The following is a 69089-nucleotide window of genomic DNA, read 5'->3' on the forward strand; positions in this document are numbered from 1 at the left end:
GATGATGTTGAGGATGCTGCCTCCGTCCATGAGGACCTTGGTGAGCCTGACGTCGCCGATGACGGGGTCGACGACGAGCGGGTATTTCCCCGGGCTCGGCACATGGTCGGGATGGTCGGCTTGGTCGAAGGTGATGGGCTTGTCGGACCAGTCTAGGTAGACTGGCGCCGCCACCTTCACAGAACAGACCTCCTAGCGCTCTTGCTTGCGGTGCCGAGCCGTGGCATTCGCCGCTTGCCCACCGTAGATCATGAAGCAGTCGCGGACCTCGGGGAACTCTCCTGCTTGGTGATCTTCCTTTTTGTCGTCGTCACGGGCCCTGCCACCCTCCGCGGGTGGCCCGGCCCTATGGAAGTGGCGCCGAAGCATGACGCACTCCTCAAGGGTGTGCTTGACGGGCCCCTGGTGATAGGGGCACGGCTCCTTGAGCATCTTGTCGAAGAGGTTGGCACCTCCGGGGGTTTCCGAGGGTTCTTGTACTCGGCGGCGGCGACGAGGTCTGCGTCGGCGGCGTCGCGTTTCGCTTGCGACTTCTTCTTGCCCTTCTTCTTGGCGCCGCGCTGAGTTGACGCCTCGGGGGCATCTTCCGAAGGGCGGCCCTGGGGCTGCTTGTCCTTCCGGAAGATAGCCTCGACCGCCTCCTGGCCGGAGGTGAACTTGGTGGCGATGTCCATCAGCTCGCTCGCCCTGGTGGGGGTCTTGCGACCCAGCTTGCTCACCAGGTCGCGGCAAGTGGTGCCGGCGAGGAACGCGCCGATGACATCCGAGTCAGTGATGTTGGGCAGCTCGGTGCGCTGCTTCGAGAATCGCCGGATGTAGTCTCGGAGAGACTCTCCCGGCTGCTGTCGGCAGCTTCGAAGGTCCCAGGAATTCCCAGGGCGCACGTACGTGCCCTGGAAATTTTCGGCAAAAGCTTGGACCAGGTCGTCCCAGTTGGAGATCCGCCCCGGAGGCTGGTGCTCCAACCAGGCGCGAGCGGTGTCGGATAGGAACAGAGGGAGGTTACGGATGATGAGGTTGTCATCGTCCGTTCCACCCAGTTGGCAGGCCAAGCGGTAGTCCGCGAGCCACAGTTCCGGTCTCGTCTCCCCTGAGTACTTCGTGATAGTAGTCGGGGGTCGGAACCGGGTCGGGAACGGCGCCCGTCGTATGGCCCGGCTGAAGGCCTGCGGACCGGGTGGTTCGGGCGAGGGACTCCGATCCTCCCCGCTGTCGTAGCGTCCCCCACGCCTGGGGTGGTAGCCTCGGCGCACCCTCTCGTCGAGGTGGGCTCGGCGGTCGCGGTGATGGTGCTTGTTGCCGAGGCGACCCGGGGCCGCAGGCGCGGTGTTGCGCGTACGCCCGGTGTAGACTGAGGCTTCCCGCATGAATCGGGAAGTCGCGGCATGATGCTCCGAGGGGTACCCCTGCCTTCGGGAGGCGGAGCTCTCGGCCCGTCGGACCGCGGTGCCTTCCAGGAGATTCTTGAGCTCTCCCTGGATTCGCCGCCCCTCGGTGGTTGATGGCTCCGACATCGCACGGAGGAGCATGGCTGCCGCAGCCAGGTTCTGGCCGACCCCACTGGATGCGGGTGGCGGCCTGACCCTGACATCGTCGGCGATGCGGTGCTGGAAGCCCTGGGGCAGATGACGTATTTCTCCGGCCGGAGGTTGGCCCGCCCATGCCTGCCCGACGTCCCGGTGGATTGGCTCAAGCGCTCCTGTTCCCTCGTCGAGCCTGGCCTGCACCCCACGGATTTGCTCGAGCTGTGGGTCATGGCCCCCCGCCTGAACGGGGACCACAGCTAGCTCCCGTGGGATATCAACGCGAGGCACCGGCCTAGGGAGATCACCGTCCTCCGGCATGCTGAGATGGTTGCCTTCGGAGGGACCCCCTAGATCGACGTGGAAACATTCGCGGCTTGGGCCATAGTCCTCGTCCCCGAGGCTACGGCTACCGTCGGAACAGTCGGAAAGGCAGTAGTCACATGCGGTCATGAAGTCCCGCATGGCACTGGGGTTGCCAAGTCCAGAGAAATCCCAACAGATGCTGGGCTCGTCGTCTTCCTCGGACCCAGAGGGCCCGTAGGTCGAGACGTCCGTCAGCCGGTCCCAAGGTGACCACATACGAAACCCCAGAGGGTTTGGACTCGCCTCTACGAGAGCACCCGCCAAAGCGAAGCCGCTAGGCGGGTCGAGGCTGAATCCGAAGGACGTGGGATGGGAATCGGTCGGTACCTCTTGGTCGACGGGCGGCGATGAGGTCACGTCGGGGACTGACTGCACCGCCGTCTCAGGTACAAGGGTGACGCCCAGCAAGCCTTTCGCAAGCGTGCTGGCGTCGTCCGTTTGTTCGGAATCGGCGCGTTGCGGGGATACGGCGCTCGTCTTTGTCTCAAGCGCGAGGTCGATGTCCGGTGCGCCCCCCGTTGGGGTGCCGGCGCCGTCGACTCACTCGACAGCCGACGAGGCGCTGCCTCCTGCTTGGCCTTGGTTGCCCCGCCTCCTCCTCCGTCGGCGGGGGAGAGGACGGGGTGAGCTCGAACGTTGTTCTTCCACCACGCGGGTAAGACGTCGTCGATTCCGCCACCGGTGGGCGAGCTGTCGGCCGCCATTGTCGCTGTCGCACGGCGGCGGAAGGAGTATCATGTCGTAGCTGCCGTCGAGGGACACGAACTCAAGACTCCCAAAACGGAGCACCGTCCCGGGTTGGAGAGGTTGCTGGAGAGTGCCCATCTGGAGCTTGACGGGAAGCTGTTCGTCAACACGCAGCAGGCCCCTACCTGGCGCGCCAACTGTCGGCGTTTCGAGACCGGGGGGTCCCTAAGCCGACGAGTGAATGTCGTCGCGTGCCCCAGCCCAGATGGGTCGACGCGAGCGCGAGCGAGAAGGGGGGAGGCGAGGTGGCCGGAGACCAGCGTGAGAGAGGTGGGAATCCCGCGGCCTTCGTGTTCGTCCCGCGCCCAGGTCGGGTGCGCTTGCAGTAGGGGATTACAAGCGTCCACGCGGGAGAGGGAGCGAGCGGCCTCACGCGAGCGCCTGTCTCGTCCTCGTCCCCGCGCGGCCAACCCTCTCTAAGAGGGCCCTGGTCCTTCCTTTTATAGGCATAAGGAGAGGATCCAGGTGTACAATGGGGGGTATAGCAGAGTGCTACATGTCTAGCGGAGGAGAGCTAGCGCCCTAAGTACATGCCGTCGTGGCAGCCGGAGAGATTTTGGCACCCAGCTGGTGTGATGTCGTGGCCGTCGGAGGAGTGCTGGAGCCTGGCGGAGGGACAGCTGTCGGGGCTGTCGAGTCCTTGCTGACGTCCTCCTGCTTCCGTAAGGGGGCTGAGAGCCGCCGTCGTCACAGAATATGCTGGGCGCCATCATTGCCCATCTGGTGGAGCGAGCCAGATGGGACGCCGGTCTTGTTCCCCGTGGCCCGAGTCAGCTCGGGGTAGGGTGATGATGGCGCCTCCTGTTGACGTGGCTGGTCTGCGCCCTAGGTTGGGCGATGTGGAAGCTCCTCCGAGGCCGAGGTCGAGTCCGTCTTCCGTGGTTGAGGTCGAGTCCGAGCCCCTGGTTCAGGCGAGGCGGAGACCGTCGGCTGAGGCCAGGGCGGAGCCCGAGCCCTGGGGTCGGGCGGAGCGGAGTTCGTCGTCTTCTGGGGCTGAGCCCAAGTCCGAGCCCTGGGTCGGGCGGAGCGGAGTTCGTCGTCTTCCGGGACTTAGCCCGAGTCCGAGCCTTGGGTCGGGCGGAGCGGAGTTCGCCGTCTTCCGGGACTTAGCCCGAGTCCGAGCCCTGGGTCGGGCGGAGCGGAGTTTTCCGTCTTCCGGGACTTAGCCCGAGTCCGAGCCCTGGGTCGGGCGGAGCGGAGTTCGCCGTCTTCCAGGACTGAGCCCGAGTCCGAGCCCTGGGTCGGGCGGAGCGGAGTTCGCCGTCTTCCGGGACTTAGCCCGAGTCCGAGCCCTGGGTCGGGCGGAGCGGAGTTTCCTATGGTGCCTTCGGCCGGGCCTGACTGCCTGTCAGCCTCACTCTGTCAAGTGGCACCGCAGTCGGAGCGGCGCAGGCGGCACTGTTCTTCTGTCAGGCCGGTCAGTGGAGCGGCGAAGTGACGGCGGTCACTTCGGCTCTGCCGGCTGGGGGGCGCGCGTCAGGATAAAGGTGTCAGGCCACCTTTGCATTAAATGCTCCTGCGATTTGGTCGGTCGGTGCGGCGATTTGGTCAGGGTTGCTTCTTGGCAAAGACGGGGCCTCGGGCGAGCCAGAAATATATTCACCGCTGGAGGGGGGCCTCGGGCGAGACGGAAATCCTCCGGAGCCGGCTGCCCTTGTCCGAGGCTAGGCTCGGGCAAGGCGTGATCGAGTCCCTCGAATGGACTGATCCCTGACTTAATCGCACCCATCAGGCCTTTGCAGCTTTATGCTGATGGGGGTTACCAGCTGAGAATTAGGAGCCTTGAGGGTACCCCTAATTATGGTCCCCGACAGTATGACTTATCTAGTGGATCTTTCTCTCCATGCATAGATCCAAACCACCAAGGTTGATATAACTCTAAACCATAAACCCTATTAAACAACGACATCGCATGTGCTTTATTTTTCACCAGCATGGACCAAACAAAATATAGCCTTTGAACAAACATGAGCTTAACCAATTTAAAGTTTTGCTTTACATTTAGGTGAACCGTTGGAGAAAATAATAGGTGAACCGTTGGAGAAAATAAAAAACATACACTCCCAATATATTACTGTTTGATTCGAATCTTTTGGTCTGCAATCAATTCACAACTCTAATAGATTCTCTTGGTTGTCGTTTGGTTGGACAGAAATACAATCGATTGTTCGTGAACCGATACGGGTCTATGAAACTTGGTTATAGCTTCTCACCGTGCGCTCTCTCTGATGTTGCGCTTCCCTCTTTCAAAAATTGGCTGCTGCAAGGGATTGGATCACATTGTCCAAGACAACCAAACAAAACCAAGTAATCATTGCATTACAACAAATTACGTTGGGAGCCTCGGATATCATTGCATTATCGTTCTCAAATTTGATGAACCAAATACCACATATACTTTAGGCTACTTCCAAAACTACCTTTTGAGGGGGATTTTTGGGAGTCTTTTAGAGATGCTATAAGAGCAATTCCAAGAACACTGCTAAAACAATCTGAAAAACAAGTTTTAGAGGTAAAACACGTTTTCCGTTGTTCCAACAGCTTCTTCAAGTTACCCGAATCTTTTCACCGTCACCAATCGGTTGCATCACCTCCCACATATATGCGTGATGCGGGATCTCCCCCAGTCCCCTCGTTCGCGCGCATTGAACTCCCGCGTCCATTTGGAGTTGTGGCTTGCTCTATCTCGAAGCTCCGAGCTCGCATGAGATTCAATCGAGGCCCTAAGGAGCGAAGTTGGAGCAACGGATCTAGTCCATTCCATTCCTACTTGGTGCCGCTGATTGGAGTAAGCTTCGACCCTTCACTTGTGGTGATTGATAGGTTGCTCGGTTTCCGACGAACATGTCTGTGCCGACCAGTCACCTTCCAGTAGGAGCAGTAGCCATGTTCATTATTGTTGCCTTGGCCTCCCCCGATTATCCCCCCAGTTAACCTCACCAATCTCGTCCAAGCACAGTATAAATCTGCCCTTCTCGCCCCCACACCGTGCTCCGACCATGAAAGGGAAATGTGCCCTTGGGCCATTTCTAAGTATTTTGGTGATCAAGTGCCAACACAAATGGTTTAAGTGTGAAACTATGCCAAATGGTGAATGAAGTGCAAAGTCAACACAAAGGTATGATTCTAGACTTAGTACATTGGTTTTTATGTACTAACATATTTGTCTAAGTGCTAGAATCAGAGAAAACGCAATTGGAAAAGACTTGGCTCGAGCAGCCAATACTCTGCTCAGTCTGGGTGCACCGGACTGTCCGGTGGTGCACCGGACAGTGTTCGGTGTGCCAGGCTGGCGTCTGGTCAACTAGCTGCTCTCGGGTCTCGACGATGACGTACGGTTATAAATCACTGCACTGTCCGGTGGTGCACCGGACAGTGTCCGGTGAGTCGGCTGCGGCGAAGTCGCCGCTCTCGGGAACCAAGTCAACAGCGTACGACTATAATTCACCGGACTGTCCGGTGAGACACCGGACTGTCCGGTGAGCCAACAGTCGGCTGGGCCAACGGTCGGCCGCACAATCCGCGCGTGACGCGTGGCCGAGCCAACGGTCAGATGGGGGCACCGGACTGTCCGATGCGCCAATGGCTCCAAATCCTCAACGGTCGGCTGCGCCAGAATAGGAAAGAAATCCGCACCGGACAGTGTCTTGTGGTGCACCGGACTGTCCGGTGCCGCGGTGCGCCAGTCGACAGAAGGCAAGAATTGCCTTCCTGGATTGCTCTCAACGGCTCCTAGCTGCCTTGGGACTATAAAAGGGACCCCTAGGCGCATGAAGGAGAACACCAAGCATACTTTGAGCATTCTTGGTCATTCACACTCCGTCTTTGCGCACTTGTTTGATATTCTTAGTGATTCGAGCTCCGTTCTAGTGAGAACTTTGTGATATTCATTTGAGCTCGAGTCTTGGCCGTGTGTGTGCGTATTTGCTGTGGATTTGTGTGTGTTGCTTCCCTCCCTTACTTTAGTGCTTTCACTTTGATTCTCATTGTAAGGGCGAGAGATTCCAAGTTGTGGAGATTCCTCGTAAACGGGAAAGAGTAAAGAAAAGAAGAACACCATGGTATTCAAGTTGATCATTGGATCACTTGAGAGGAGTTGAGTGCAACTCTCGTCCATTGGGACGCCACAACGTGGAGTAGGCAAGTGTTGTACTTGGCCGAACCACGAGATAAATTCTCGTGTTTCTTGTGTTTGTTCTCACTGTGTCTATTGTGCTTCTCAAGAGCTCTCCTTAGTCACTTGATTTTATTGTGCTAACTCCTAATCAAGTTTTGTGGCTTTAAGTTTCAAGTCTTTACAGGATCACCTATTCACCCCCCCTCTAGGTGCTCTCAATTGGTATCAGAGCCGTTCTCTTCAAGAAAGGGACTAATCGCCCGAAGGGATGGATCCTAAAGGAAAGGGAATGGTGATCAACGACAAGGAGAAGGAGTCCTTCATCAATGAGCCGAAAGACGACAAGCCCACTGACTCGGGCTCAAGTCATAAGAAGAAGGACGGGAAGAAGAAAAGGCGTATCAAGAAGATCGTCTACTACGACGACAGCGACGAGTCTTCATCTTCCCAAAAGGACGACAACGACAACGACTACGAGAAAAAGAAGACGGTTAACTCGAACTTTTCTTTTGATTACTCTCGTATTCCGCAAAGTTCCAATGCTCATTTGCTTTCCATTCCCCTCGGTAAACCTCCTCACTTTGATGGAGAGGACTACGGATTTTGGAGTCACAAAATGCGTAGCCACTTGTTCTCTCTCCATCCAAGTATATGGGAGATAGTAGAAAATGGAATGCAATTTGATAGTACGGATAGTCCCATGTTCATCCATGAACAAATTCATAAAAATGTACAAGCTACTACTATTCTTTTAGCGTCATTGTGCAGGGATGAATACCATAAGGTGAGCGGCTTGGATAACGCCAAGCAGATTTGGGACACCCTCAGGATCTCTCATGAGGGAAATGACGTCACCATGCTCACCAAGATGGAGTTGGTGGAGGGCGAACTTGGGAGGTTCGCAATGATAAGGGGGAGGAGCCAACCCAAACATATAACAGGCTCAAGGCCCTCGTCAACAAAATACGGAGCTATGGAAGCACGCGATGGACGGACCATGACGTCGTCCGCCTAATGTTAAGGTCTTTCACTGTCCTTGATCCACATCTTGTAAATTCTATTCATGAAAATCCTAGGTACACCAAGATGTCGCCCGAGGAAATACTTGGAAAGTTCGTAAGCGGGCGGATGATGATCAAGGAGGCAAGATACGTCGATGAGGCGTTAAATGGCCCAATCCATGAGCCTCAAGCCATTGCTCTCAAGGCAACAAGTGGCAAGGAGGCGCTACCTAGCAAGGTGGCTCAAGTTGAGGCGGCAGGGCTCAATGAGGAAGAAATGGCCCTCATCATCAAGCGCTTCAAGACGGCGCTAAAGGGTCACAAGGAGCATCCCAAAAAGAACAAGACAAAGGGAAAGCGCTCCTGCTTCAAGTGCGGTAAGGTTGATCACTTTATTGCTAATTGTCCTGATAATGATAGTGACCAGGATCAAGAAAAGAAGAGGGAAAAGAAGAAGACTTACAAGAAGGCTAAGGGCGAGGCACACCTTGGCAAGAAATGGGACTCGGATTGTTCATCGTCCGACTCTGACGACGAAGGACTCGTCGCCTCGGCCATCAACAAATCGTCCCTCTTCCCCAACGAGCATCACACCTGCCTCATGGCAAGGGAAAAGAAAGTGAGCACTCGTAATACTAGTACTTACGCTTCTTCAAGTGAAGATGAATCTAGTGATGATGAAATAGACTATGCATGTTTATTCAAAGGTTTAGATAGAACCAAAATTGATAAAATTAATGAATTAATTGATGCTTTGAATGAGAAGAATAGATTGTTAGAAAAGCAAGAGGACCTTTTATATGAAGAGCATGATAAATTTGTTAGTGCGCAAAATTCTCTTTCTCTAGAAGTTAAAAGAAATAAAGTGCTTTCATGTGAATTGTCTACATGCCATGAATCTATCTCTAGCTTAAAAAGTATCAATGATGACTTGAGTGCTAAGTTAGAAATAGCTAATAAATCAACCTCTTGTGTAGAACATGTTGTGATTTGCAATAGGTGTAAAGATTTTAATGTTGATGCTTGTAGTGAACACCTAGTTTCCATTTCTAAACTAAGTGATGAAGTGGCTAGTCTTAATGCTCAACTTAAGACTAGCAAAAAGTAAATTGATAAATTAAAATTTGCAAGGGATGCCTACACTATTGGTAGACACCCCTCAATTAAGGATGGGCTTGGCTTTAAGAAGGAAGCAAAGAACTTAACAAGTCATAAGGCTCCCATCTCCGCCAAGGAGAAAGGGAAGGCTCCAATGACTAATAGTGCTAAAAAGAACCATGCTTTCATGTATCATGATAGGAGATATTCTAGGAATGTTCATTATGATAGAAGTTATAATGCTTTTGAATTACATACCATGATTGCTTCAAGTTCTTCTATGCATGGTAGAAATTTGGCTAAGAAAAATGTTATTCATCATATGCCTAGAAGAAATGTTGTTCATGTTCCAAGGAAGGTAAGTAATGAAAACTCTACAATTTACCATGCTTGCAATGCTTCCTTTGCAATTTGTAGAAAGGATAAGAAAGTGATTGCTAGGAAATTAGGGGCAAAATGCAAGGGAGATAAGACTTGCATTTGGGTCCCTAAGGCTATCGTAACTAACCTTGTAGGACCCAACAAGAGTTGGGTACCTAAGACCCAAGCCTAATTTGCCTTGCAGGTTTATGCATCCGGGGGATCAAGCTGGATTATCGACAGCGGATGCACAAACCACATGACGGGGGAGAAGAAGATGTTCACCTCCTACGTCAAGAACAAAGATTCCCAAGACTCAATCATATTTGGTGACGGGAATCAAGGCAAGGTTAAAGTCTTAGGCAAGATTGCCATCTCAAATGAGCACTCTATTTCCAATGTATTTTTAGTAGAGTAGCTAGGTTATAATCTTCTGTCGGTTAGTCAATTATGTAATATGGGATACAATTGCTTATTCACAAATGTAGATGTGTTTGTCTTTAGAAGAAGTGATGGTTCATTAGCTTTTAAGGGTGTACTAGACGACAAACTCTATTTAGTTGATTTTGCAAAGGAGGAGGCCGGTCTAGATGCATGCTTAATTGCTAAGACTAGCATGGGCTGGCTGTGGCATCGCCGTCTAGTACATGTGGGGATGAAGAACCTTCACAAGCTTCTAAAGGGAGAACACGTGTTAGGTCTAACAAATGTGTATTTCGAAAAAGATAGACCTTGTGCAGCTTGTCAAGCAGGTAAACAAGTGGGAAGTGCGCATCACAGCAAGAATGTGATGACCACATCAAGACCCCTGGAGCTGCTGCATATGGACCTCTTCAGACTCGTCGCCTACCTTAGCATCGGGGGAAGTATGGTTTAGTAATTGTTGATGATTTTTCCCGCTTCACTTGGGTATTCTTTTTGCAGGATAAATCTGAAACCCAAGGAACCCTCAAGCGCTTCCTAAGGAGAGCTCAAAATGAGTTTGAGCTCAAGGTAAAGAAGATAAGGAGCGACAACGGGTCCGAGTTCAAGAACCTTCAAGTGGAGGAGTACCTTGAGGAGGAAGGAATCAAGCATGAGTTCTCCGCTCCCTACACACCACAGCAAAATGGTGTGGTAGAGAGGAAGAACAGGACGCTCATAGACATGACGAGGACGATGCTTGGAGAATTCAAGACGCCCGAGCGGTTTTGGTCGGAAGCTGTGAACACGGCTTGCCACGCCATAAACCAAGTCTACCTTCATCGCCTCCTCAAGAAGACGTCATACGAGCTTCTAACCGGTAACAAACCCAACGTTTCTTATTTTCGAGTTTTTGGGAGTAAATGCTACATTCTCGTGAAGAAAGGTAGAAATTCAAAATTTGCTCCCAAAGCTGTAGAAGGGTTTTTGTTAGGTTATGACTCAAATACAAAGGCGTATAGAGTCTTCAACAAATCATCAGGGTTGGTTGAAGTTTCTAGCGACGTTGTATTTGATGAGACTAATGGCTCTCCAAGAGAGCAAGTTGAGCTTGATGATGTAGATGAGGATGATGTTCCAACGGACGCGATTCGTACCATGGCGATTAGAGACGTGCGACCGCAGGAACACAAGGAACAAGATCAGCCTTCTTCCTCAACAATGGTGCAACCCCCAACTCAAGATGATGAACAGGTTCCTCAAAAAGAGGCGTGTGATCAAGGGGGAGCACAAGATGTCCAAGTAGAAGAGGAAGAAGCACCACAGGCCCCTCCAACTCAAGTTCGAGCGATGATTCAAAGGAACCATCCCGTCGACCAGATTTTGGGTGACATTAGCAAGGGAGTAACCACTCGCTCTAGATTAGCTAATTTTTGTAAGCATTACTCTTTTGTCTCTTCTATTGAGCCTTTCAGGGTAGAAGATGCCTTGCTAGATCCGGACTGAGTGTTGGCCATGCAGGAAGAGCTCAACAACTTCAAGCAAAATGAAGTTTGGACACTGGTGCCGCGTCCCAAGCAAAACGTTGTGGGAACCAAGTGGGTGTTTCGCAACAAACAGGACGAGCACGGGGTGGTGACAAGGAACAAGGCTCGACTTGTGGCAAAAGGTTATGCCCAAGTCGCAGGTTTGGACTTTGAGGAGACTTTTGCTCCTGTGGCTAGGCTAGAGTCGATTCGTATTTTGTTAGCCTATGCCACTCACCATTCTTTTAGGTTGTTCCAAATGGACGTGAAGAGCGCTTTCCTCAACGGGCCAATCAAGGAGGAGGTGTACGTGGAGCAACCCCCTGGCTTTGAGGATGAACGGTACCCCGACCACGTGTGTAAGCTCTCTAAGGCGCTCTATGGACTTAAGCAAGCCCCAAGAGCATGGTATGAATGCCTTAGAGACTTTTTAATTGCTAATGCTTTCAAGGTTGGGAAAGCCGATCCAACTCTTTTCACTAAGACTTGTGACGGTGATCTATTTGTGTGCCAAATTTATGTCGATGACATAATATTTGGTTCTACTAACCAAAAGTCTTGTGAAGAGTTTAGCAGGGTGATGACTCAAAAATTTGAGATGTCGATGATGGGCGAGTTGAACTACTTCCTTGGGTTCCAAGTGAAGCAACTCAAGGACGGCACTTTCATCTCCCAAACGAAGTATACGCAAGACTTGCTCAAGTGGTTTGGGATGAAGGACGCCAAGCCCGCGAAGACTCCAATGGGAACTAACGGACACGTCGACCTCAATAAAGGAAGTAAGTCCATTGATAAAAAAGCATACCGGTCCATGATAGGTTCCTTGCTCTACTTATGTGCTAGTAGACCGGATATTATGCTTGGTGTATGCATGTGTGCTAGATTTCAATCCGATCCAAGGGAGTGTCACTTAGTGGCCGTGAAGCGAATTCTTAGATATTTAGTCGCTACGCCTTGCTTCGGGATTTGGTATCCAAAGGGGTCTACCTTTGACTTGATTGGATATTCAGACTCCGATTATGCTGGATGTAAGGTCGATAGGAAGAGTACATCAGGGACGTGCCAATTTCTAGGAAGGTCCCTGGTGTCGTGGAGTTCTAAGAAACAAACCTCCGTTGCCCTATCCACCGCTGAGGCCGAGTATGTTGCCGCAGGACAGTGTTGCGCGCAACTACTTTGGATGAGGCAAACCCTCCGGGACTTTGGCTACAATCTGAGCAAAGTCCCACTCCTATGTGACAATGAGAGTGCTATCTGCATGGCAGACAATCCTGTTGAGCACAGCCGCACAAAGCACATTGACATCCGGCATCACTTTTTGAGAGACCACCAGCAAAAGGGAGATATCGAAGTGTTTTATGTTAGCACCGAGAACCAGCTAGCCGATATCTTTACCAAGCCTTTAGATGAAAAGACCTTTTGCAGGCTGCGTAGTGAGCTAAATGTCTTAGATTCGCAGAACTTGGATTGATGTGTAGCATACATGTGTATTATGCTTTGATCATGTTCCCTTATGCATTTTGTTGTTTATTGATGGTGCTCAAGTTGTACAAGCACTCCCCGGACCTCACAAGTCCATTTGCGAATGATGCACATATTTAGGGGGAGATGTGCTACAACTTGACCCTTTTGAGACTAACCATGTGTTTGAGCTTGCTTGATTTAGTCTCAAAGGTGGATTGAAAGGGAAAAGGTGAACTTGGACCATGCAAGACTTCCACTGCACTCCGATGAGAGGGTAACTCACTCCAAGTTCATGACCATATTCTTATTGCCTTTGTACTCTTATTTGAATATTTTGGTGAGGCAATGAGGTTTAAGGGCCAAGATTGATCACGTTTTGGTGCTTGATGCCAAAGGGGGAGAAAATAAGGCCAAAGCAAGAAATGGATCAGCTACCACTTGAGAACTTTGAAAATAATAGAATTAGAGCTTTTGGTTTGTCAAAATACTCTTATTGTCTCTTATTGTCAAATGTTGGTCTCTTGTTGGGATAATGGTTGATTATGGGAAAAGGGGGAGTTTTTGAATCTTTGATCAATTTCTCTTGGAATACCTCTCTCTATGCCTCAACAAGTGTGTTTGACTTAGAGATAGGAAATTGAGCTCGATTTGCAAAAACAAACCAAGTGGTGGCAAAGAATGATCCAAATATGCCAAATTTAAATCAAAACAAATTTGTGTTCTCATTTGCATTGATGTTGCACTTCTTTTAGTTGTTTTGTGTTGTGTTGGCATAAATCACCAAAAAGGGGGAGATTGAGAGGGAAATGTGCCCTTGGGCCATTTCTAAGTATTTTGGTGATCAAGTGCCAACACAAATGGTTTAAGTATGAAACTATGCCAAATGGTGGATGAAGTGCAAAGTCAACACAAAGGTATGATTCTAGACTTAGTACATTGGTTTTTGTGTACTAACATATTTGTCTAAGTGCTAGAATCAGAGAAAACGCAATTGGAAAAGACTTGGCTTGAGCAGCCAATACTCTGCTCAGTCTGGGTGCACCGGACAGTGTCCGGTGTGCCAGGCTGGCGTCTGGTCAACTGGCTGCTCTCGGGTCTCGACGGCGACGTACGGTTATAAATCACCGGACTGTCCGGTGAGTCGGTTGCGGTGAAGTCGCCGCTCTCGGGAACCAAGTCAACAGCGTACGACTATAATTCACTGGACTGTCCGGTGAGACACCGGACTGTCCGGTGAGCCAACGGTCGGCCGGGCCAACGGTCGACCGCGCAATCCGCGCGTGACGCGTGGCCGAGCCAACGGTTAGATGGGGGCACCGGACTGTCCGATGTGCACCGGACAGTGTCCGGTGCGCCAACGGCTCCAAATCCTCAACGGTCGGCTGCGCTAGAATAGGAAAGAAATCCGCACCGGACAGTGTCCGGTGGTGCACCGTACTGTCCGGTGCGCCAGTCGACAGAAGGCAAGAATTGCCTTCCTGGATTGCTCTCAACGGCTCCTAGCTGCCTTGGGGCTATAAAAGGGACCCCTAGGCGCATGAAGGAGAACACCAAGCATACTTTGAGCATTCTTGATCATTCACACTCCGTCTTTACGCACTTGTTTGACATTCTTAGTGATTCGAGCTCCGTTCTAGTGAGAACTTTGTGATATTCATTTGAGCTCGAGTCTTGGCCGTGTGTGTGCGTATTTACTATGGATTTGTGTGTGTTGCTTCCCTCCCTTACTCTAGTGCTTTCACTTTGATTCTCATTGTAAGGGTGAGAGACTCCAAGTTGTGGAGATTCCTCGCAAACGGGAAAGAGTAAAGAAAAGAAGAACACCGTGGTATTCAAGTTGATCATTGGATCACTTGAGAGGAGTTGAGTACAACTCTCGTCCATTGGGACGCCACAACGTGGAGTAGGCAAGTGTTGTACTTGGCCGAACCACGGGATAAATTCTCGTGTCTCTTGTGCTTGTTTTCACTGTGTCTATTGTGCTTCTCAAGAGCTCTCCTTAGTCACTTGATTTTATTGTGCTAACTCCTAATCAAGTTTTGTGGCTTTAAGTTTCAAGTCTTTACAGGATCACCTATTCACCCCCCCCCCTCTAGGTGCTCTCAGACCACAACCCTAGCGGTGCCCCCTGGAATGGGCTAGGGTTCCCGCGACGATGGAGTGGGACAACGATTCTGACGTCGGTGTTGACGAGGAGGAAGAAGAGGTCCCAGCAAGCTTTCCAGCTTCCTTGAAGCAATGTCTCTGGAGACCAGCTACATGTTCATATGACTGAGGCAAATTATTTTTTTACCAATAGTGTGATACTGGGGTGCAAGCACAAAAGGGTGGGTCAAGTGGACAACCAGATCTGTTTACTTGTGCCATGCCTAGGAGTCAGCTGGTCTAGAAGTAGGAATAAGTTATCTTTGTTGTTGCTGTTTGTATGGTCTAACATGATGAAATAGGTGGCTCCATAAGCTAATCTCAGTTCTTATCATATTTCCAATGGGACTCGCATTGTGTAGGTGGTGCCTCTGATGCAACACGTACTCTACAGGTGCAATGTGAGTTGGTGTTGGATAGCTATGTCTGTTTGACTCACCCATGAATGTGCTAGATGTCAGTTTGGTAGATGTCCAGTCTGCAGAGAAGACATGGTTCAGTTTGCTTTCTTCCGGTTTGAGACCAACAATTTAGCACATTGTTGTTTTACATATGGTTCAATTCACTTTATGTTCAAATACATGGTTGGTTTACATATGGTTCAGTTTACTTTCTGTTTAAATACATATACGAGTAAGTTTGACAACCTTATTTTCTTAAAAGTTTTTCATTTTCTGAAGAGAAATTAGTTCATTTTTTCTTGGAAAAATGGAGTTTCCAAACTAGTTACATATGGTTCAGTTCACTTTTTATTAGTTGGCGACAATGTCACGCTGATGAAGGGAGTGGCTTTTGCCATCTTACTTTGCTTAGTTTGGTGACAAAATGGCATCTTGAAGAATTTAGTTGCGCTTGATGTTCAGCTAACATAGCCTTTGAGATTATTTACGAACCGATCTACTTGATCTATGACCTATTAATTGAACATCTTCTTACAACTCAATGCTAATCAGTTTATGCATGAAGCTACGCAGATAGTCATTGAATATGGACTGTGTGGTGGGCTGTTTGGTTCAAATTAAAGCCGGTTATTTGAGCTGCTATAATTGTAATTCATAAAGATAAAAATATTGTAGAAGCAAATTATTGTCTTATTGCTTCGTACAAACCTGACGCAAAGACATATAGATCAATAAAAGTTGATGTGGCCTACGTGGTCTCTTTTAAATTTTTTAGGAACAAGTTATTAGTATTCGGTTTAGATTTTTGGAAGAATTATGTTTTTCAACCATCCAATATTAAAGGTTTGTTTGGTTTCTTTAGTTCAGAGACTAAAGTTTATTCGAATGACTAAATTTTAGTCCCTATATTAATTAGTTGCAGGGACTAAAAAATATTCATAACACATTAAATGACTCGTAAGAAGACTAAAATGTCTCTTAACAATCTTACGTAATTAGTGCAACTGAAATAAATGAGAGCAAAAGGTAAAATTAATATGGTTTAGGGTGTGTTTGGTTTAGCTTTTGGTTTTGGCTTTTACCACCTAAAAGCTAAAAGCCAAACCAAATGACTGGATCCAGGAAGTAGCTTTTTCTAAAAGCTGACTTTCTTGCAGTGCAAAATTGAAAGCACCTCTGGACCTGCTTTTATTTGCTTTCAGATGGAACTGTGAAAATATATATCGAATAACTTTTAATGACTTTTAATGGTTTCCACCAAACGATTTTTAGCTTTTTAACAGCTCACATGCCACAACAGCTTTTTCCACAACTCACAGCAGCTTTTTTCACAGTCACAGCCTAACCAAACAGACCCTTAGTTCCTTCTAGTCACCCTTAAGGAACTATAGTATAAAGTAGTTTAGTCTTTGTTTTAGTCCCACTGTTTAACTATTTAGAGATTAGAGACTAAATGAGATTAAAATAAAAGGACTAAACTTTAGTCCCCTCAAACCAAACAAGGCTCACATTCTAGGAAAACAATTAGCATCAGGGGAGGAGCCAGGGGCTTTTATTGGGTCAGGTGACCCCCGTAAAATTTGAAAAATATTATATAAATATATTGTTGTATTTAGACGATGATTAGTAAAGTTGACTTGATAACTTTGTTGTCTAGCTTCGCCCTCTATTAGCATTCTACTGGAGATACTCTAAGTTATTAAAATTTGATTTGAACCTCACGATGCAAAGGCACACGCGAATCCGCCCCGCAATCGCTGTCGTCGATTCTCCCATCTCCACTAAAAGCATCCGTTGGACGGCTGGAGTCATTCCGGCGACTCGAGAACCGTCCGACGTGGACCACCAACGAACCGGGAAATGCCCGCATCTTCCAGATTCTATACTTCCGCCACGTGCTCCCTCGCCTCCGCCTCCGCCTCCTCCCGTTCCCCACCTCGCCGCCGCCGCGTCTCCCTCACGGGCCAGTCCCCGAGTACCCCCCTCACGCGCCACAGTCGAAACCAAAGCAGCTCGCGGTGGCCACACCCGGACCTCGGGCTCGACATGGGGTTCCTGCTCGTGCGCAAGCCGCGTCCGAGGGACGAGAAGCCGGACCTGGTGAACTGGATGCGGTGCTTCCTGTCGCAGCGTCTGTCTCAGCCCGCCGCGGCGGCGGAGGAGACCGCGAACGCGGAGGGTAAGGCCGCCGGGAGACGAGAGGAAGAGGAGGGTGGCGGGGATGACGCTGACCACCTCGTCGTCATGGTGAACGGGCTGTACGGGAGGTGTGCGCGCGCGCGATCGTTTTGCTCTTGTGTGTTAGTTAGTCTGATACTCCTATTTCGTCTAATTTTGTCTCTTATCAGTTCTGCGGATTGGAAGTTTGCAGCAGAGCAGTTTGTCAAGAGATTGCCGGGAAAAGTCTACGTGCATCGTGAGTGTTCGTACTTTGTACTAGTTGCGCTCTTCCATTTGAAACGGCTGCAATTTATTATCGCAATTCGCAAACCTTGAATTGGTTCCTTGTTCCTTTATAGAAAGGGGTGGAGGGTGGGTAGCACATAGAAGTGTGTGGTCAATCTTAAATCTTAGTGGAGAAGGTCCAAAGTTTGGGGGAATTTTAGTTGGTTGCTGAAGATTTTGGATGTAACTGAATTCGCTGAAGTGGTGATGCTATAGGACAATTGTAAAACGTAAAATGCTGAAGGTGCTTGTGGGTATGTGATTCTAAAAGCAGCTGCTGAGAATACTTTGCAACACTAGTAAGCACAAGTTACAGCAGGTTATAATCATAGTTTGAACTCGATTGAAGTCACTGAAATGATTATGCAACTGGGAGTGATGCACAGCAGCAACGCAATCTAGTTTGCTAGTGACAATCCTGTTATGTCCACGGGTACCCTCATGCTACTCAGTAAGTTTCCATGTCATGTTTGTTCCAACTTCCACTGCCACTCAAGTGGCCATTGACCTGGCTAGTGGCTAGTGAGAAATAACCCACTTTGTGCTATTTTAAGAACACTTGTATTAATATTTCTTTAATGCAGGTAGTCAGAGCAATTATTCAAAATTAACATATGACGGAGTTGACTTAATGGGTGAAAGGCTAGCAGAGGAGGTACTATAAAGTAGTAACTTCATTAATTTCGTTTTTTTCATAGATTCATTTCTCGTATTCATTTGCCCTTTTCCAATTCATAGTTGAGTACTGTGTTTTAATAATCATTAAAGTTTACATGGTGTCAACTAGAAGGTTATAATACAAGATGAAACCAATATTTATCATGCAGGTTCGACAAGTTGTTCAGAGGAGAAGAAACTTGAGGAAAATATCTTTTGTTGCTCATTCACTTGGCGGCTTAGTAACAAGATATGCAATAGGAAAACTTTATGAACCTGCCATGGATGAAACATCTTCTTGTGACATTGATAAGCCTTCTGATGAACAAAATGTACGTGATGTTGGTAAAATAGCTGGTTTGGAACCAATCAATTTTATTACATCTGCTACACCTCACTTGGGCTCAAGGTTGAATAAGCAAGTAAGTCCATGGTCATTACTTTCTTCTATGATATACCTTTTAGCTTTTTATTTACTTGGACAAACAGCTCAGAAACCCGCCCATTTTCTGAGTCTCATTCTTACTCCTGAATGCCTTAATATTTGTTCTTTCATAAATTCTTGCCTGTGGTTATGTTTGAGTTCAATAACAAAAAGGTATCGGTATGACAGGAACTAAGGCCCTGATTCATTTTTTATATTTGTGCTCTTCAGCTTCCCTTCCTTTTTGGTGTCCCACTTTTGGAGAAAACTGCTGCAGGAACAGCACATTTTATAGTTGGAAGAACTGGTAAACATCTATTCCTTACAGACAATGATGATGGGAAGCCTCCTCTTCTCCTACGAATGGTTGAAGATTGTGACGACGGGAAATTCATGTATTGGTCCAATAATTGCCAAGTCATATCAGTCTCTATAATTCATAATCTTGCTTCAAAAGTCCTATTTACACTGTTACCTTATGCAGGTCTGCTTTGCGCTGTTTCAAGCGTCGTGTTGCCTATGCTAATGTAACATATGATCGTATCCAACTGATGCTACACATTTTCTATTTTCTGCATCATTTTATGAATTGATTATCAAGGGTATCCGTTTACATGTGCCCTTAACTTATCGAAATAGATATAGTTGGTTGGAGAACATCATCGCTTCGACGTCAACATGAATTACCAAAAGTAAAGCAGCACTTCTTCTTACTAAGGGGCAATAAAAATCTCCATGTGCTTTACCACTAATCTGTCTATAATGTGGCCTTTCTTTGTTTCCCAGCTCAAGCTAACAGCAAACGATGAAAAGTATCCTCATATTATTAATGTCGATAAAGGAAATCTAGAGGATCATCGGCAAGAGGGATCTGTAGAAGATTCACTGGCAGATAGTTATGAAGGTAATAATGACAGATAGATATGCCATAATTTTGCATGTGTGGGATTTGCCCTTTTTTCTATAACACCGGATAGAGGTGTACCAGTGCATGTAAGAGTTGCATAAAGGCTTGAGAAGCTGGCAACTGAAATGCTGTTGAATGCTACCTGTTAATTTGTAAGCTTAGCTAATTACAAAATTACTGATCGGAGTAAGATGTGCACTGCACATCTAGCTGCAGTCGGTTTCCTGCTATAGCTGTGCATTAAGACATCTGTTATTACAGAGGTGATGATCCGTGGCCTTACACAAGTGGCCTGGGAACGTGTGGACGTATGCTTTCATAAGAGTTGGCTAAGATACAACGCCCATAATAACATCCAGGTAAGACTAACAGCCTAGCCATCTGCGGACAGTTATTTTAGTACAGTCGCACTTGCATTCATACTTTTAACCATCTGGTGATTCATGCTACAACGAGACCACCAATCAGGAGTTCAGTTCAACTGCTAAGTAATATAACAACTTAAATGCTGTAAAAAAATGACAATCTTTCTGTTGGGCAGCTGAGAAAGAATTGTATACATTGTTATTGCTACTACTACCTGATCAGTAGCTGTGAAATTTTCCCTTGACGTATATGACACTTCCTTGTTAGTTAGTAACAGATGGAACTTCCCTGTATCGCTACATAATTTACCTTATTGCAGAAAGGAATATAGGGTTGTAGTTTCAGGGAAGTCTAAGCACTTCTTTTGGTTTTACTATGGTTGCAGGTTAGGATCCATCCAATTAATTCAGATGGAGAAGACGTCATATACCATATGATAGACAATTTTGTAGTGTAGCCAAGTAGTCCGTCCGGTGAATGCCAACTACTACGTAAAAGATTACTGCTATTTCCAGTGGATTCGCCTTGAGAGGTCATTAATCTTTTACCATGTGGGTTGCTATGCACAACAGCTAGATAATTGGCATCAATCAGCACGTAACTCATACGTGCTGCTAGGTGATTCGAGCGTAGGACCTGTGCTTGTTGGTTGTTGCTGGCAATGTAAATATAAGTGTTAGGTAATGCAAATATTTGCATGACAGTGCATATTCTTGTAAATGGGAATTTACCATGTTATTGGAAATCCAAAGTTCAAACTATCTCAAGCTTGTTGGTTGCTGTGCTGAAATAAAAAAGATGTTCCTTTTCTGCCATGTGCACACCTGCCTGATTGAAGTCGTGACTTCCTCGAGGCGATGGTAAGACGCGGCATCGGCCTTGTCCAGAAATGTTCCTTTCCGATGAACTTGACAATAGTTTGAGATCCAGGTCCTGTCTGTCTGCAACCATCTGATTACCTCATATGCTTAGCAGAAAAACTGGAAGGGGTAACTGGTAGTTACCCGTCGAATCGGTTGAATTTTACAAAACGAACATGATAGACATTCTGAACTCGCTCTAATTATAGTCAGTAGAGGTCAGAGAACAGGTGTTGAAGTACTGTATAGAAGAGATAGTGATGCCCCCCACCACACAGGCACACACAATCCTCCTCTGATCACAACACATCCGTCCCCAATACCTTGTCGGCAACCGATGCAGCTGGCAGTAGCAGAGCGTGGCATGGCAATGCCAGTGGTAGTAGCATGGTCGGTAGTAAGTAGTAACTGTGCAGTGTGTATGTAGTATTTTTCTTTCCAACTCAAAAGAACAACAAAAAAACATGTGAATTCTGTAAAATACGAAAAGACAAAAAAAAAAAAGAGCACCGACGGCTCGGTTACTCCCGAAAGTCGTTCTGAAAAATTCACATTGCATGATGTGGTGACGCACTGACGCTGACCATTTCGTTCGTAAAGATCACACTGGTCGCAGCAAAGCAGGACATTCGATCTGATTGACGCCGACGGCGCAGAGGTTTGCGCACATTTCCTGAGAAGTTCGGATGTTCTTATCGCCCGTTCCACTAGGGGTTAGTTCAATGTTGGAACCTCTAAAACTAATAGTTAGCTTTTAGAAATTAGTTGTTGAATTCCAAACACCATCATCCACAGCTAATTGTTAGCTATCTCACGGCTAACAATTAGTTCATTAGCTGATTAAATTCATCTAATAATTTATTAGCTGACTAACTATTAGCTCTACTGTACAAAAGTGCCTTATCTCGCTCGGTCCATATAGCTGCAATACATGTTGGGGCAGCGCATTTACGGAATTCGTTAGGGGTGAAATTTAGTTTAAATTTGAAAATATATACCTGTCGCCTCTACGGTTCTGCCTCAAAAGAAGTTTATGTACTAGCAGTCTAGCACTCGTCAATAGACACGCACCGACGTTCGCCTCACGCAGGGAGGGAGCGTATGTAACGCGCCTGTGGTCGGCAAAAAGCCAAGACGCGGACGCGAGCCCTGCAGGCCGGTCGGTCCGCCAGTGTGCCGTGTGCGCGTGGCCCGTCCACCTTTCACGGCTTGCCCCACGCGTGCTGGGGGAGCGGAGACACGGTGACCACGTGGGACGTGCGGAGCGAACGCGCTGCGCCCTCCGTGCCTTGCACCGGTGACCAAACCGCACCCCTCGTTGGGGCCGCCGGCGCCGTGTGGGTTCACCGATGTGCCGCGGCGGGGCGCATCTGAGCTCCAGAGCCAGGACTCTGGTCCACCGGCACGGCCTGTGCCCCGCCCCGGCCATGCACGTGCACCGACCGGCGTGGCTGCCCGAACGACAGAACGACCGGCCTTTGCCCAGTCAAAACATGATCAGATCCCGCACTTTGAAACCCATACACGTACATCATTTGTGTCTGTATTTTGTGAGATGCGACAATGGCCACAACCTAGAGACACTACTCCATCCGTGGCTCCGTTAGTTTTTATATGTTGTACTATGTTTATCTAAGTCAAACACCTAGATCACCGATTTCAAAAAATTAATGCACTTTCGCAGCCCGTTGTTAGCCTGTATAGTATTTTTTTTTTAAAAAAAAGGTGACGGTCAAAAGTGGGTACTGTTTTTACTAAAGTTTTGTGTAAAATTTATAACTGCTTTCAAAAGTGTCCTCGGGCCGGGCCCCCCCTCCTGTTCAGAGACAGTGACCCAAGGAACCCTGCAGTGTACTGTAGGAGTACATAGTACGCTCGGGCCAATTCGCAATTCCAATGACGCAGCCCTTTTTTCAGGAGATAGATCCTACTGCAGTGTACTGTAGATACGCTGACGCCGACGATGCGTCGCCGAGGCGAAACTTCCAAACAGTGGCAGGGCTACGCGACAGGCAGCCTAGGCTTCTGCTTCGTCCACCGCGCGCCATCGATGGGCTGCGCTGCGCCGGCCCGTCGTCACCCGTGTCCGTGTGGGGCACCTCGGTTCCCCTCTTCCCCCACGCCTTTTTGCTGCGCTGCTGCTCTATCTCTCTCTCTCCAATCAGCGGCGATGCATATGCATCCCGTAATGCCCGAGTTGGCGTTCTTTCATTCTTCGTTCTCCCCCCCCCCCCCCCCCCCCCCCCCCCCCCCCCCCCGACGCCGTTCCTTTCTTGCCTCCATAGGCACAGCACAGCCGCACAGCCAGACAATGTCCCCGGCGGCCTTGGAATGGCTCACGCGTCCACATGCCCTTCCTATGTGCCGTCCCTTTCGCAGTCCTACAAAATCTATCCAAAAGCGGCGGCGCCTCTCGCTCGCACTCCTCGCAAGCCCAAAAGAACCATACGGCTACTACGGGAGAGCAGAGCCAGAAACGAGAAAAAGGAAAGGCAGCCATGCGTGATCAGTTGTTGCAGTGCAGCGGTGTGCTTTGCCTGGCAGCCATCCGTTCTTTTACAGCAACAAGAACGATAAAGGAACAGAGCGAGCCATTCCCCAGACCAGTAGAACAGAACACACGCACAAACGGAGATGACTTGGATCACCAGTTCACCACCACCAGCTACTCCGCTTCCAGTCCAATGAGAGTGACTGGCATGTAGTATTGCAGAACGATGAAACGCAATGGTTTTAACTAACAACCCAGTTTATATGATGACTTGGAAGAACATGAACATTGAAAGGATGAAAGGGGGGAGAAAAAGAAGTGCTGAGACGACAGCAGCATTCAGCAACGATGGATGATGATGCGGTGATGATTGCTGTGGAGGAGGCCTCAATTACCAATTCCCATAATGGGCTAGCAATGTGGATGCAAGTGCCGCGTGCTATCAGGTGGTTGCACATGGAACATGGGACACCAATCAAGCTGCGCTTCATCCCCGCCTCGGCCATGGCACCGACCGACCGTGACCTATGCCTCCGCATTCCTCTTCCTTTCCTGCAAGGAGTTGGAGACAAACGGCGCCGACGATGACACTTCTGCGGCGGCGGCGTGGCTCTCGTCTTCTGCTGCTCTGCATCAACTCGATCCCTCTGCTGCTGCTTCAACGATCGGACAGGGAAATACAAGGCGGCGCCATAATCCGCGGAACGCCATGTGCGCGCCTTTCCGAGCTCCAGTACGCCGTCGGGGTATGCGGATGCGGGTCGTTGCGGCGAGGTGCGGTCAGCCCTGCGGGTTAGCGGCTTGTCCTGAGCCACTTGCATGCCTAGCTAGGATTAGGAGGAACGTCTCTAGGTACCGCATCTCATGGCCATCCACAACCAATCATGCAACCAACCATCCATCCACCCCAAAGGTCAGGCGACAAGGTGAGAGATCAATCCGCCCGCCGCCTTCAGTTGTACCACGACGGGAAGCAATCAATCAATCAAATCGGTCATGAATTGTGGATTTCGGCGAGCCATCATGACGGCGGGGCGGCCAGGGGCTGCGGCTGCGGCTGGGCCACGAACGGGTGCTGCAGCAGCCGCATCGCGGACGGACGGTTCACCGGGTTCTTCTGTAGGCAGAGGCTGATGAAGTTCTTGAAGTCCGGCGAGGCGTTGCACGGCGCCTGCGGCGAGTCGGAGTAGCAGATGGCGAACATGAGCGCGGCCCAGTCGCCCTGCTTCCCCAGGTTCTCGCCGAGCGGGAAGCGGCCCAGGTAGAACTCGAGGATGCTGAGGCCGAAGCTCCAGATGTCGCCGGCGTAGCCGTCGTAGGCGCCGTCGTTGAGGTCGGTGTTGATGCGCTCGGGGCTCATGTAGGCGATGGTGCCCACGGAGGAGTTGCAGGGGTCCATGGTCTGGTTCAGGATGCGGCCCACGCCGAAGTCGGCGATCTTGACGCGGCGCCCGGAGTCGATGAGCAGGTTGGAGGGCTTGATGTCGCGGTGCACGATGTGGCGGCGGTGGAGGTAGGCGATGCCCGACAGCACCTGGCGCGCCACGTGCGCCAGGAAGCGCTCGTCGGCGATGCGGTGGCTCTCGAGCGACCCCTGGTCCATGTACTCCAGCAGGATCTGGAGCTCCCCGGCCTGCTCGTACATGCCGTGGCAGCGCACCACGGCCGGGTGCTCGGCGGTGCGGAGGATGGCGATCTCGCGCGTGATCTGCCGCCGCACCGCGTCGTCGTGGTTGCCGTAGAGCACCTTGAGCGCGTAGGCGCGGCCCGTGGGGCGGTGGCGCACCATCCACACCGTCCCGCCGGCGCCGCTCCCGACGCGCCGCACGCGCTCCAGCTCGCACAGCGGCGGCGGGTTCGGCGGCGCGGCGCCGGCCGAGGTCGGCGGGGTGGGCGCGCCGAGCGACGCCGGCGCCGACAGCGACCCCGACGACGGCGCGGAGGACGGCGGCGGCGGGAGGGGCAGAGGCACGGCGAGGGAGGTCAGATCCCGCTGCGGCAGCGGCAGGGTGAGGTCCGGGCGCCGGCGCGACCGCCCCGGCGTGCCCGGCGGCTGCAGCGCACGCGAGTTCGGCGGCCCGCCCGGCCTCATCGTGCGCCGCTTCGCCTAGGTGCCGTTCGCGTGGCGCGCGCGACGGGAGAGACGGCGACGGGCGGGGGTCCGGACGGGGCGAGAAGGGAGGGCCCCTCGCGTGACGGTGCGCGTGCGCTGGTGGATTCGTGTGGCTGGTTCGCGTTGCGTTTTGTTTGGGCTTGCGGTGTGGGGTGGGAGGGAAGCGGAAGGAGAAGGAGAAGGTAGGGGCCGGGGCTGCGGCTGCGGGGCATGGATGTGGGTTCGAGAGGGACGAGTGTTTTTTATAGACGACGAGACGAGTGGCTGGCCGTGACGGGACGATTTTTCCTGGTTTTGCGCCAAAGTGGATGCTAGTTTCCGTTATGTCTGCGTAACTGTAATTGCCTATCTAGATTACTACTCGCAACTGACATATTTCTCTCTCTCTCTCTGCTGCTGCTCCATTCTTACTCTCTTCACTGATTAGCAAAAAGAAAAAAAAAAGAGGACGCAATGATACGTAGGAATATGATCGGAGAGAAAGGGTCGTCATGTCGAAATTAATTAATAGAGTCGCCAACAATAATCTATACCATGTAGTTGCGTTCGGTATACTAAACGGTTTCTACTATGCTGCCTACCAGTTCGAATGGTCAATCTATTGCTATTTTTCAGATCCTTGTCAGCGAGAGAAAGAAACGGTCCACACAGGAAGACGCGCCAGAATCGGAATCCAGAGGGAAAAAGGCATCTGAAAAATCTGTGGTCAGTGTAGACCGAATCCACCAACCAGCTTACTCGTATGTGTGTTTAAAAAAAAACTGAGCAAATAATCAAGAGGGGGCGGGAGTTAACTAAACCCACCACCAGTATCATATTCATAATCATATGATGGTTTCCGAATCCACCATGCTATTGCTAGCTACCGCACTAGTAAACTGATTTTTCAGCAAACTCCTCAAGTAACCCACGTACTAGCAGGACCAGGACAGGAGACAGCAAGGCTTGCCGCTCACGTCTGACGGGCAACAGGTTATAATAATAAAGTTTGCGCATCTCCGGCTGGTCCTTGGACCCCACGTCGCAGTGACGGCAGGCACAAGGAAATATTCTGAGGTTTCAGCGATTGTACGGCGGCGTGGGGGCAGCCGAGGCAAGTGAAGAGTCACGAGTTGATGCTGGTGCGGTGGCTCGGGATTCACCCAGACGGCGCGGTAGGATCCCTGTGGCAGTTTTCACGCTCGCCGACGCCCGCGTCGTGCCGTCGTCTGCCGTGGCATGGCCAGAAGGCCTCCGTGCATCGAGATTCACAGGGAAATAACTGCGATCACAAGCAGCACGTGGATTTTGCGCCGCCTCGGGATTTCCACGCGATTAGTTATCGAGAGAGAGAGCTAGAGAGAAGTGGTGTTTTTGTAAGCGCGTCCGTAATGACGGTCTCAAATAGCTAGCTGACGTGGAGTCGAGAAGTGTTTTTGTAATGGTGTCGGCAATAGCGGATCGTTGGAGTCACTCTCCAGTCAACTAATCCGCACTTGGCAGGTCTATAGAGATCGTCATAACCATGGTGTGTGTTTGATGAAATTCCTCCAACAATCCCACGGTGCAAGGGCATCGCATGTTCGTTGACGACGTAGTCCTTAACTCATAAGGGTTTGTTCGGTTAGAAGTAGATTGAGTGAGAATGGGGGGATTAAATTCCTTTCTAACCAAAATTGAATAGAAAGGGATTCAATCCCCCTCAATCCCCTCCGGTTTAAGGCTTGTTCGGTTACGTGTGGATTAAGGGGGATTGGAGGTGATTAAATCCCCTTCTATACAAATTTAAATAGGAGGGGATTTAACCCCCTTCAATCCCCCTTAAACTCCTTCAAAACGAACAAGCCCTTAGGTGAAACCGATTAACCGAACATACCCTAAAGGATGAAAGAGTCGCTAGCTGCCTCCCTTAAAGTTTGGTACAAACTTTGTGACGTGTTTCCCTCAAGACTATGAGGTTGTAAATTTGTACATTCCCGAATCCCTTTTTTCAGATGTATAAAAAGAAGATGAAGAAAAAATAAATACTGTAGACAATCCCTACAGTAAGCCCTTTTATTAAATAAACAGGATGGAAACCACCTAGTAGCTATTTGAAATGAAAGCAGCGGCGTACAGTACACAAGGCGAAGAAGTAGAGCGGTGCGCCGTGCGCACCTAGAAGAGAGGGCAGCGTGCGACGTACCGTGCCCATGGAATAAAAAAAGGATCAGCTTGGCGATGGCAAAGCCCAAACGCATGCTGCCACACCTACACCTACACCTACACCCCGTCCCTGACACGCGCTGTTCCTTTTCTCCTTCCGATTGCACATCGCCTCGCCTCGCCTCGGGGTTCGAGCGTGGCGCACACGGAGGACGGAGACGGAGTTCAACTGCGAGCAGCTAGGGCAGCACTGAAGCAGTGCCATTTTCACCCTACAGGTACATACAGGAAAGCAGAGCAGAGTCCGAGGAGCTGAGAGCCTCCCTCAAAACTGCTGACCGGTTCCGGCACTTGGATCAGGTCGCATCCCAGATCCAGAATGTTTTCTCTGATAGCAGTAGTATAGTAGTAAGTGGTGTAAAGCCGGCTCAATCTGTAGAGACACTGTAGAAGCATGAGAGCCAAGCGAAGGGAGCCGGTTCTTGGTTTGGTGGACAGGGCGGGGCACTGGTGGTGCTCGGTCAGATGACCCGATCAACTGTCTGTCCGCGTGTGTCAGTGTGTGTAAGAAACCGTTTGGTGCACTGACGGACAAGGGTTGAAGACCAGGGGTTGTCAACGCGAGCGTGAGCCGTGAGCTGGTGCCCCCCAGGTTTCTGTTAGAAAACTACTTGGCGTGGCGTTGTATGCCGAGCATCGTCGGCGTGACAGGGCGAACGCGTCAACGCTGGGCGGGCGCAGCCGCGGAAGGGGTCGTGGCGTGCCATGCATGCGACGCCGCGGACGGAACCACCAGTGAAGCTGCGGTGGGGATCGGATTCGGATCCCCCTGAGTCCCCGACTCATCCTGGCAGTGGATTGGTCTGGGACGACGGGGATGGGGTCCCTCCGTCCCTGCCATTCATTCATTCGCTCGCTGTCCCAGTCCCGCACTCCCGCCACCAGGGTGTCCGTTTGCCCTCTCCAGCCGGGCCCACGGGCCGTGGCGCCACATGTGTGTGTGTGTTTGTGTCACGGACCGGAGACGTTCGGTGCAGATGCAGGATCGGATCGCCATCCCATAATCACAGCCGAAAGAGCGCCAGCGCCACCCACCACGGCGGCTGATGGCGCGCGTGTTGGGGGGCTTCCAGTTCAGCCGCCCTTGAGCCTTTGTTTTTCTGGTTCCGGGAGGGAGGAGGAGGGCTCCCTGCAGTGCAGAGACCACGACTTTCTTCGCACACCCACCCACCACCACGGCGGCTGATGCCATGGCGCGCGTGTTGGGGGGGCTTCCAGTTCAGCCGCCCTTGAGCCTTTGTTTTTCTGGTTCCGGGAGGGAGGAGGAGGGCTCCCTGCAGTGCAGAGACCACGACTTTCTTCGTGTTTGCAGCACTGGCCACTGGAGCACCGCTACCAGCTGGTCACGCCATCAAGGTGCCTGCCTCCTGTCCTCTCCTGCTGCCCCACGAGAGACGACGGTGTGGATTTTTGCCGTGCGGATCCTTGTAATGCCTCCTCGCGTCCAGTTATTGTTAGCTGCTCTACAGTAGCGTATACTGTTTCCGACCAGCTGATTGGTTGGCATCACAATGCTTCGACGCTAGCAGGTATACTAGCTCTCGATAGAGAGACGGCGATGGGTAGATAGCGATCTGCCGCTCGCTTTTCAGGAGTCGATAAGATCAGATCTACCCACCACTCTCGTTGCCAGGGGAATGGCTTAGCTTGCTTTTCTAGTTATGTGTTTATATATATATATATATAGTTTATGTATTAAAAGCCCTGGGCTCCTAATAACTCGAGGAAGCCCTGGTCGCTTCGGTCTGGCTGAGCACATAACACGTGCGTGGTGGAGGCCCAGCTGGAAAAGCCCGAGCGCTAGCCCCATTCACCCCACAGGGTCACATTAGATCGCCAACCGCCCTCGTTCCCTCACACCAATCCAAACCCTAGCCGCCGCCAGCCTATCGCTCCCTCCCGGTGCTCGCCCAACAGCGCGCCGGCACAGCGCCCTCGCCCCCACAGTCGTGTCCACCGGCTTGTGGGCGTTCACCTCCTAGGCTATGGCGGTCTCGGACGTCGGCGCTATGTCAACCGCGCGGGGCGGCGGCTCCTCGATGCCTGTCCCTGGTTTCCTCCCACAGGGCGTTGGCCATTTTCCCATGGACTCCAGCTTTATTGAGTGCACCGCACGGCGTCCTGCTTCAGCAGTGGCGGAGTGATGGCTGTTAGCTCTGTCTTCGGTGTCAAGGCTGGTCAGACCATGAGTTCCTTGGAGGCGCTGTTGGATCACTAGAGGAAGGACGTCGTCAACAAGAAGGGCGAGCCAGAACTCTGCCAGGACGAGGTGTAGAGCTCGGGAGGCTGCTGCTGCTAGGGACTGCTCCTCCAAGGGAATCTTGGACTCCAAGATGATGAGAAGGCCCAGGTCAGCACTATTCTTGCATCCCGTTTCAGAAACTTGTCGATGGTGTCCTTGACGCCGCCATTATATCCATGCTGAGGTATTTCAATCTACCATATTGCTCTGAGTGTAGAATGTATCTCCCAAACAGGGGCCCCAAGAAAAAAAATTTGACCGGCCAACCGCCAAAAGGGATAGGAAAAAAAATATACATGCTGGAGCGAACTCGTGAGATCTAAGCATATCTACTAATGTCACTATATGGCTCTGCATATCTACGTCAATATTTCTTTTCTGAAGTAACTGAAATACATGGTGTTTAACATATTTGTTGTTAGCTGGTAGTCAACTTACAGTTTACTAACATTGGCTGGCTTTAAAAATTTATGTGATCCGAGGATCATCAGTTCGTTTTGAGAAATCTGTGTTGTTTAGGCGAGCAGGCACATATGGATCCCGTTGTTGATCTGTGTTTGTCCTGCCTAGTCTGGCGCAGAGTGTAGTATGTGATTAGCTTTTCCATTTCAGTTCAGTTCTTGCCAAATCTCAAGTGGTTTGGGGAACCAATGCTAAAGGCAAATCTCACACTGTTGTGTGGCCATGACTTTGGGGGCTTAGCTAGAGTTTATATTATTTGATTCCAGTCCATAAGCATGTTGCCTCAAAATTATATTTGGTAAATGGTCAAAGGAATCAAAAGTTCGGAATCTATAAATTACACTACCTCTATTCTCGAATATTTGTCGCCTGCTAGTTCATTTTTGTACTAAAATGCGACAAATAAAAAAGAACAGAGAGAGTGATCTGGTTCTAACAGTCAGTCCACATTATGTCAAGGAACTCACATCTGGCCTAGATAAGGGTGTTGAGTTGGATGGTTGAAAGTCGCCTAGAGGGGGGGTGAATAGGGCGAAACTGAAATTTTCAAATATAAACACAACTACAAGCCGGGTTAGCGTTAGAAATATAAATGAGTCCGCGAGAGAGGGAGCAAAACAAATCGCAAGCAAATGAAGAGTGTGACACGCGGATTTGTTTTACCGAGGTTCGGTTTTTGCAAACCTACTCCCCGTTGAGGAGGCCACAAAGGCCGGGTCTCTTTCAACCCTTCCCTCTCTCAATCGGTCCCTTGGACCGAGTGAGCTTCTCTTCTCAAATCACTTGGGAATCAAACTTCCCGCAAGGGCCACCACACAATTGGTGCCTCTTGCCTCAATTACAAGTGAGTGTTTGATCACAAAAAGGAATCAAGAAAGAAGGAAGCAATCCAAGCGCAAGAGCTCGAAAGAACACAAGCAAATCTCTCTCACTAGTCACTAGGGCGTTGTGTGGAATATGGAGAGGATTTGATCTCTTTGGTGTGTCTAGAATTGAATGCTAGAGCTCTTGTAGTAGTTGGGAAGTAGAGAACTTGGATGCAATGAATGGTGGGGTGGTTGGGGTATTTATAGCCCCAACCACCAAACTTGACCGTTGGCTGGGCAGTCTGTTCGATGGCGCACCGGACAGTCCGGTGCCCCCGCCACGTCACCAGTGCCGTTGGAAATCGACCGTTGGAGTTCTGACTTCTGGGCCCGCCTTGATGTCCGGTGGCGCACCGGACATGTACTGTAGAGTGTCCGGTGCGCCAGCATGGGCGTGCCTGATCTCTGCGCGCGCTGGCGCGCAATAAATGCGCCGCAGGTAGCCGTTGGCGCCTGAAGTAGCCGTTGCCCCGCAGATGCACCGGACAGTCCGGTGCACACCGGACAGTCCGGTGAATTATAGCGGAGCGGCTGGAGTGAAAACCCGAGGCTGGCGAGTTCCTGAGGACGACCTCCCTTGGAGCACCGGACACTGTCCGGTGTACACCGGACAGTCCGGTGAATTATAGCGGAGTGGCCTCTGGAAATTCCCGAAGGTGGCGAGTTCGAGTTGGAGTCCTCTGGTGCACCGGACATGTCCGGTGGTGCACCGGACACTGTCCGGTGGCACACCGGATAGTCCGGTGTGCCAGACCAGAGGTGCCTTCGGTTACCTCTTTGCTCTTTTGTTGAGCCCAACCCTTGGTCTTTTTATTGGCTAAGTGTGAACCTTTAGCACCTGTATAACTTATACACTAGAGCAAACTAGTTAGTCCAAAGATTTGTGTTGGGCAATTCAACCACCAAAATTATTTAGGAACTAGGTGTAAGCCTAATTCCCTTTCAATCTCCCCCTTTTTGGTGATTGATGCCAACACAAACCAAAGCAAATATAGAAGTGCATAATTTGAACTAGTTTGCATAATGTAAGTGCAAAGGTTGCTTGGAATTGAGCCAATATAACTACTTACAAGATATGCATGGATCGTTTCTTTCTTATTTAACATTTTGGACCACGCTTGCACCACATGTTTTGTTTTTGCAAACTCTTTTGTAAATCCTTTTCAAAGTTCTTTTGCAAATGGTCAAAGGTAAATGAATAGGATTTTGCAAAGCATTTACAAGATTTAAAATTTTCTCCCCCTGTTTCAAATGCTTTTCCTTTGACTAAACAAAACTCCCCCTAAAGGAGATCCTCCTCTTAGTGTTCAAGAGGGTTTTGATATATCATTTTTGAAATACTACTTTCTCCCCTTCTTGAACTTAATAAGATACTAATTGAAAAATATTCTTAGAAAACACTAAGTTTTTGAAATTGGTGGTGGTGCGGTCCTTTTGCTTTGGGCTCATACTCTCTCCCCCTTTGGCATGAATCGCCAAAAACGGAATTATTAGAGCCCTCGAAGTAATGTCTTCCTCTTTGGTCATAAACAAATGAGTTAAGATTATACCAAAGATGAAGTCCTTTTGTTCTCTCCCCCAAAGATGGAGAGTGGTTAATTTGTAACCGTAGTCCCGCAGGGTTTGCCTCATCCAAAGTAATTGCGCGCAACAATGACCTGCGGCAATGTACTCGGCTTCGGCGGTTGAAAGAGCGACCGAATTTTGCTTCTTTGAAGCCCAAGACACCAAGGATCTCCCCAAGAACTGGCAAGTCCCTGATGTGCTCTTCCTGTTAATCTTACACCCCGCCCAATCGGCATCCGAAAAACCAATTAAATCAAATGTGGATCCCCGAGGGTACCAAAGCCCAAACTTAGGAGTATAAGTCAAATATCTCAAGATTCGTTTTACGGCCGTAAGGTGGGATTCCTTAGGGTCGGATTGGAATCTTGCACACATGCAAACGGAAAGCATAATGTCCGGTCGAGAAGCACATAAATAGAGTAAGGAACCTATCATCGACCGGTATACCTTTTGATCCACGGACTTACCTCCCGTGTCGAGGTCGAGATGCCCATTGGTTCCCATGGGTGTCTTGATGGGCTTGGCATCCTTCATTCCAAACTTGCTTAGGATGTCTTGAGTATACTTGGTTTGGCTAATGAAGGTGCCCTCTTGGAGTTGCTTCACTTGAAATCCTAAGAAATACTTCAACTCCCCCATCATAGACATCTCGAATTTCTGTGTCATGATCCTACTAAATTCCTCACAAGTAGATTCGTTAGTAGACCCAAATATGATATCATCAACATAAATTTGGCATACAAACAAATCATTGTCAAGAGTTTTAGTGAATAGAGTAGGATCGGCCTTGCCGACTTTGAAGCCATTTGCAATAAGGAAATCTCTAAGGCATTCATACCATGCTCTTGGGGCTTGCTTGAGCCCATAAAGCGCCTTAGAGAGTTTATAGACATGGTTAGGGTACTTACTATCTTCAAAGCCGGGAGGTTGCTCAACATAGACCTCTTCCTTGATTGGTCCATTGAGGAAAGCACTTTTCACGTCCATTTGATAAAGCTTAAAGCCATGGTAAGTAGCATAGGCTAATAATATGCGAATTGACTCAAGCCTAGCTACGGGTGCATAGGTTTCACCGAAATCCAAACCTTCGACTTGGGAGTATCCTTTGGCCACAAGTCGAGCTTTGTTCCTTGTCACCACACCATGCTCATCTTGCTTGTTGCGGAAGACCCATTTGGTTCCTACAACATTTTGGTTAGGACGTGGAACTAAGTGCCATACCTCGTTCCTTATGAAATTGTTGAGCTCCTCTTGCATCGCCACCACCCAATCCGAATCTTGTAGTGCTTCCTCTACCCTGTGTGGCTCAATAGAGGAAACAAAAGAGTAATGCTCACAAAAATGTGCAACACGAGATCGAGTGGTTACCCCCTTATGAATGTCGCCGAGAATGGTGTCGACGGGGTGATCTCGTTGTATTGCTTGGTGGACTCTTGGGTGTGGCGGCCTTGGTTGTTCGTCCTCCTTGTCTTCATCATCTGCATCTCCCCCTTGATCGTTGCCGTCATCTTGAGGTGGCTCATCCTTTTGATCCTCTCCTTCATCAACTTGAGCCTCGTCCTCATCATGGGTTGGTGGAGATGCTTGCGTGGAGGAGGATGGTTGATCTTGTGCATTTGGAGGCTCCTTGGATTCCTTAGGACACACATCCCCAATGGACATGTTCCTTAGCGCGATGCACGGAGCCTCTTCAATACCTATCTCATCAAGATCAACTTGCTCTACTTGAGAGCCGTTAGTCTCATCAAACACAACGTCACATGAGACTTCAACTAGTCCAGTGGACTTGTTAAAGACTCTATATGCCCTTGTGTTTGAGTCATAACCGAGTAAAAAGCCTTCTACAGTCTTAGGAGCAAATTTAGATTTTCTACCTCTTTTAACAAGAATAAAACATTTGCTACCAAAGACTCTAAAATAAGAAATATTGGGCTTTTTACCGGTTAGGAGTTCATATGATGTCTTCTTGAGGATTCAGTGAAGATATAACCGGTTGATGGCGTAGCAAGCGGTGTTGACCGCCTCGGCCCAAAACCGATCCGAAGTCTTGTACTCATCAAGCATGGTCCTTGCCATGTCCAATAGAGTTCGATTCTTCCTCTCCACTACACCATTTTGTTGAGGGGTGTAGGGAGAAGAGAACTCATGCTTGATGCCCTCTTCCTCAAGAAAGCCTTCAATTTGAGAGTTCTTGAACTCTGTCCCGTTGTCGCTTCTTATTTTCTTGATCCTTAAGCCGAACTCATTTTGAGCCCGTCTTAAGAATCCCTTTAAGGTCTCTTGGGTTTGAGATTTTTCCTGTAAAAAGAATACCCAAGTGAAGCGAGAATAATCATCCACAATAACTAGACAGTACTTACTCCCGCCGATGCTTATGTAAGCAATCGGGCCGAATAGGTCCATGTGTAGGAGCTCCAGTGGCCTGTCGGTCGTCATGATGTTTTTGTGTGGATGATGAGCTCCAACTTGCTTCCCTGCCTGGCATGCGCTACAAATCCTGTCTTTCTCAAAATGAACATTTGTTAATCCTAAAATGTGTTCTCCCTTTAGAAGCTTATGAAGATTCTTCATTCCAACATGGGCTAGTCGGCGGTGCCAGAGCCAACCCATGTTAGTCTTAGCAATTAAGCAGGTGTCGAGTTCAGCTCTATCAAAATCTACTAAGTATAGCTGACCCTCTAACACTCCCTTAAATGCTATTGAATCATCACTTCTTCTAAAGACAGTGACACCTATATCAGTGAATAGACAGTTGTAGCCCATTTGACATAATTGAGAAACGGAAAGCAAATTGTAATCTAATGAATCAACAAGAAAAACATTGGAAATAGTATGATCAGGTGATATAGCAATTTTACCCAATCCTTTGACCAAACCTTGATTTCCATCCCCGAATGTGATGGCTCGTTGGGGATCTTGGTTTTTCTCATATGAGGAGAACATCTTTTTCTCCCCAGTCATGTGGTTTGTGCACCCGCTGTCGAGTATCCAACTTGAGCCCCCGGATGCATAAACCTACAAAACAATTTTAGTTCTTGACTTTAGGTACCCAAACGGTTTTGGGTCCTTTGGCATTAGACACAAGAACTTTGGGTACCCAAACACAAGTCTTGGAACCCTTGTGTTTGTCCCCAACAAACTTGGCAACTACTTTGCCGGATTTGTTAGTAAGCACATAAGAAGCATCAAAAGTTTTAAATGAAATGACATGATCATTTGATGCATTAGGAGTTTTCTTTCTAGGCAACTTGGCACGGGTTGGTTGCCTAGAGCTAGATGTCTCACCCTTATACATAAAGGCATGATTAGGGCCAGAGTGAGACTTCCTAGAATGAATTTTCCTAATTTTGCTCTCAGGATAGCCGGCAGGGTACAAAATGTAGCCCTCGTTATCCTGAGGCATGGGAGCCTTGCCCTTAACAAAGTTAGACAAGTTCTTAGGAGGGGCATTAATTTTGACATTGTCTCCCCTTTGGAAGCCAATGCCATCCTTAATGCCAGGGCGTCTCCCATTATAAAGCATGCTACGAGCAAATTTAAATTTCTCATTTTCTAAGTTGTGCTCGGCAATTTTAGCATCTAGTTTTGCTATATGATCATTTTGTTGTTTAATTAAAGCCATATGATCATTAATAGCATTAACATCAACATCTCTACATCTAGTACAAATAGATACATGCTCAACAATGGATGTAGAGGGTTTGCAAGAATTAAGTTCAACAATCTTAGCATGAAGAATATCATTTTTATCTCTAAGATCGGAAATTGTAACTTTGCAAACATCATAATCTTTAGCCTTAGTAATTAAATTCGTATTTTCTACTCTAAGGCTAGCAAGAGAAACATTCAATTCTTCAATCCTAGCAAGCAAATCATCATTATTATTTTTAGGATTGGAAGTTGAAACAATGCAAACATGAGAATCAACCTTAGCATTTAAACTAGCATTTTCATTCCTAAGGTTGTCAATCATCTCACGGCAAGTGCTTAGCTCACTAGATAATTTTTCACATTTTTCTACTTCTAGAGCATAAGCCTTTTTAACCTTAACATGTTTCTTGTTTTCTTTAATTAGACAATCCTCTTGGGAGTCCAAAAGGTCATCCTTTTCATGAATAGCACTAATCAATTCATTTAATTTTTCTTTTTGCTCCATGTTAAGATTGGCAAAGAGAACACGCAAATTATCCTCCTCATCACTATTATTATCATCACTAGAAGACTCATATTTAGTGGATGAGTTAGATTTAACCTTCTTCCGTTTGCCGTCCTTTGCCATGAGGCACTTATGGCCGACGTTGGGGAAGAGAAGTCCCTTGGTGACGGCGATGTTGGCGGCGTCCTCGTCGTCGGAGGAGTCGCTTGAGCTTTCGTCGGAATCCCACTCCCGACAAACATGGGCATCGCCGCCCTTCTTCTTGTAGTACTTCTTTTTCTCCTTTCTTCTCCCCTTCTTGTCGTCGCCTCGGTCACTGTCACTTGATATAGGACATTTAGCAATAAAATGACCGGGCTTACCACATTTGTAGCAAACCTTCTTGGAGCGGGACTTGTAGTCTTTCCCCCTCCTTTGTTTGAGGATTTGGCGGAAGCTCTTGATGACGAACGTCATCTCCTCATTGTCAAGCTTGGAGGCGTCGATTGGTTGTCTACTTGGTGTAGACTCCTCCTTCTTTTCTTCCGTCGCCTTGAATTCGACGGGTTGAGCTTCGGATGTAGATGGATCATCAAGCTCGTTGATCTTCCTCGAGCCTTCGATCATGCACTCAAAACTTACAAAATGCCCGATTACTTCCTCGGGGGTCATTTTAGTATATCTAGGATTACCACGAATTAATTGAACTTGAGTGGGATTAAGGAAAATGAGAGATCTTAGAATAACCTTAACCATTTCGTGGTCGTCCCACTTGACGCTCCCGAGGTTGCGCACTGGGTTCACCAAAGTCTTGAGCCGGTTGTACATGTGTTGTGGCTCTTCCCCTTTGCGAAGTCGGAACCGACCGAGCTCCCCCTCGATCGTTTCCCGCTTGGTGATCTTTGTGAGCTCATCTCCCTCGTGCGCGGTTTTGAGCACATCCCAAACCTCCTTTGCACTCTTCAACCCTTGAACTTTGTTATACTCCTCTCTACTTAAAGAGGCGAGGAGTATTGTTGTCGCTTGAGAGTTGAAGTGCTCGATTTGGGCCACCTCATCCTCATCATAATTCTTGTCCCCTACGGATGGTACCTGTGCACCAAACTCAACAACATCCCATATACTTTTGTGGAGTGAGGTTAGATGAAATCGCATTAAATCACTCCACCTAGCATAATCTTCACCATCAAAAGTTGGTGGTTTGCCTAATGGGACGGAAAGTAAAGGTGCATGTTTAGAAATGCGAGGATAGTGTAGGGGGATCTTACTAAACTTCTTACGCTCTTGACGTTTAGAAGTTACGGAGGGTGCATCGGAGTCGGAGGTTGATGTTGATGAAGTGTCGGTCTCGTAGTAGACCACCTTCCTCATCCTCTTTTGCTTGTCCCCACTCCGACGCGGCTTGTGGGAAGAAGATTTTTCCTTCTTCTCTTTGTGGTGAGAAGAAGATTTCTTCTCCTTCCCTTTGTTGGAGGAGATCTTCTTCTTCTCCTTCCTCTTGGTGCGGGACTCTTCCGATGAAGTGCTCCCATGGCTTGTAGTGGGCTTTTCGCCGGTCTCCATCTCCTTCTTGGCGTGATTTCCCGACATCACTTCGAGCGGTTAGGCTCTAATGAAGCACCGGGCTTTGATACCAATTGAAAGTCGCCTAGAGGGGGGGGTGAATAGGGCGAAACTGAAATTTTCAAATATAAACACAACTACAAGCCGGGTTAGCGTTAGAAATATAAACGAGTCCGCGAGAGAGGGAGCAAAACAAATCGCAAGCAAATGAAGAGTGTGACACGCGGATTTGTTTTACCGAGGTTCGGTTTTTGCAAACCTACTCCCCGTTGAGGAGGCCACAAAGGTCGGGTCTCTTTCAACCCTTCCCTCTCTCAATCGGTCCCTTGGACCGAGTGAGCTTCTCTTCTCAAATCACTTGGGAATCAAACTTCCCGCAAGGGCCACCACACAATTGGTGCCTCTTGCCTCAATTACAAGTGAGTGTTTGATCACAAAAAGGAATCAAGAAAGAAGGAAGCAATCCAAGCGCAAGAGCTCGAAAGAACACAAGCAAATCTCTCTCACTAGTCACTAGGGCGTTGTGTGGAATATGGAGAGGATTTGATCTCTTTGGTGTGTCTAGAATTGAATGCTAGAGCTCTTGTAGTAGTTGGGAAGTAGAGAACTTGGATGCAATGAATGGTGGGGTGGTTGGGGTATTTATAGCCCCAACCACCAAACTTGACCGTTGGCTGGGCAGTCTGTTCGATGGCGCACCGGACAGTCCGGTGCCCCCGCCACGTCACCAGTGCCGTTGGAAATCGACCGTTGGAGTTTTGACTTCTGGGCCCGCCTTGATGTCCGGTGGCGCACCGGACATGTACTGTAGAGTGTCCGGTGCGCCAGCATGGGCGTGCCTGATCTCTGCGCGCGCTGGCGCGCAATAAATGCGCCGCAGGTAGCCGTTGGCGCCTGAAGTAGCCGTTGCCCCGCAGATGCACCGGACAGTCCGGTGCACACCGGACAGTCCGGTGAATTATAGCGGAGCGGCTGGAGTGAAAACCCAAGGCTGGCGAGTTCCTGAGGACGACCTCCCTTGGAGCACCGGACACTGTCCGGTGTACACCGGACAGTCCGGTGAATTATAGCGGAGTGGCCTCTGGAAATTCCCGAAGGTGGCGAGTTCGAGTTGGAGTCCTCTGGTGCACCGGACATGTCCGGTGGTGCACCGGACACTGTCCGGTGGCACACCGGACAGTCCGGTGTGCCAGACCAGAGGTGCCTTCGGTTACCTCTTTGCTCTTTTGTTGAGCCCAACCCTTGGTCTTTTTATTGGCTAAGTGTGAACCTTTAGCACCTGTATAACTTATACACTAGAGCAAACTAGTTAGTCCAAAGATTTGTGTTGGGCAATTCAACCACCAAAATTATTTAGGAACTAGGTGTAAGCCTAATTCCCTTTCAATGGTGTCCTTCGCGCAAAGCCTATAGAAATTGGAATTGTAAATGGCATGGATGTTTATGAATGGGATCCTTCAACAGATAAGTACATCAGCGTGAAATTGGAATCGTAAATGGCATGCTGTAATTCTGCAAAATAATGTTGACTACCTTTTCTACATTTATCCTTTTTGTGCTCATCGATCACATTCTCAATAGGTATGTTGGCAATATCCATCTTCAAGTGACGGACGCAGTACTGCAGGAATTCTTCCAAAGCAGTGGTCCAGTAGAAGGGTGCAAGCTCATCAGAAAAGAAAAGGTGGATCTTTCTTTATTTTAATTAAAAAATGTCTATAGATAGCTTGTAACCGATAAATCCATACCCCACCTGTCCCTAGCACCTACTCGCCCACTCACCTGTAAAATTGTGGCTGCCTTTTCAGATTGCTCTTTGCATCTGATTTTTGGCTTTGCTTTCCCCGTATGTCTCAAGTCTAGTTACCATTTATGGCTTTCGCACCTGTAAACATTTATGGTTGCTTTTGTTGATTCATACTAGCATCTATGCTAATTTTTAATGCACGACCTTAATGCTACTTTTAGGTGTATTTATGATCAATCACCATGTATTTTACGCTCTTCGGTTCTTTATGTCAAAAAATGGGTTTTTACGCTGATTTATATGTGTGCCTATGCTGCAACACATACAATTCTAACTAAATATGCATAAAGCAGCGCGCCAGCACCTCATATTTTATTCTCATTGTTTCTACTTCGTTAATTCATTGACCCATGTCTCTGTCTTAGTATATTCTGGAGACAGATCCCCACGTCTAGAGTTACAAGAAGACCAAGCTTGGCTGTGGCTGCTGCTGTGTTGCCTCCTCTTGTTGGACCGAAGAGAGGGAGGGGAGAAGCAGCTGGCGTGCAGACTTCTACTCAGGTGGAAGTACCGGCTAGGATGACAAGATCTCGCTCAATAGATATATGCATTATCATTTCAAGTCTATATTGAGTGACATGGCACTTCCTAATTTTTGCTAAAAATTGTTTGTCGTGCATGTATCCACATTCAGATAAGTGAAATAATGGTACTTCATTTGGTATTGCAGGTGGTCTTTTATTCTCTATGGGGATTCTAGGATACATCTTCTCCAGAAGCACCATAAGTCTTGTCTTGGGCATTACACCAGGGCTAGCCACTCTGCTACTTGGCACTCTCAGTCTGAAGTTCTGGAGGAGCGGCAGATCCATCTTCCTGCTTATCTTGGCTCAGGCAGGTAGAATGAATTTTAAGCAACTAGTTATATGGGACCTGGAAGTCTTTTTATGTCTTCTAGTGTACATCACTATGCACTTATTTCTATCTCAAGAATTGCTGCTATGATTAGTCAGCGGTTAGTGACACTTGTTTTTTCCCCACTATTGCTTTTTTAGAGGTGATGCTGATGTGCAAGCATCTTCACCTTGAGTTCTGCCTTGCCAGAATGAATCAAGTTTATTTTCCCATCCTGCTCCATTTGAGGTAGCCCAATCGTATGTCCTCACATCAACTTTCACCTGCCTTAAGCCTTTAGGTTCATTTGTCTTATATATACCATGGTAAACCACACCATGAACATGCCATAAATAAGTAACAAGAGTGTATAGCAACTCAACACACACAGGAAGTCAGGATCCTTCACGTACACCTTTCATGTTCTTGCAACCTTGATTCTACATGCTTTAGGTAGTCTAGAATATCAGATTGTTGTATATATTTAACACCTTCTGTACCATCAAATTCAGAAATGCACTCAAGAAAAGGCTTTTCAAAACTCTTAGAATGTATTCCAAGAGCAGTGCACATATTTAGAAGCTAATTATGTAATTTCTTATATGTTGCTTTGAGACAAATTGAACAGGGATTTGTTTGGCTTCCAAATGGTTTGTTGGTCCTAAAATAGTCAGAATCACATGACATCTGTGCTATAGGTAATCTGATCTTCTAACTCAAGTTTGCATTCAGTTTAGACTTTAGGTTATGTTAGTCATAACAAACTTGAAAAGACATATTAACAAGGAAAGATCATATTAACAGTTCATGTTACATTTGCAGATATGGACCTCGGTGGTTTTCTCCACATTAGGAAAGCTGGAAGAGCCTTTTGAACTCATTTTTTTTTGCTAACAGTGGTGTTATGGTGAAACAGAGTTTTGTGTGTATGTACCAACAGCTAAAATGTAAACACGACATTATCATAATTGAGTACAGGAATAATTATCTCTTATATCTTATTGCAAAATCTGAAACAGTTCTCCTGTAGATGGTTAGCTTGCATTTTACGCTACAATTACCTCAGATCACTTGTTGTATCTTACACCAATTTACGAAATTTATTGATGTGTTTTATGACAACCTCATGCGCTGAGAGATACATTCGGTCTACATTCGTTATTATGAAACAGATGGACGATTTACATTAAAATTTATACTCATTTACGTTGTTTTGGTTCACGATTTACGCTGAAATCCATTCGAGCCAGAACCCGCGCTCAATCGGCCGCACGCGATTTTCACGCCATAATTCAGGCCTTATTTGTTGTTACGAAACAGGTATACGATTTACGCTAAATTATGTACTCATTTACGCTGTTTTAGCTCACGTTTTACGCTAAAATCTATTTGAGCCAAAACCCGCGCACGATCGGACGCACGTGAATATTACGCCGTAATTTCGGGACCCATTTACGGTTACGAAACAGATACACGATTTACGCTAAATTTCGTACTCATTTACGCTATTTTGGTTCATGTTTTACGCTAAAATTTGTCCGAGTCAGAACCCGATCACGATGGGACGCGCGAGATTTTTGCGCCGTAATTTTCGGGCCGCATTCGACGTTTTAAAACAGATCTACGATTTACGCTAAAATTCGTAATCATTTACGCTCTTTTTGTTCACGTTTTACGCTAAAATCTGTCCAAGTCAGAACCCGTGCCCGATGGGACGCACGCTGGTACGGAACGTGGCTATACCTGGCTAGGGCTTCCTGGTACTAATGGAAGCCCAGGGCTTCCATTACCATCGCCCTATATATATATATATATATATATATATATATATATATATATATATATATATATATATATATATATATATATATATATATATATATATATATATATATATATATATATTCGACGTCAAGAACTCTGTCGCATGCTTGTTAGTTTCCTCGTATTACGTTTAGTTTAAGAACTCTATTTTTCTAAAAGGATTTCTAGTTTTTTAAAGAAAAATAATTAATTCCACTTGAGAAAATAAAAATCCTTTCTGAAAAATGGGGGTTTCCAACGAAATCCCCCCGCCCCCTTCTTTTAATGAAGTCCCCGCCAGAGCTGAAAACTGTGCATATATAGGCAGCTGATAAGCGGCAGTTTTATATGCACCGTTGTCGTTAGAAAAAAAAGAAAAGGGTCGCTTTCCTCACCGGCTCGGAATAAACGAACAGTAAAAAAGGTCACGATTCCAGAACACGGGCGGCTGTCATCGTTCGTACGTCATGGCCTCGACGACGCGCACACACCTCACAGCATTGATAATCATCTTCTCGTCAAATATGTACGTACTCCACAGTCATTTCATGATAAGACACTTTTAGTGCACCACTCCGTTTATCTTATTTATGTATTTTTGTTCTCAGATCAATGCAAAACACATACTTTTACTCTACAGTCTACGGCGAACTCGAAATAGAGAGATGGAGACCGTTGCCACTTGCCAGGCGGTGCACGCAACCGTCGCGGTCTCCGGAGCACCAAGCTAGTAGTCTAGTACTACACGACGACACCGGACCGCCTACCCTACCCATCAACCTCGCGCTCCCGCCCTCGCGTTGCGTTGCGTTGACGGACGGAGCCATGCGCCTTTTCCGGCTTCAATGCAGCGATGCGATGGCGCCGGGTGCCTGCCCGCCCGCGTCGCCAGGCGTGGCGTTCGGGCGGCCGGCGGGGCATGCAAAGCGCGACGCGACGCGATAGCGAGGCCCACGGCGACACCGGCCTGTGGCGCCACTGCCGCGCGTACGTGGAAATGGAATGGTGCGTGCCGACTGCCGAGAAACATGCTCACGTGGGAACCTGTATGTTCCGACGATGGCCCTTTTCACGCGCGGATTCGCGAGGCGGCGGCGCTCATGCTCGTCAGGCTATAGCTGGAACGGATGGACGGAAAAGGAACTTGTAGTAGTGAGCACGAGGCGTGCTGTGCTGGGTGGGTGCCCAGTGACGTCCTGTGGTCACCACGCACACTCGCAGCTTGGTTGCTGATGGTGATGGAAGGGGCAGGCAGGCAGGCAGTGTAGCGTCGCTTTTGTTACTTTCAGGTCCATGTTGCATCAGCCCAGTTCGGCCGCCCAAGCGTTAGGAGAGGCGTCATCTCGAGAGCAATCCAGGGAGGATTTTTTGCTGCGGATGCCAAGGCTTAAACCAGACGCCGGAACCACGTGTGCAGTTTTATGACCCGGAACTACGTACATCAAAGGAGCCGAGAACAGCACGCTCGACACTACAGCCGTACTGTACAGCGTCACCTTGGACTTGAGGCGTCTGCGGTCTTCCTCGAGGCGTGTCGTCTGCCAAGTAGTCTAGTAGATTAGAATTAGACTCGAAAATCAACATAAGGAGTCGGTGAGAGCTGTGTCCGGAGCGCTGGTGGGCCGCGGGATTCGTTGGTGACGCCGTGGCCCGTCTATCACGTTCCCGTGTACACTCAACTTTTTCTCCCAGGCCGAGAGCCCAGGCCTGGCCACCTTTGCGGATAGGATTTGAGCGTCCAGCAGACGAGCACGAGATGGTGCCTTTTTTTCATTTTTATGTTTAAAAATATTGAAACTAAAATCTATACTACTCTAATAATAACCTAAATATGCTACCACGGCTTTACCCTCCATGCTGACAGTCTAGACCCGTCCCACGGTCCCCGGGTGGTTCTCTTGTTCGCAAAAAAATAATACTGAGAGCAGTAGAATATTTTATGAATTTAATTGCATTTTAGTGATTTTATATAGAAAGAAATCAATAATAGCCAAATAACCTCATAAATTTATGAAATTTTACGGAGCAATGACATATGTGATCATAAAAAATGTTTAGACTCAATGAGTGGCTAACATATTGCAACAAACATGATATGTGTGAATAATGTCTGTCACGCTATTCGACAAACAAAATTGTTACCGATGATATCCGTGTCTCACTAGTTTCGTATTCGATACACAACTATCCGCATTTGAATCCAATAATCCATATTTATATCTGTATCTGTAGCTATCCACATCCAAATTTAAATATGAATAAAAATATAAAAACAAATATGTTTCTAGTGATATCTATTCGTATTCGATGGGATTACATCCTACGATCGAGGAACCAAACACTTAAAGGGTGTTTGGTTTCAAGAATCAATTCACTCTAGATGAGGCAGTGCATCATGAATTTATTCGACAAACTTGGTGGAATAAACTCATTCCTCATATTATTACTAATTATTAACATACCAAGAATGAAAATAGTGATGGATGAACTCACTCCATTCTACAATCGAAATAATAAAGTGAGGAGTGAGAATATAATGTATTACTTTATTCTTCATACCAAAAACACTATTAGTCGATCAGACACACACACGACAAAATTTAGGGCCGTTTGTTTTAGCATATTTCTGATGAGCTTTACTGAAAATTAGTTACGGGAAGAATCTGGTTATGAGGAGAATCTATGTATCATGTGAATTACGTGGTGAGAAAGATGGAGGAGTCTATAGAATTTAGAATATATAAAGTGACGACTTGATCGATTCTAAATCTATATTTATTTTGAACGTTTTTATTAAAACGATTTTTATAAAAACATACTGGTCGGATGTTTAGTAGTTCACAACAGTTTTCTCGTAGTCACAAGCTAGCTGAAAAAAATGAATAGCTGAAAAAAAGATGGAATAAACAGGGCCTTTAGCTCGCAGGCCCATCTCTGACGGGTTACCGCTTTGCGGAGATCCGAAGGCATCGTCCCGAGACCCGATTCCCCGTCCCAGAGACGAGAGACGGCACAACCCTTGCTGCCGTCCTGGTCGCCACACGGCCACACCAACCCAACACCTCTTCTTCCTCCGCTCTCAGCTTACCCCACCACAGGCGAGGGAGGCGACTCCTTCCTCGCGGCTGCCCGCTCCGGCCCCGATCGCATCTCCTTTGCACGCCACGGCCCGCGGCCCGCGCGCAGTGTCCATCGGCACGGCCGTCCTCCGTGTGTGGGGGCGCATCTGGTGCTAGCTTGCCGGGCTAGGGTTTGGCTTGGCCTCGTCTACCGCCCCGTCTCGTCTGATAGGCACAGGTTCCGTGCACGCGATCGTCGTCTCTCCATCCGTTGTGACTGCTTGCCGTCCCCCGCTTGCTTCGTCCTGCTACGGGAGGGCCACTGCTGCCATCGCGTCCACCGACGAATTTCCCCACAGGTTCAGCTCCCATCAACCTCCGGCCTCTTAGGTCCTCACCTTCCCAGATCTGGCCGCTCGATAGCAACATCGGATTCGTTCGCGTGCTCCCTTGATCCCGCGATGTTAGCGAATTGCTCGGATGTTGTTTATGTCTTGAGTTTTTACGCATAGTCCTAATCCATATGTATGTCGTGGGCCCATTTTTTATGTTCAGGTTTATGTCGCGCGTTCTAGCGGATGCCTCCGGAGATAGAAAATTGGACTATTCAGAGTTGTGAATCGTGATACAGTTGGTTAGAAGCTTCACGCTTCAGTTAGTGTGGTTCAATTCTCGACTGCCAATATGGCAGTCATTTAGATTGGGGGTAAGTGTTGACCTCCAGATTTGAGGATGTGGGTGGTGTGAGTGATCTGGATTAAACCATCGGTGTTATGGGCAGCGGATGAGGGAGGAAGGTTTTATTTCGACCTTGGATGGAATGAGAAGGGTTATCTTATGCTGACTAGCCACAATAAATTAGAAGACATTGTTCATGAATTGATGGGGGTAAGAGGGCCTGAGCCTCTAACTGGGCCACCGTTTAGTTTTTGCATGGAAATTCCGAATTCAACTCATGGGTTGGGTTTCTTCGTTCTGTAAGACTTGTTGGTTGGACTGTCAGTTGTTGGTGTCTGTCTGACCCCTTCGTCAGACCCCTTCGATCTACTAGGGCGGCTGAATCAGTTTGGCTGAGCAGGAAGATAACACAAAAATGGACAAGTAGGGTGGACTGTCTGGATCTTTTGCTTCTTGAACATCTTTTTTGCTGCTGTATTTTTGTTGCTTGTTAATGGAAACGGGCAACAGCTCGTTTCAGGAAAAAAAATCATGGGATCTGCTCAATGGCTACATTTCAGACGTGGCACCCTTTAAAGTCATGCTGTATTATGGTGAATCGGACCAATCTGCCCTACCCCCACGAATTTGCCTGTTTCACTATTTATGAGATTATTTTATGTGCCCTTCACTGGTGTGGGCACCAATAAAAAAGCACACCTCTATATGCTTTCCAGTATTTCCCCAGCTTTGTTTAGTCTTTTCTTTCTACACTCCGTTTCGAAGTCAGTATTGAGGGCCGAAAATTGTAATTGGAAATGGCAGACCCAAATCCAGCGTTTGGCTGGTCATGGAATTTGTTGTTCAGAAACTTCCTCCGTTTTCGTGTGGTATTCAGCCCAACGAGCACAGCCTTGCGACGATTCCGAGTCGATACCCTTCGTATTTGTTGGAAACCATGTCTCATGCCACCCAAACACTAGCATTGGATTTAAGCCTCATTTCAATTCCCACCTAGTTTTGGTATTAGACACATTTCAATTCCATGGCCTTGAATGCTGACATCCAAACGGACCACTAGTGTTTTGTGCATCGATTTTTCATTCAAGTATTCAACTCTTCACTGCCCAAATGAAAACTCGTATTTCTTTGTGGTTGTGAACTTGTGTTTGCCTGGCTATGCATCTGGTTGTTGCTGTAATGAAAAATACCATTTCATAGATCGAAGGCATGCTACCATGCCCAATTTGTAGTTTTCAGTTGCTGCTTTTTAAATTTATCATTACTGGTCTCAAACTGGACATATAACCATTTTAGCCTAACTCAAAAGTCAAAACAAAGGCAGTGTACTTATTATTGCAATATATTTAGCCCACATTTTTTATAATCTTTTGGTAATATTATGTTTGGTAACTATTTTGTCTTCAACCTAATTGATTGGGTATTTATTTTCAAGTGAAAATATTCGTAATGCATATAGTTTTGAATGATATTGCTGGATTGGTTCAGTATGCATAATAAAATGTGTTCGTTTCTTTATTGGTCCATATGGCAGCTGACTAATGTTTCTTCTTCCCTTGTGGCCTCACAGAGCATTAGAGCAATTATCTTGGAGTTGCAGATCTGTACCTGAAGATTCATATTGAAATCTGGAAGCTTCTGCTGTTGAGTACAGAGAAATATTTCTTGCCTTTTGAGGAAGACTGCAGAGCCCCTAAATGTGAAACTTGTTTCTTTTCTTGTCTACTCCTGAATGCTGACGAACTCAGCCTCTCACGTTACTTAGCTGAAGGTCGTACTGGTACAGACACCGAGGATGGAGCAAGCAACAGGTGTAAGTGGTCCTGAACACATAATTGATATTCCAAGGGAAATTGGTCCTCCTGCTTCGGTTTCTCGTAGTGCTGGTAGAGAGAACCATGAAGAATCGAATCCTGTGGACAGGCCTTCAACAAGAGCTCTAGTACCTGCCTTGCAGGCACCATCAGCAATAGGTGCTGTACCTATTACAGGGCATACTTCAGGCACTAGGAGAAATGACAACTATGTTCGTCGGCACAGAAGCCCATTGAATTCTGGACTGTGGATTTCAATTGAAGTTATTGTTAACTTTAGCCAGATTGTTGCTGCCATTGTTGTTCTTTGTGTGTCAAGAAAGGAACACCCACAAGCTCCATTACTTGAGTGGGTCATAGGTTACACTGTTGGTTGTTTTGCAACGTTACCCCATCTCTATTGGCGCTATATACACCGTAATATTGTAAATGGTGAGCATGAGTCATCACATACACCTCAAGGGTCCGCTCATAACAACTCAAATGAAGCGACTCATGCTGCAAGTGCATCAGAACGCCGCAGAAATGCTGCCCGAAATGCTGTGCTTGCTAATCCTAGGTACTCATGCCTTCTTTTTTTCCTTAAAAAAATGGATCGGTATTTACAATGAATATGTTTGACTGTCACTTGTTTTGTTTATTTATGGTGCTGCAAAATGGCTATGCATTAAAGATGAATGCCCTGTGCTATCTGCAGGATCAATGCGCTGTTTGACCACTTCAAGATGGCCCTGGATTGTTTCTTTGCCGTCTGGTTTGTTGTTGGAAACGTGTGGATATTTGGTGGCCGTTCTTCTGCTGCTGATGCACCGAACTTGTACAGGTAAATGTGAACTGCTCTTCAATTGATGAGATGTCACTATGTCAGCTTCTTTATCCTGCAGCTGACTTTCTACTTCCCACCAGGTTGTGCATTGTGTTCCTCACTTTTAGTTGCATTGGGTATGCCATGCCATTCATCCTATGTGCAATGATATGCTGTTGCCTTCCCTGCATTATATCTATTATGGGTTTTAGAGAAGATACAAACAATACAAGGGGTGCTTCCTCAGAATCTATCAATGCTTTGCCTACATATAAATTCAAAATCAAGAAACGTCGCCATGGTTCAGGCAGTGAAACTGAAGGTCAGGAAGGAGGGATATTGGCTGCAGGAACTGACAAGGAGCGATCACTCTCTGCTGAAGACGCAGTACGTCTATCTTGAATTTTTAGTTCTTTTTGTCACCATCACTTATTTGTTTTCTTATTACTCTTTTGGTATTGCAGGTTTGCTGCATCTGTCTTGCAAAATATGCGCACAATGATGAGCTCCGTGAACTTCCATGTGCACACTGTTTCCACAAGGACTGTGTTGATAAATGGCTCAAGATAAATGCACTTTGCCCTCTGTGCAAATCTGAGATAGTGAGCTCGTCTGGTACTTCTGATGCCCGCCAATCAGACCAGAACACCGTTCCTGTGCAGGAGATCGAAATGCATTAGGTTGGTCTGTTCCCGCAGCTTATCACATAAGGATACATCTGATTTGTGGCTCTCAATCTTCATGTATAAAGTTGGAGATTGATGTATGGATTGTAGAGACGCGTAGGTTTTTTTTTGTATTTAACACTGCTATCTTGGAGAAGTTACAGCTATTCTCGCTGTCACCCAACTATGGCAAGCCAATACTACCCAGGTTTTCCCCCATAGCGTGGGTTGCACCTTATGTTCTGCTCTTTATGACATTGCATGACTTCTTTCGAGTTTCTAGAGCGAAATAGGCAGGCGAGTTTCTTTTAAGGCTATCTCTAGCAACGGTGTGTAGGTGGACGTGCAAAGTAAGTAACGTTTTGCACTGTAGACTATACTGTTTACAAAGTGAAGTTTGAAATACAGAGTTAGACAGATGATGAGATAGGGAGACTTAAGAGATAGTATAAGGCAGTTATCAGCATAGTGTGCATATGGCCGTAGTAAAGTTTGAATTAAAAAGTGAGATAAGAAAGTTTGAAATAAAAGGTGAGATAAGAGATATGATATAGAAGATGTTGGGAAAGTTTGAAATAAAAAGTGAGATAAAAAAGATTTGAAATAAAAGGTGAGATAAGAGGTATGATATAGAAGATGTTGGAGATAGTCTAATCAAGTGGTTGTAGTGAAACATTTTCGTGCATGCAACTTTTGAAATACTCCCTCCATTCTAAACTATACTATAGGACGGTTGGTTTTTTCTATATATATATTGTTTTTGCTATGCACTTAGATATATATTACATCTAGATATATCATATATAGTTATAATGTATTTAGATGAAATTGTCTTATAGTTTGGGACTTGGAATGGAGGGTGTATTTTCATGCTACAAATTGAAGTTACCGATATCAGTTTATGAAAACCTTCGGCTAAGAGCCTGTTCTGCACTTCTGCTTGATATGAGGCCGAGAAGCTGAGAGCTTTATGAACAATAACGAATAACACCATGGATATGTTTATTTTCTATTGGTAGGCTCTATATGGAGTTACAATAGCTGATTTTCTGTTTTCACTTGTGCAAAGTTGTTTTCATAGCTAATGTCTTACTTTCTAAATTATTGTTTTTTGAATTTATAGCTTTTACTATGTACTTAAATATAAATATAGCGTGTATGTCAATATAATATATAGAAACTGTAGACTGTAGCAAGGCATGAACACATAATTAGTTTTGTTTAATGTCTGAGCAAAGACGCAAGCCTAAAATCAATGCAATTCATGTCTGCTTGTTTAATGTTGAGTGATGCTGCGCGCCTAGGGCAAAGTAATGCAATTCATTGTCTGCTTTCTTCGTGTGCTGAAGAACGTTTCGCCTGCCCGTGATCTCTCTACTGTGCTTGTACTACAATGAAGTTTAAAAAAAAAAGAGTGACCCTGGAAATTCTTATACATAAAATTTCGAAAAATAAATAAATTCGTGTACATACACAAATACGTTTACAGGTAGTACAAATTGCATTATTTTGCATCGTACGTGTTTTGCCTGTACCGGCGCAGGTAGTACAAATTGTCAAATTACATTCACGTTCACGGGGATAACGGCAGCTTCTTTCTTTCCTCGGTGTCCTGTGCAAACTTCAGCGACTGCTTGCGCTCTGGTGTGGACGAGCGTCTCTCCCCGGACGCGGCTGCCGCCTCCCCCATCCGCTGCTCGAACGGGGTCCTGAACTCGTTGGACCCCTTCCGCTCCAGCGGCGAGCGCGAAACCGAGTCCATGCGGGAGTGGTCGCTCAGAGGCGACGCCCGGGGCCCACCGAAATCGCGCGTGGCTGTGGCATCCTCCTGCTCCGCCCCCTCCCTCTTCCTCCCATGGCTGCTGCCGCCGTTCGTCGACGGCGAGTCGCTCCATCCCTGCTGCTGCCTGAAGTGGGGCGCAGACATGTCCTTGCGGTCGTAGTGCTGCAGCCACGCGCGGAACCGCTTGAGCGACACGCTCCCGGACCCGGGCTCCGCCGCCGCCCGGACCTCGTGCCGTTCCCGGTAGATGAACGTGACGAGGTAGGCGAGGAGCACGAGCGTGGCCGCCACGGCGGTGATGAGGAACAGCCCACTGAAGTTCCACAGGGTGAGGCTGGCGTTGTCCGCGTCGACGCCGTCGACGCATGACCCGGGCACGCCGAACCACTTCCTCTCGATGAGGTCCATGTCGTCGCCTTCCGTCAGCCCCACGATGGCGCGCGACACCTCCGTCGCCATGGGAGAGCCTCTCGCAAACGCGAACCCGAGGCCCGTGCCCTTGTAGACGGGGCCGGACATGGTGTAGCCGTCGCAGTACTGCGACAGAAAGACCTTGAGGTACGGGACCTCGTCGAACACCGCAGCGACCCCGCCGCCGGCCGATCCCTTGGACAGCGCGTCCGCGTACTCGGCCGGCGTGCTGTAGCTCCTCAGCCTGCTCGGGTCGAATTTCATCTGCAGAAGCTCGCCGTGGACGAAGGAACCCTCCTGGTACCCGACGTAGTCACCGTTGTCGATGAGATCATTCACGTCCGTCACTGCCGGCCGGAGCTTCTGGACCGTCAGCATCGATGTCAAGCTGGCCGTGTAGCTCGACGTCAGGATCAGGACGGCGAACACCCATATGACCATCAGGAACTTGGACAGGTTGCTCACCACATTCTCCCCTGCACACCATCACCATGAGAGGCTGATCAGTTACTGTGCGCGAAGAAGCAGAGAGCTATCTTAACTTACTGTGCGCGAAGACAAGGGTGGAGAAGGCGTAGTGGAAGATGATGCCGAACTGCTGCAGTGGCGTGCCTCGGAACTCCGGGTTGATCCGGTGCTCGATCACCCAGATGACGAAGCCGGTGAAGATGAAGGCGGCGAGGCTGACGAGCCAGAGCGCGGGCGTGAGCGGCTTGAGGAAGAAGAACATGCCCGTGGCCGTCTGCGCCTGCACCGCCACGACCATCGACCATCCCGACTCGGTGTACGGCATGGTGAAGTCCGCATCCCCCATTCTGACCACCGTGATCGACACGTCGCCGACGACCGCATCGGCTTTCTCCTCGGGAATCAGCTCTACCATCTGGTCGTAAGAAGACGAACTCGCGTTCCCGATGCCGTAGTACGGCGCGTACTGGTAGTACACCGGGTAGGGCAGTGCCTTGATGGCCGCCTCGAACACGTCGATGCAGTAGCCGGAGACCATCGTCCTGTCGCTCGTCGTGTCGTTGTACACCTGCACGAACTGCTGGAACCCGTGCTTCACCGGCACGGCGATGACAAGCGACCGTTCCACCGGCGAGAAAGCCCACCCGTCCGGAATTCGCGTGTCAGATTCTCCCGCGCCGGGGAAACTTACTTTCTTCAAACCTTCACCGCTGCCGGCGTCGAACTCCTGCGAGACCCCACTCTTCGTGGTCCAGAACCCCACCGTCGTGAGCCCGTCAGCGGCGAAGTTCACGATCTCGTACGCCGGCGTCTGCGGTTGCCCGTCCAGCAGCCTGAACTTCCCTGCCAGCCCCTCGAATGTCGTGTCGAGCACAGCCTTGAGCAACTTCTCGCCGGTGGCAGACACGCCGAGCTGGTCCAGCTCCGTCCCTCCTCCTGTCGGTGGCTCGAAGGCCGAGCCAGAGATCCCGGCCGCCTCAACGGCCGCGGCGGCCGCGAACGCCGTGTCGTACGCCTGGAGCGTCGACGTGGTCGGCTCCGTGGTGTCCTGAGAGCCATTGTTCTCCAGCTGAAACCTCGCCTTGAACCGCCTGGCGAAGTCGCTGACCTCGCTGGTGGGCGGCGCGTACTGGCGGACGCTGACGACGCCCTGCATCGCGTCGGCGTCGTCGCTGCCCAGCGCGTCGCCGTCGCCGTCGCCGGTGTCGCCCACGGCGGACGTGGCGATCCAGACGTACCCGTCGGACATCATGCCGGCGCCCTTGGCCCTGTGGAACAGCCGCAGCGCCAGCGGGAAGGGCATGTGCACGACGAACACGCGCGCCGTCATCGCCGAGGCGCGGTACAGCACCGCGTCGAGGCGGTCGTCGGACGCGTCGGCCGGCACCGCCGCGCGGTGCGCCACGGTGGCGCCGGCGCCCCGGAGCGCGTCGGAGAGCGCCGGGACGATGCCGGCGCCGGAGCGCGAGTCCTCGTGCAGCAGGACCGCCGAGCGCCAGTGGAAGTTCTCCAGGACGCCCGCGATGGGCGCGGCCTGCGAGGAGTCGCCCGGCGCGGTGGCCACGGAGAAGCGCGCGGTCCACGTCGCGGGCGCCGCGGAGAAGGCGAGGACGGGCACGTGGGCGCGGTCGCCGATGCGCGCCACGAACTCGGCGGCGGCGGCCGTCCGCGACCCGTCGATGATGGCCTGCGCCTTGGCGTTCCTGATCAGGTCCACCGCTGCGACGCAAGGCGACAACGTAAGCGTACGTAGAGTGCATGTATCTCTGTACCGGTCAGTCATGAATGGTCATCTAAGAGTTATAGAGTGTTCTGACAGCCGGCACAGAAAGAATGCCGTGACGGCGAGCGAGCTCACCGGCGGAAGCGGCGGCGACGGCGTCGCCGGACGAGTCCCGGAAATGCAGGTCGACCCTGGTGGTGGAGTTGGTGTGCGTGGCGTAGTAGTCCTCCACCGCCATGCTAATGCTGGTCCGCCACCTCCTCCCGGGGGCAGAGGCCAGGTCGAGTATGACGCCGACATTAACGGTCTCAGCAGCGGCGGCGGGCCAGTGGCCGAGCAGAGCAGCCAGAAGGCAGAGTAGGACGAAGGAAGCGGAGGTGGCGGCGAAACGCATCTGCATTTCCTGGACGATCGGTTGATGCTGCTTGTGTCCTTGGGACTGGAACACTGGATTCCTTCTTATACTGGGCGAGTCAGCGGCGAGGTTGCGTGTCCCGTGGCAATGCATCGCGCCGTCTCATCCTTGTTTTTTCGATTCGAATGCTCCTTGGTTGAACGACTATTTGGAAGTGGCCAGTGGCTTGCTGAGTAAGGTTTATTTTACTTCAATTTACAGCGCCCTAGTTCTCTCAGACGAATGCGACGAGGTAGCAAGGCAAACACTGGCTAACCCACCACCATCTTCCATCCGATATAGACGAAGCTGTTGCTGTATCTATCTGGATTGTCATTCATCTGCAGCAGTACACATCTGACACGGGACAACTATGTTCGCTTGTCTGTTTAGAGTGCTGCAGCTGTAATCTATAGAGACAAAAACACTGTATTAAAGCTAAGTGAACAGGCTCGAATGGTGGGCCCCATGTTGTTACAGTTGGTGAGGTACTCATGCATATATATTTTTTTTCCATTCTTCTCATCTCCACTACAGTCTCCAAATCCATTTTAGCAGGGTTGTTCGCTTTCGATTAAAAACAGTTGTTTGGACTGCTGTAACTGTAATTTGTAGAGACAAACACTATAAAAATTGTAGAAGACGATACGGATTAAAACCAAACGATCAGACTCGCTTCGTTAAAAATTCCCAAACCTCCAGAGTCCGTGGGCCTACATATATTCTCAAATTTGACCATGCGATATTTGAACCTGTCTATGTCCCCTGAGGGCCTGAGCCCTGAGGTCACATTCTTTCCTTTTCACGGCTGCAACATTTTCTAGACCATTGGATTTCACACCCACGTTCCTGTCACCTATGAGGATCCCGATGTTGAACATTTTCTTGTACATATTCATCTCAATCTACATAGGTTGGAGTGATTTGGTATAGAATTAGTTTAAAATCTACACCAAATCATTCCAACACACATGGATTGAAGTGGATACATACATGCTTATGCAAACAAGCCTGAATGGTGACAAGACAAGGGATCACCCTGCTGTGGTCCTAAAGGTTTTATGTGGCATGCTTGAAACAAAAGGTGATGGATTCTTCGTCAAGTTGAGATGAAGTATGAACAAGACAGAAACTTGAATCTTTTCCTTGAGTAGTGTGTTGAACTTCTTGTATTACTACATATGGTGTCGTGTGGTCTTAGTGCTATGAGTGACCTTTTTTTTAACAGTCATACTTATTCATTTGTGAATATTGAAGTCCGAAACATTGAGTATTCCTTAGCTAAACAGATTTATCCCCTATAGGTTTAGTGGTGTGCGTGCATGCGGATGGATGGGTGTGGGTTGCTGAATGAGAAAATAAGAAAAACGGTCGCCATCAGATTTCACAAACTGCATAAACAAGGGCCAAATTCTTATTTAACATTGCAAATTTTTACAATCTGCTACCGTCATCGATGTCTCGATGAAACATGGGGTCCACCTGTGCCACTAACCACGCCAACTAACTAAAACTTTCAGTAAAATTGTCTGCCGCCCAAAATACAATCTGGTAGTATTAGACAGTTTGGCATTACATCGATAGTGGTAATTCTTATTTATCTCCCAGCACAAATTTAGGGAAAAGGTAAAACAGGCAAACAATAATGTAATAACGAATTGGAGAAAATGGTCAATTATTGTAGACCACCTCAGCTTTCCTGGGTGCAACACTGTCACTACAGTAAAAAAGAGGAGCTAGATTGACTAGATAATTAGGGATGACTGTTTATACGTCGATCACAAACGGCAAATGCAGTACAGAAAAAGTAACCCCGTCTCCAATATCAGGCAAATATTTTTCACAATATTGCCAGGTCTGTTACACTATAAACTCTATCCTGTGCAACTAACTCTGGTTTTTGCACTTGCAACCTACTACTATCCCGTACCTTAAATTCTCATCATTTGACCTCGACTTGTATTGGCTACCAAAGAAAAGACTGGAGCAGCACCTCCAGCTGCTAGCGCTTCAGCAGTGTCTCAGTTGGTTTGTTTCAAAGCCAAGTGATTTGGCAGGTAGCTCATGAAAAATGGCGAGCATGGTTCTTTGTTCAGGTACTTACATCAGCTTCATCCAGTGACGAAGACAAATAGTTCAAGATGAAATCGTCTAGATCTCCTTCTAGAACTGAATCCGGGTCAGATACTTCATAGTTCGTCCGGAGATCTTTGACCATACGGTATGGCTGACAAAACACAAAAAGAACAATTATTTACTGATATGATGTTTGCACTTAAGATATCCATCTTTACTCTATACTATAACACAATAGAAAGATTATGACAAAAAAATAATAGAAAAATTTATATTCTCTTTTTTCAAAACATCATTAGTTAGAAAGATCATGTCACAAAATTTTCCAGAAAGTAATCACTAGTTTGCAGCTTCTTAATTTTTAAAAATCCTGAGATGAGTATGGAAACAAAACAGAAACAGAATGACTAACTATATAGACTAGTAGCTTAAAGGGAACACAGATAATGCTACTGAGAGGTCACAATTTATAAAAACTCGACCTACGGGGGGTAAGACAGCCCCCGAGTATTGTATTAAGAAGGAAACATTCTCACACAGGTCGAGAAAACCCCCCGAACCCCTGTCCCACTCATACACAGCGGCATCGAAGCCCATGTGAGAACGACCGCGACCGGGGCTAAGCCTTAGACCTGTGCTTTGGCGTGGGACAGACGAGTGGATTTTTTTAACCACAACCTGAAATTCTCTCCCACGGGGAGTCGAACCCAGGACCTGAGGAGTGCTACTCAGACCACCTAACCAATTCAACTAGAGCCCCTTTCACGAGGTCACATTTTATCATAACTAGAGTTGATAGTTTAATTTGGTATTCAAAATGGAAAGCTTACATGGAGAACATAAGATCTTATTTGGTTGCCCCAGCTGATTTCGTTGAGTGATTGTGTGTGCTCTGCATTCATCTGTGCCTGGCGGGCAATCTCAAGCTGATCAAGACGAGATTGGAGCACTGCCATTGCTGATGCCTTGTTCATGTGCTGTGATCTGCATTTCTCAATCAGGAGGAGTACATCACTTCAACATTTATGTTTATAAAACATTCAACGATAGAAATAGCATAACAGGTAGTGAAATGCAAAGAAGAAGGCATCAAATTTACCTTTCATTTTGAGATGTTGCACTTATACCAGTCGGAATGTGCACAATTCGAATGGCACTCTCTGTAGTGTTGGCATGCTGACCACCAGGGCCACCAGATCGGAAACGTTCTATCCTAAGATCAGAATCTTTGATCTGGTACCGGCTAGTGGTATCCCCAAGAATAGGTATTACAGCAACAGCCGCAAAGGAAGTGTGCCGCCGCTTTCCACTGTCAAATGGAGAAATTCGCACTAATCTATGAACTCCTACTTCAGCTTTGGCATATCCAAATGCATATTCACCATCAACTTTGATAGTGGCCCTCTGGGAGAAATAGTTGTTTAAGATCAGTTCCTTTTTTTCTAATCCAAACACTACTAAAAAAACATGTATGTTCAGCAACACATACTAGTGAGAGAAAACAACCTTGATTCCTGCTACTTCACCAGACATCTCTTCTACCACAGTGATTTTATATCCTCGTCGCTGGGCCCATGACCTATACATGTTCATGACCATTGCAGCCCAGTCCATGCTCTCAGTGCCGCCAGCCCCTGCCTGAACCTGAAACCATCGTCATAAGATGATAAGAAATCACCCATTGAAAACCTCATTAGAAAAGAGCATAAGACAGGCATTACTTTAAGTATAAGGGCTCTAGATGGAGCGGTTAGCTGAAAAATTCTTACAAACATAATGAAATTATTAAGGGAGACACAAAATAAACCTCAATGAAGCAAGAACAAGAGTCATTGTCTCCAGAAAGTAACGCATTAAGTTCTTTCTCCTTTGCACTTCTTCTCATATCAGCTAAAGCCTTCATGCTTTCCTGCACAAAACAGTTAAAATAACAGTTGAAACAGGTAGATGATCAGCACAAAGGATGGAAAATAGATTCGTGCTGTAATTTCAAACTTCATATCATGTAATGAGCATTGTACTCACCATCTCAAGTTCATTATCGTTTTCTTCACGTGCAAGCCGTAGCATCTCAATGTGTTCAATCAATTCCTGCTCAAATTGGTTCACTGACTTAATCTTGCCCATGAGCTCACCCTGCTCACGGCTAACCCTCCCAGCAAAAACTGGGTCTTCCCAGAGGTCTGGCTTCTCCAACACCACAGCCAATTGCTTCGTTCTCTCAAGTATCCATCCCCACTGAACAAATCAAAACAATGCCCAATTCGGGCCGGATAATTTAGCCCAGTTAGCGAGCATAAACACACCCCACACATAAGATGTTCGCTCAAATGCCTAGACGAATCAAGAACTTAACTGCACATACAAATAAAAAAATGCCAAATTCAGACGGGATAAAAACGTTCAGTTAGCGAGCATAAACACACTACGGACATAAGATGTTCGCTCAAATGCCTGAATGAATCAAGAACCTACGAGTAAGATACACATCCTTGCGCAACCATAGAAGTCAATTTGGCCAACGGAAAAACACTGAATTTCGGGTGTCATGTGAATATTGTACCTTGAGGCGCTTTTTGATGACCTTGACTGACTGTGCGACGGCCGCGGCATGGCTGCGCCAGTCGCTCTCGGCTTCGGGAAGAATCGTCCACCCCTTGTCGGCGATTGAGTCTACAGTCAGGCCGTCCGCGGTCATCGGAGCCTCCGCCACCGCCTCCGAGGACGGAGAGGAGAGCCACCGCATCGGAACGCGGAGCAGAGTGGAGTCAGCGGCGTGGGGGAGGCCATCAGTGGGCCCCAAGAGGGACGCCAAGGCAGGGCCACGGGTGAGGAGGCAGGGAGTAATGCCTGGCGTCTTGCGGTGGAGGTGGGAAACGAGGCGCGACGCCGCTGATCTGGTTAAGAGGCGGGAGGCCATTTTTCGTGGGCTTCGAACGTGCTCGCCGCCGCTATGTGGCTCACTTCGCGCACAGGCACAGCCCCTCTATACGGGATAGCTCCTCAGTCCTCACCATCGCCGCCGCGCACGTGGTCGCCGCCGCCACCGCTCGGGACCTGCTGCTTGACTGACTGCCACAGTTATCTGCGAGAGGAGGAATTTGGATGCGCCGCTGCCCGCTGGAGCCCCGCTCGAGTTTTTTTTTTCTCTTCTATTTTTGTGTTTTAAACTATTTCTGAAGATAACATTACTACACCAGAATGATTTTATTCCTAAAATTAACCTGTTTGACCACGTCAATCATTTTACCGCAGCTAAACAATGATGAGAGGATATTAAATCACTTTTTATTCAATTTTAAATAGGTCTTAGGTACTTTTTGGTTCCCTTAGTCACTAGGTTAAATTTTAGTGACTACAGTTTAGTCGCTAAATGTCGGCGTTTCGACCCGGGGTCACCGGACCGACGAGTAAATTGTCGCCGCGTGCCCCAGCCCAGATGGATCGGCGCGAGACGGAGCGCGAAGGGGGGGAAAGCCGGAGGGAGACAGGCATAAAAGGGGAAACCCGCGGCCTTCGTGTTTGTCCCGCGCCCAGGTCGGGTGCGCTTGCAGTAGGGGTTACAAGCGTCCGCGCGGGAGGGAGCGAGAGGCCTGTGCGCGCGCCGTCCCGTCCTTCCCCGCGCGGCCAACCCTCCGTAAGAGGGCCCTGGACTTTCTTTTTATAGGCGTAAGGAGAGGGTCCAGGTGTACGATGAGAGATGTAGCAGTGTGCTAACGTGTCTAGCAGAGAGGAGCTAGTGCCCTAAGTACATGTCGTCGTGGCAGCCGGAGAGGTTTTGGCACCCTGTTCGTGTGATGTCGTGGCTGTCGGAGGAGCGCTGGAGCCTGGTGGAAGGACAGCTGTCGGGGTTGTCGAGTCCTTGCTGACGTCTCCTTGCTTCCGTAAGGGGGCTGAGAGCCGCCGTCATCATGGAGCACGCGGGGCGCCATCATTACTTGTTTTACCGGGGCGAGCCAGATAGGATGCCGGTCTTGTCCCCCGTAGCCAGGGCTAGCTAGGGGTAGGGTAATGATGGCCCCTCCTGTGGCGTGGTCGGTCCGAGCCCTGGGTAGGGCGAGGCGGAGGCTCCTCCGAGGTCGAGGTCGAGTCTGTCTTCCGAGGTCGAGGCCGAGTCCGAGCCCTTGGGTCGGGCGAGGCGGAGTTTGTCGTCTTCCGGGGCCGAGCCCGAGTCCGAGCCCTGGGGTCGGGCGAGGCGGAGTTCGTCGTCTTCCGGGGCCGAGCCCGAGTCCGAGCCCGAGCCCTGGGGTCGGGCGAGGCAGAGCTTCCTATGGCGCCCGAGGCCGGACTTGGCTGCTGTCAGCCTCACTTTGTCGAGTGGCACAACAGTCGGAGCGGCGCAGGCGGCGCTGTCCTCTTGTCAGGCCGGTCAGTGGAGCGGCGAAGTGACTGCGGTCACTTCGGCTCTGTCGACTGAAGGACGCGCGTCAGGATAAGGTGCCAGGCCTTCTTTGCATTAAATGCTCCTGCGATACGGTCGGTCGTCGTGGTGATTTGGCCAAGGTTGCTTCTTGGCGAAGATTGGGCCTCGGGCGAGCCGGAGGTGTGTTCGTTGCTTGAGGGGGCCCTCGGGCGAGACGTGAATCCTCCGGGGTCGGCTGCCCTTGCCCGAGGCTGGGCTCGGGCGAGGCGAGATCGTGTCCCTTGAGTGGACCGAGCCTTGACTTAATCGCACTCATCAGGCCTTTGCAGCTTTGTGCTGATGGGGGTTACCAGCTGAGATTAGGAGTCTTGGGGGTACCCCTAGTTATGGTCCCCGACAGTAGCCCCCGAGCCTCGAAGGGAGTGTTAATACTCGCTTGAAGGCTTTTGCCGCACTTTTTTGCAAGGGGACCGGCCTTTCTCGGTTGCGTTTTGTTCCGGTGGGTGCGCGCGAGCGCACCCGCCGGGTGTAGCCCCCGAGGCCTCGAAGGAGTGGTTTGACTCCTCCGAGGTCTTAATGCGTTTCGTGATGCTTCACCCAGTCTGGTTGTTCCCTCATGCGAGCTGGCCGTAGCCCGGGTGCACGGTCGGGTCCCAAGTTCTCGGGCTGGTATGTTGACGCTGTCAACGGTTTGGCCAGAGGCGGGTTTGCGAGAGCAGCCCCCGAGCCTCCGCACAGAGCGAGAGGACGGTCAAGGACAGACTCGACTTTTTTACATACGCCCCTGCGTCGCCTTTCCGCAAGGAGGAGGGGGGAAAAGCGCCATGTTGCCCTTGGAGGGCGCCGAACATGGTGTCTCCAGTGAGCTGCTAACGGGTAATCCGAGTGGACGCTCGTGCCCCATTTGTTAGGGGTCGGCTAGTGTCGGTGTTTTGGGTCCGACCGCACACCTGGGGTTGCCCCTCAAGGTGTTTCTAGGAGTAGGACGGTGTCGACGACTGTAGCAAAATAGTTCGTGCCGATCGCACGAGGGACAGTGGACAAGATTTACAGGTTCGGGCCGCTTAGAGATGCGTAACACCCTACGTCCTGGTGAGTATGTGAGCGTGGTTACAAGAGGGCTCTCTGGATTGAAGACACAGAGAGTTGATGTGGGTGGCTAAGTAAGATAGGGTCGATCGTTCTGAAGGGGTGCCCCCTAGGCCTTATATACTCGACCGTGGGGCAGTACATGTGGATATGATAACAACAAGTAGCTAAAAGGTAGTGAACCTCTTGAGTTTATCCCTACGTAATCCTCGCCGACTTATCCTCGCATGGCTCCGTTGCATGGGGGCTTCAGCGCGGGAAAGTCGGGTCTCTGTTGCGATTTACTCGCTCGACGTTGCGGGCCATCCGGACTTGCACCAATCCGGTATCACGTCGCTCTGCCTTGTTGGTTGTTTCTCCCCAGGCCCACGAAGGAATGACCTTATGATTTATTGGGCCCTTGGGCCTTTCGTGAGGTCTTTTACTCCTTTACTGGACCTGGGGGATATCTATCCCCCACAAGCCCCCGATCTTTGGGTTAATTTAGAAGTAATCAGCCCAAAGATCCCAGGTCCAACTTGCGGGTGTTTTGAAGAAGAACGTCTTCCTGCTGTCTTCTCTTGCTCCGATCACTCATTTGACCGAAGCTTGGTTTCATGCTTGTGCCTTAGAGGTCGGCATTTCAATTTTGTAGGATTCTGAACTTCATTGGGTGCACCGGAGGTGCACCCAATGGGTGTAGCCCCCGAGCTTTGAGTAGATTTTAGAAAAACAATCTACTCGAAGGTCTTCCCCAGAAATTATCTCCATTTGTGCTCCTGCATCTTGGTTGAGGGTTGGTCTTTTAATCTTGCCCCACGCCTTAGAAGTCGGCACTATCTCGGCTTGGAATGATAATCCATGGGGTGCACCGGAGGTGCACCCAATGGGTGTAGCCCCCGACCTTCAAATGGATTTTTTAAGGATAATCCATTCGAAGGTTTTCTTTTCGTGCCTTTTTGCTGAAAATTATCTCTTTCGTTTGTAGAAATTGGCATGAAGCTATTTGCATTACGCTTTGGAGGTCAGCATTATGTCATCAATATTTTGCTGCAGAGGTCAGCATATATTTTGTCTTTAGCAGCCGAGTTTGCAATCCATCTGTAACGCCCCGAATTTCGGGTTGAATTTTTTTCTTCTTTATCGCTCGCTAAATTCGAGCGTTACCTCCCTTTCTCATTTCTTTTCGCAAAAACCCCACCTATTTCCAAAGTTTTCAAGTCATAGGACAATAATAAACCCTAGAGATTTTCTACCTTGTTTGTTGCATCATGTTGGATCACGAGTTTTTGTTGTTTGATTGAGAGAGTTTGGGAATCATACATTCTAGTGATGGATTATGGCGAGAATAGGAAAAAGAATAAATAGAAAACCCTCTTTTTCTTTATCTTGGGCCGATTCTCCTGCGCGCGGCCCGGTTTGGCCTTCTCTCCTCCCCCCTTCTCTCTTGTTGTGGGCTGGCTCGGCGCGGCCCAGCCGCCCTCCTCCCCCTCGCCTTGGGCCGTTCGGCTGGCGTGGCCCAGCCTGGCGCGCAGCCGTCCCCCATTCCCCTCCCCGCTTTGGGCCGCTTGGCAGCCCACTCGGCGCGGCCCAGCCGCCTCTGCGCGTGGGCGCGACGTGCGCGTCCGGCTGGTGCGGGCGGGCGGTTTTTGGCCGCCGCCTCTGCGCGCGGGACCCGCCCGGAAGCCGTGGAAAATCGCCTCCTGTTCATCCCCTCCAATCCCGCAGCGTCCGTTTTTCTCTCACCTCGCGCAGCTCGCCCTTCTTGCCTCGCGCCCGTGCAAGATCGCCGCCGCAACGATCGTCGAGGTGAGCTCGTCCCCGTCTTCCCCCTTCCCTTACCCTTCTTCCCCTCTCTTCTTCCCCGTTGTGCGTGGCATGGCGCGCGGCCCGCCCGTTTCTCCGGCTCGGTCCGGCGTTCGCTCCCCTCGCCCTGCGCTCGGCGCGGCGAGCCCGTTGGGGCGCGGCCCCTGCGCGTCCGGCCTCCGGCGCTCGGCCATGGGGCGCGGCCCCTGCGCGTCCGGCCTCCGGCGCTCGGCCATGGGGCGCGGCCCCTACGCGCTCGCCCCCCCTCCCCTTCTTCCCCGCGTCCGTCTGGCTGGCGTGCCCGCCAGCGGCCCCCGGCTCGCCCGACGTGGCGTGCCCGCCGCAGCCCCGGCTCGGCTTTGCGCGCGGCCGTGGCGGCTTGCCTGCCCGTGGTCGACCCGGCCCCAGCCTTGCACGCAGCTTGGCGTGGCGGCGCTGCTCGCCTGCCCCCAGCTTGGCGTGGCGGCGCAGCTCGCCTGCCCCCAGCTTGGCGTGGCGGCGTAGCTCGCCTGCCCCCAGCTCGGCCGTGGCGGCGCAGCTCGCCTGCTCCCCAGCTCGGCCGCGGTGGCTGGAGTTCGGCCACGGCGCCCCGCCCGGCACGGTTTGTTTGCGTGGCTCGGCCGCGACGTCGCGGCGTGGCGTGCTCCCGGGCGTCCCAGCTCGCTCGCGGCAGCCCGCTCGCTTTGCTCATGGCGGCCTCGTTCACTCGTTCGTGTGTGCGGCAGCGGTCCGCGACCCCGCTCGCTCACTCGCGTAGTCTACTCGCCCGTACAACGCCTAACCATCACGCTTAGCTATTTATCTTTTAGATGGGAATTGTCACGCTACGATGTTCTTCGCTAATTAAAAGTGTTAGTACTAGTCGAACTGTGTCGAGAAGCGGCAATAATTAGGCATGGGTTACTTATGCTTAGATAATAGCTATCTTTACACCTATGTTAAATGTCTGTTAGTATGACTACATGAAATGTAGTGGCTAAGTTCGTTCTTCCTCTTATCATGAATATAGCGAGTTGTCGAGTATGGTAAGGGTTACGTTATTCTCACTACTTCGAAGGGTCGTTAGCACTAAGCCATATGTCGTGTGTATGATTATGGGTTTCACCTTCTTGTATGGTGTATTGTTTACCTTTCTGTTTTGAAATATGAATGTATGATTGTGTTCACATAGAGAGCGACCTGGTCGAGGAACCCGAAGAGCTCGCAGGAGAAGCCCCTGAGCAGCAGTCGGTTGGAGGAGGCAAGTGTCCCTTGACCTATCCCTGTCCTATTCATTCTCTAATTCACCTCCCGCTTTATACATTTATGCCTAAGGATTGACTAGCTTTGTTATCCCTGTCCTTGCTTACCTATTTGGGTTGGATTATTATTGTTTAGCTTTATGCTATTGCTCAACTCTAATTAATGAACATGATGAGATTATCTATGATACGCTGTTTTCCCTTCTCTTCTTATGATGTTGTACTTGTGGCCTTTAAGGGGGCTCGAGCGGTTTCTCGAGTGCCTCTCCGTAAGGACCTGTTCTATGGATGACCGCCCGGGAAAACAGTGCAACCATGAGGGTGGAATGGGGTGCCCTTAGCTGAATAATTAGAGGATCCGGGGTGTAGTTCGCTTCGCCGTCGTGCCGTCAATGGGGCTCGGTGTATGCGGCTCGCTCTACCAAGGTTGATTTGTCCCTTGGGGAGGAGTGCGGTACATTTAGGAAACCTAACGGGCGACTACAGCCCCGGGGAATCTTTGTAAAGGCTACGTAGTGAGACCCTGCCTATTCACCTTGGTAGTGTTTAAGGGTTTGATCGGCCTGAGGCAAGAGGGAATCACGGCTTGTGGGTAAAGTGCACAACCTCTGCAGAGTGTTTGAAAAACTGATATATCAGCCGTGCTCACGGTTATGAGCGGCCAAGGGAGCTCCAGTGATTAGTGGTACTTGATAAGAGACCTTTTGGTTTACAGGTGGCAATGAGATTGATGGTTTTGGTTATGACTATGGTGCTGGTAAGTGGTATTCTTTCCGTTTGGAAAGGGTACATCGGGTTAATAACTTGGGTTAATGCTAAAACTTGGCTTTCTACTAGTAAATAATAATCTGACCAACTAAAAGCAACTGCTTGACTTATCCCCACATAAAGCTAGTCCACTACAGCCAAACAGGATACTTGCTGAGTATGTTGATGTGTACTCACCCTTGCTCTACACACCAAACCCCCCAGGTTGTCAGCATTGCAACCACTGCTCAGGCGAAGATGAAGCTGTGGAAGAAGACTTCCAGGAGTTCCAAGACTACGACGAGTTCTAGGAGTGGGTTAGCGGCAACCCCCAGTCGGCTGCCTGTGAAGGCCGCGTTTATCTACGTTTCTTTTCCGCACTTTGATTTATTGTAAAGACTATATGGACGTCTCAGACGTATGATGTAATCAACTATTTCCCTTAATACTATTTTGAGCACTGTGTGATGATGTTCATGTTATGTAACTGCTGTGTACGTGAATAACTGATCCTGGCACGTACATGGTTCGCATTCAGTTTACCTTCTAAAACCGGGTGTGACATAAGTGGTATCAAAGCCGTGCTGACTGTAGGACCGCTAACCTAGAGTAGAATGGTCGTTCTAAGGACTATAGACCTCTGTCCCTGCCTTGACTTTGATATCCCTTCAAAAGTTGGTCATACCGACCACACCTATGTTCTACTATATATTATACCTTGCTGAAAATCATGTTTTATTCTAATCCTTCATTTACTTATGGTTCATTATTTGCTGGTCATATTAATTCAGTTCTCACCCTTTTGCTTGCGATGTCTTTTGTAGATGGCTCGACTTAGACACACTGCACGAAAGTCAGTCATCCCCTTCTTACCCTCCCGCCTTGCTGAGCGTCCGCTTCGCCGTCCCGTGGCCGGACAGTCCAGCCACTTGGAGAGACTGCACCACCGCCTGCATGAGGAGCAGGAGCGTCGGCGACAGGAGCAACAGAGCTCTTCCTTCTCGCTCCAGCAGGAGATAGAGTCCGTGAGGAGCTGCTCCCCCGTGCTTCCCCTGGAGGCGCCCCCTGCACCACCACTGGGCGCCCCAGCTTCTAGAGTAGCTGTTGGAGGAGACCCAGATGACGGAGGTGGCGACGACAGCTCGAGCCACGACACCGACTTCTCTGCCGACCATGAGCCGGAGGGATGGGTTGCTCGACCCATCACTCGCGACGCTGCTCGCGGGTGTCACTTCCACGACGCGCTTGACACCCTGCTACGTCGGGCACTTAACCGGCGTACTTGGTCCATCGAGTATCGCTGTGTGGTCTACCAGCATAGTCGCGGGGTCTACCCGGACTGCTGGGAGGCAACCTTCTTGGTGCGCCGTCCGGAGAACAGTCTCCAGGGTGCGGAGGCCTGCTCAGAGCACTATTCTATCTCTGAGCGGGACTCAGCTGAGGCAGCCATGCAAGATGCTGCACGGCGTGCGCTTTCGCACTACTGCTCGGTTTTCGGTGGGGTAGCTGACGGTCTTGACCTGAAGTATTACCCCCGCCATCCATCTGGCAGCACAGGAGGCGTGATTGTCTCACCTGTCGGTGAGGGCAATCCTAGGTTGAGCAGTACAGTCAACCTAGCCGCCGTGGTAAACACGAAGCTGGACCATGCATTAGACGAGCTGAGTAGGGCTCATGCTGAGATCGCCCTGCTGCGGGCTGAGCGCGCGGAACGTCGTCACCTGGATGGTGGTTCCCCCGCTCCCGTCGGGACTCAGCACCCGTACCGTTCCCCTCGGCGTGGACACCAGTCTTATGGCAACCCCGACTGCAAGACCCAGATAGACTTGGAACCATAGATTGTCGGTGTGGAGTATTGTAATAAGTGCTTAATGCAGAAGTTTTACTCTTAGTCTTAGTCTCAGTCTTAGCGTTAGTCTCGGTTTTAGTTAGTCTTAGTTAGACAGGGTAGTTTGCTATATCTTGTGCATTTATGTTTGTCATGATGAACTATGTTTGGTTTGGATCTTTGTGATGATTGTCACCAGAGCGTGGGTATCCCCTGCATTTTGGTTTACCTATTATGTTAATGGAGTTAGTTATATAGTTGGGAAACCTTTTATTCTACTTTCCTTTCTATCTGAGAAGCTGTGTGGTCTGTGTTGGAGATCAGCGAGGATGCTTATCTGTTCAATGCTGTTGAAGAATTCCATACTCTTTTCTTATGCTGCAAGATTTGCCAGATCAGTTCTGATGTGTGGTTGCATTCTGCAGATGTCAGAGAACAGGCGCAGAGGAGGAAGGCGTGCTCAGCAGGAGCGAGCCGCTCAACAGGAGGAGGTGCCCCAGCAACAGCACCTACCGCCCCCGCCCCCGATGTCGATCGAGCAAATGTTTTTGATGCAGACTCAGGCGGTTCAAGCCATCGGTCAGACTTTGGCCGCCATTCAGCAGCAGCAGCAGCAGCAGGCCCCACCTTAGCCTCAGATGCCTCAGATGCCCAGAGACAAGCGTGCTGAATTCATGAGAGGTCATCCACCAACGTTCGCTCATTCTTCTGACCCCATGGATGCTGAAGACTGGCTGCGCACTGTGGAGCGGGAGTTGCATACTGCTCAGTGCGATGACAGGGAGAAAGTCCTATATGGTCCCCGTCTGTTGAGAGGAGCAGCCCAATCATGGTGGGAGTCTTACCTCGCCACCCATGCTCACCCTGATGCCATCACCTGGGAAGAGTTCAGAGGGAGCTTCCATTAGTACCATGTACCTGCAGGTCTGATGACAGTGAAGAAGGAGGAGTTCCTGGCTCTCAAGCAAGGGTCATCGTCTGTCAATGAGTACCGGGACAGGTTCCTGCAATTGTCTCGCTATGCTCCTGAAGATGTCAACACCGACGCCAAGCGACAGTACCGTTGCCTGAGAGGCTTGGTTGACCCTCTGCATTATCAGCTGATGAATCATACCTTCCCGACGTTCCAGCACCTGATTGACAGAGCGATCATGACAGAGAGGAAGCGTAAGGAGATGGAGGATCGTAAGCGCAAGATCAGTGGACCCCAGCCTGGAAGCAGCAGTCGTCCTCGTTTCTCAAGCAATCAACCTCAGCAGTTCAGGCAGAACCAGCGTCCACCTCA

General features: G+C 49.2%; 5 protein-coding genes and 1 long non-coding RNA gene across 9 annotated transcripts; 3 read left to right on the plus strand and 3 right to left on the minus strand.

Annotated features, from left to right (window-relative positions):
• The first annotated feature begins 16846 nt into the window (after window positions 1–16846).
• On the plus strand, window positions 16847–20709 carry LOC100285688 (serine esterase family protein). Its single transcript, NM_001158579.3, has 10 exons — window positions 16847–17417; window positions 17499–17566; window positions 18180–18250; window positions 18423–18674; window positions 18908–19071; window positions 19161–19216; window positions 19316–19368; window positions 19463–19580; window positions 19845–19942; window positions 20335–20709. The coding sequence occupies exons 1-10, from the start codon at window positions 17011–17013 to the stop codon at window positions 20404–20406; spliced, it is 1359 nt and encodes a 452-aa protein (NP_001152051.2). The 5' UTR covers window positions 16847–17010; the 3' UTR covers window positions 20407–20709.
• Window positions 20710–23601: 2892 nt separating this feature from the next.
• LOC100281486 (MKK4 - putative MAPKK) lies at window positions 23602–25613 on the minus strand. The gene is given in 1 exon segment (NM_001254919.2): window positions 23602–25613. A coding segment is annotated over 1 exon segment (1071 nt). The 5' UTR covers window positions 25393–25613; the 3' UTR covers window positions 23602–24321.
• Window positions 25614–40166: 14553 nt separating this feature from the next.
• Window positions 40167–42191, plus strand: LOC103627836 (uncharacterized). Of its 2 annotated transcripts, XR_002262095.3 has the most exons (5): window positions 40167–40739; window positions 40909–41076; window positions 41234–41321; window positions 41701–41770; window positions 41895–42191. It is a non-coding gene; the product is annotated as an uncharacterized lncRNA (long non-coding RNA). The 2 variants fall into 2 exon arrangements; XR_002262094.3 differs by lacking the exons at window positions 40167–40739; window positions 40909–41076 and having other exon boundaries at window positions 41110–41321.
• A 3620-nt stretch (window positions 42192–45811) lies between these two features.
• Window positions 45812–50134, plus strand: LOC100383634 (putative RING zinc finger domain superfamily protein). Of its 3 annotated transcripts, none has more exons than NM_001414629.1 (6): window positions 45812–46293; window positions 46490–46640; window positions 48183–48985; window positions 49124–49249; window positions 49333–49618; window positions 49696–50134. In NM_001414629.1, the coding sequence occupies exons 3-6, from the start codon at window positions 48408–48410 to the stop codon at window positions 49909–49911; spliced, it is 1206 nt and encodes a 401-aa protein (NP_001401558.1). In that variant the 5' UTR covers window positions 45812–46293; window positions 46490–46640; window positions 48183–48407; the 3' UTR covers window positions 49912–50134. The 3 variants fall into 3 exon arrangements, with proteins under 3 accessions (NP_001401558.1, NP_001169753.1, XP_035814647.1); XM_035958754.1 differs by having other exon boundaries at window positions 45885–46293; window positions 46490–47035; NM_001176282.2 differs by lacking the exon at window positions 46490–46640.
• A 1284-nt stretch (window positions 50135–51418) lies between these two features.
• On the minus strand, window positions 51419–55079 carry LOC103627839 (glutamate receptor 2.8). The gene is made up of 3 exons (XM_008648155.2): window positions 54417–55079; window positions 52637–54277; window positions 51419–52566 (listed from the first exon to the last, which is right to left on the minus strand). The coding sequence occupies exons 1-3, from the start codon at window positions 54787–54789 to the stop codon at window positions 51470–51472; spliced, it is 3111 nt and encodes a 1036-aa protein (XP_008646377.1). The 5' UTR covers window positions 54790–55079; the 3' UTR covers window positions 51419–51469.
• Window positions 55080–56393: 1314 nt separating this feature from the next.
• On the minus strand, window positions 56394–59870 carry LOC100281737 (peptide chain release factor 2). Its single transcript, NM_001154657.2, has 7 exons — window positions 59315–59870; window positions 58777–58989; window positions 58559–58660; window positions 58258–58395; window positions 57851–58155; window positions 57582–57735; window positions 56394–56902 (listed from the first exon to the last, which is right to left on the minus strand). The coding sequence occupies exons 1-7, from the start codon at window positions 59669–59671 to the stop codon at window positions 56768–56770; spliced, it is 1404 nt and encodes a 467-aa protein (NP_001148129.2). The 5' UTR covers window positions 59672–59870; the 3' UTR covers window positions 56394–56767.
• Window positions 59871–69089: the final 9219 nt, after the last annotated feature.

This window comes from Zea mays, chromosome 5 (genome assembly GCF_902167145.1).
Source record: "Zea mays cultivar B73 chromosome 5, Zm-B73-REFERENCE-NAM-5.0, whole genome shotgun sequence".
In the NCBI taxonomy this organism is placed as follows: domain Eukaryota; kingdom Viridiplantae; phylum Streptophyta; class Magnoliopsida; order Poales; family Poaceae; genus Zea; species Zea mays.

Excerpts from the sequence above, each read along its gene's own strand:
- LOC100285688 (NM_001158579.3), top strand. The coding sequence starts at position 17,011 with ATGCCCGCATCTTCCAGATTCTATACTTCCGCCACGTGCTCCCTCGCC. Across the intron at positions 18,675-18,907 it reads GCTCAAGGTTGAATAAGCAA|CTTCCCTTCCTTTTTGGTGT; the intron begins GTAAGTCCATGG and ends TGTGCTCTTCAG. Across the intron at positions 19,943-20,334 it reads ACGCCCATAATAACATCCAG|GTTAGGATCCATCCAATTAA; the intron begins GTAAGACTAACA and ends CTATGGTTGCAG.
- LOC100383634 (NM_001414629.1), top strand. The coding sequence starts at position 48,408 with ATGGAGCAAGCAACAGGTGTAAGTGGTCCTGAACACATAATTGATATT. Across the intron at positions 49,250-49,332 it reads GATGCACCGAACTTGTACAG|GTTGTGCATTGTGTTCCTCA; the intron begins GTAAATGTGAAC and ends ACTTCCCACCAG. Across the intron at positions 49,619-49,695 it reads CACTCTCTGCTGAAGACGCA|GTTTGCTGCATCTGTCTTGC; the intron begins GTACGTCTATCT and ends TTGGTATTGCAG.
- LOC103627839 (XM_008648155.2), bottom strand. The coding sequence starts at position 54,789 with ATGCATTGCCACGGGACACGCAACCTCGCCGCTGACTCGCCCAGTATA. Across the intron at positions 54,278-54,416 it reads CGTCGCCGCCGCTTCCGCCG|CGGTGGACCTGATCAGGAAC; the intron begins GTGAGCTCGCTC and ends CTTGCGTCGCAG. Across the intron at positions 52,567-52,636 it reads CACCCTTGTCTTCGCGCACA|GGGAGAATGTGGTGAGCAAC; the intron begins GTAAGTTAAGAT and ends GATGGTGTGCAG.
- LOC100281737 (NM_001154657.2), bottom strand. The coding sequence starts at position 59,671 with ATGGCCTCCCGCCTCTTAACCAGATCAGCGGCGTCGCGCCTCGTTTCC. Across the intron at positions 58,661-58,776 it reads ACGATAATGAACTTGAGATG|GAAAGCATGAAGGCTTTAGC; the intron begins GTGAGTACAATG and ends TGTTTTGTGCAG. Across the intron at positions 56,903-57,581 it reads TAAGATCTTATGTTCTCCAT|CCATACCGTATGGTCAAAGA; the intron begins GTAAGCTTTCCA and ends GTGTTTTGTCAG.